Raw genomic sequence first — 55,000 nt, forward strand, 5'->3', positions numbered from 1 at the left:
TTCAGTTTATATCCGGTATAAAAACTATCCAGATGGACGAATCAGCATTTTGAGGAATTTCATGGATCCCCAGGACATTTATAGCAGAACCCTCAGCAACAATGGTGTCCTTTATGTCCCTTTGTCTGCATCAGTGATTAATACATCAGTTCTCTTGTCCAGTATTCTTACATATATTCATCCTTTCACTAACGACTGAATTCTGGAAAAATAATCCAGATGTTCAGTGTGTTTGTGACTTTTGGACTTTTTGGAATTTCCTTGGAGAATCATTCAACTAAATAAATCCTCTGATGACTGAACGTCTTCCTCATGTCTCGCTCCACAGTGGTGTTAATATGAAGCTCGTATAAAAGTAGACACTCAGATCTTTAAGAATTTGTAGAGTTTCATCAGAATTTTCTACTAGCGGTTAATATATTCATAGAAAAGTTCTAAACAAACAAAAATGTATTTCTCTCCACACAGATGTTTGTATCTTTAGACTTAAATGTTGATATCAAACCCATTTCTGTTCTCTGAGATGCTCCAAGTTCTTGTTCGTGTAAAAAGAAGCTCAGATTTCTCTTCAACACTAAAATTCAGTATTAGATTCTCAACAGAGGGAAAAAACACACGTCTAAAACACACCGAAAGAACGACAGTGTGTCCTGTCTCACTTTAGATCAGACTCACAGACACGACATCAGACGCTTCTTTATACCGAGTGAAAATGTCCCGTACGTCTGTTTCCATTTGCTGTTGTACCGGGAAATAGATTTAAACACTCAATTTAGACACGAGTGTAACTGAGAAACACCTCTTTTCTTTATTTAAACGCCATAAATGTCTGTAACCTCTGAATGTGTTCGGTTTCTGCATTAAATCCTCCCTGTACATTTAACTCACCTCTGAATATGATTAAAGACAGATTAACCGTAAAGGATTAAAGAATTGATTTTCCAAAGGAAATATAAAAATTTTGCGTTTGTTAGTAAATTGTTCTCACAAATATTACATATTATTTGATATTAAATATAGAATCTTGTTGGTCCTCTTATGAAATACTCACAATAATCAAGAGGGAATTTACAGATATACTGTGTGTCTATTCAGCCTTAAAGGTGGGGTCTCCGATGTTTGAAAGCCAGTGTTGACATTTGAAATCACCAAAACAAACACGCCCCTAACCGATAGCTCCGCCCACACATACGTACGTAACCCAGGCAACTAATGGAAAGAAATGTGTCTTTATCATAGCTGAAGGGAAGAACAATACGATTGTAGATAAACAAACAAGCAAAAATGACACACAAGCATAATCATGTAAAGCAGTGGTCCCCAACCTTTTTATCGCCGCGGACCGGTGAACGTTTGATCATTTTCCTGCGGCCCGCTTTTTCTTTTTCTTTTTTTTATGGGGGGGTTGGTTGTTTATATTTTAGATTGTTTTAATAATTCAAATTTAATTGTATTTAAACTTGCCTTCAAAATAAAATACAGTTACACCAAAAATGAATATAAAGTGATTTAACATTTTAACTCACTAGAACGCTAAATCAATGAGAACCCTGAGCTTGTTTCTTTGCAATGAGACGGTTCCATCTGTGGTAATAGGAGACAATGACACCCGGGGTTAGGGTTAGGGTTAGGCCGATGTCCAGTTTATTCCGTTGTTTTGTTTTGGTTGCTGTCACTGCAGAAAACCCGCTTCACACAGATAGCATGTGTTTAAATGGCAATAGGGATTTAAGTGCTGTGGTGACAATCTCAGGGTGTTCCGCCATGACTTTAATCCAGAACACCGGCAGAGATTCTAACTTTCTAAGTCAGTTTCGTACTCATTTTTGCTAATTTGTGGGTTAAATTTGAGCAAACACAATATACACGTACACCAAGTACTGTTAAACATGAGAAAGTACCGGTGAACAGAGAGAAGAGCGATACACACACACCTTCTCTCCACCAAAGCTACAACGCCACTGCCGCTTGCAGCCGCTCAGTTCCAGACGTCACCTAAAACCGGCCCGATATTTTGCACATGCGCGGTATTGGTGTGGCTTTAGGTGACGTCTCTCATCTCCCGGTAACCTCTCGTCCATGGAAAACCCGAGAGAAATACACCACAGTAAATAAAATGGAAATAATTGAATGTTCATTGGGCGGCCCGGTACCATTTGAGCCCAGCGGTTGGGGACCACTGATGTAAAGGACAAAGGCATATATTAGTTCTGTGTAACAAAGCAAAACCAACGTTACTCACCTATCGAGAAGGAAAAAAGCGCCTCGGCGTCTTAAGTAAAGTTGGTCACATATTCACAGATTGGAGTTTCCCGAGTCAATAACTCCTGAGCTAAACACTGTTACTACACAAAACACGGTTGTAGCTGCGTCTCTACATTACTACGATAGAAAAGAGGTGTTATTTGTGTAGTAACAGTGTTTAGCTCAGGAGTTATTGACTCAGGAAACTCCAATCTGTGAATATGTGACCAACTTCCTGCTCCTTCAGTTCTCTCCAGCGCTGGAAAGCTGATCCTATATTAACACGTCCTACTTCTTACCTTATCGTAAGCCTTTCTTCTCTTTCTTTCTTTGTTTTTATCCTCCATGTCAATGTTAAAACCGCTTTCTGCTAATGTCACACATGCGCACTGAACATTCTCTCCGCCCATATTGACAAGACACGCCCCTTTCTGCTCATTGGCTACACGTTTGTTTTGATTTTTGTTTTGGTTTTTGTTTATTATTCGGCCCGACTCAGTTTTCTGAAGCATTTCTCAAAAATCAGAGACCCCACCTTTAATACCGTTAAGAAATATGACAGATTTCCTAATATTTATCCTGTATTATAATCTGATCTGATGTTCACTTTTATGTAAATACTAAAAAGATGCATGTGAAGCAGCGCCATACAAATGGAGTGGAAAAGCAGCCGACATCATTCCTGGCTTGTCACTATAACAGCGATACACGTTAAAAGTAGATCATGTGTAATGATAAGAAGCGATGGAACAGTCAGTGCTCTGTCTGTCTGGTGGATATCAGCTATCATCCCTCCATCTCCGGAGCTGTAGAGGAGAAGCGTTATTCGAGCTGCTCTGTATCCGGTTTCAGAGCTTCAAACATGTGCCAGATTGCCATTCTGCCTCCAGAGCAATCCATCAGGATGATGGCAGTTAGCTGTATCGTGACCTCTTGTTTTATATTGTGATTCGGTTCTTGTTGACACAGGCAAGGTTTTGCAGCTACTCTTTTGTTTGTTTGAGACAAGCTAATGGGTAAAGGATACAGCTGACTAAAGAATAAAACCAACATATTTTACGTGGCTTATATTGAAAAAGAAGAACAACACTTGAAGCATTAAATGTAATAATTGGCGTTTGGATTAATCCAGACTTTTTTGGAAGAACCAGTACTATGAGGAATCTCATGGATCTCCTCCTCATACAGTAGATACTGGCCCATGACTGCCTTGGATAGCAGAACCCTCAGCAACAACTGTGTTCTTCATGTCCCTGTGACTGCATCAGTGGATAAACACATCAAGAAAGCATTCTTCCTTTTTCCTCATATTATCCATCTGTCCACTTGTCTACTGGGGTGTTATTCATGAGAAACCTGATAAGATACTGCAATGCCTACCTTGGATTCAACAAGGCCTCCATCATAAATTTAGATAATACCAGCTTCCATTTATGGTACTTGTCTCTCTTGAGCTGGACCTGTTCTCCTTCATCATGGAGAAGAAGGAAGAAGGTGTTGGACTGCGTGTAATAATTGAGTGTTGTGTGGTGTTGACTAAAGGTTCTTGGCTAGATCTTTATGGCTACATCGCATACCAAACTAACTCTGCTCTCATGTACCCTTGGTTATTTGGTAGAAATTGACTAATTCACCAAAACTTTTCATTCTGGTGCGTCAATATCCAACAGTCAAAGGCACAACAGAACCATGCTGTCTTCTGAGTCTTTTGCCCTCCTTTAACATCATCGCCTTTTCAGACTTGTTAAACGTTGTCTTGAGTCTAGAGGACATTCTCTACGCTTTCTCTCCTTTTTTGATTTTTAGGCCATCCTTAAAAAGTATTCTTGTTTGCCGTAACCCGACCGACCCTGTCAATTTCGGACCGACTCAAATTTTGTATATTTTTTTGCTTTAAGTCCGACCGACTTGCTGGTTGTAAATTTGCGTGAATACCGACCAATTTTTATTTTTACTCTTCAAACAACTAATACAAAAGCAATAAAATAATATTAATTATATTTTAGGAGGCACGGTGGCGTAGTGGTTAGCATGTTCGCCTCACACCTCCAGGGTTGGGGGTTCGATTCCCGCCTCCACCTTGTGTGTGTGGAGTTTGCATGTTCTCCCCGTGCCTCGGGGGTTTCCTCCGGGTACTCCGGTTTCCTCCCCCGGTCCAAAGACATGCATGGTAGGTTGATTGGCATCTCTGGAAAATTGTCCGTAGTGTGTGATTGCATGAGAGTGTGTGTGTGTGCCCTGTGATGGGTTGGCACTCCGTCCAGGGTGTATCCTGCCTTGATGCTCGATGACTCCTGAGATAGGCACAGGCTCCCCGTGACCCGAGGTAGTTCAGATAAGCGGTAGAAAATGAATGAATGAATGAATGAATAATTATATTTTAGTAAGTATTGTAAAAATATAAATTGCCTAGGCCTACATACAAACGAAGGCTACGTTCCTTCTTTTAAATAAAAGGCACGGGTTGAAGACCCAGTCAGTGACGTCACGATATGCTAATTTGTTTAAATTCATACCTACGTAATCACCATCACCAAAATTGTACTTTTTTTTTTTTTACATTGAAACTTGAAAACAAAAAATAGACCTACCTACAAACCCTTTTTTTTCCAAGTCAGATGGTCAACCCTAAAGAGCCTAGATAGCCTTGAAGACCTCATGGGTTCCTTGGGTTCTAGTCTATAATGTTTTTGGTCCTTAAAGCTGAGCTCAGTGTTCCATCCTCTTGTTCCAGCAATTCATTTGAACTTTCAGTAGCTTGATGTTTTGCAAAAGTTTTCTCAGTGGATAGAATGATCGTACCATTCATAAATGAGGACCAATTCACGTGGCAGAGAATATGCAAGCATGTAAACTCATACAAACGTTATCTCTGCATGCCCAGGCCTTGAGTGACAGGCGAAAATCTTGTCCTATCAGCTATCATAACTACAGGACATCTGGGCATGACTGTTTACTGTATATGTTAAAGTAATGGTCCATAGCTCACTGCACACACATTCAATTACACTGTAAGTGTAGGCTGTTGCTGTAGGTTAGGTTTTCACCCCCTGTGTGTTCAGGGCTGTGTTGTGTACATACAGTGACGTAAATTCTATACATGGTCATCAGACCCCTCATGATTTTGAGAAACGGCAGGACACTCAACCCCGCACATTTAATTATTCAATAACACCTCGTTAAGAAGACCTTCTCATAACACAGCAGAGATGCTTAGACATTCAGACACTAATGTGATAATCAGGACGTCGCTGATCCGAGCTCTGCTCCTTCACTGGAGCTTCTGCATCTCAACCCTGACTGTAAGTTGAACATTTATATTTATATCTCAGCTACGTGCAATATCATTATACGCTAAATGATTTACAACTAAGTATAAACTCCGTTGTGAGAACTAGCAATTCACCGTGTTAAGTGCCAGCATTAGTACAGTATGGCTAATTTCTAAAATAAATTGCACAATAAATCTACAATAAATTAATAAATTAATTTCTAAAATAAATGTTAGGTCACAATTATTGCAGATGAGTATAATATTATAGTAAATAATGGTAAAAATAAGTTTGAAAAATTAAAAAAGCCTGAAAACCTCCTTTTTCAAAACAACATTGTTATGACTTTTATATTTGAGTTTTAAAATCTCATTTGCACTTCTATGGCTTTGCTTGGTCAAGATTTGTAAGTAACTTATCTTACTAACTCACCTTTAATTTAGCATCTGGTGCCAATTCTGTGGCGTTTCTATGTATGAGTTCTGTATGATTTTAAGCAAAGTCAACTCTTTTTTTTTATTTTATTTTATAATTTGAGAAATATACTACAATACTATGAATAGTATGTTATGCCAATGAAAAATAATACTCTAATATTGCTTTAATAAGTAAGTGGTAGTATGAGTTCTACTGGTTTTACACACTATATTAGGAGAGAAATTTGTACTTTGATTATTTGCTGTGTAACTCAAACAGCATGAGGTTTAAGAAACTGTAGTAGAGCATTAAGCCCGTTTAATCACTGCAAGCGCTGGTCCAGTGTAACCTGACTCATCCTATTCAGGGGCAACTTGAGCCTCATAACCTGCTCTATAGGCTGCCTTCATTTAGTGCACTACATCTTTATCTGAAACAAAATGGCTTCATAGTTGAGGATTTTGTTTTACCTCTACTGGATTTGACCTCAGGACCTTTGTATTGACCTTTTGTGTTTATGAGGAGTGAAAGAACCAGTGATTGAGTTACCCAGTGAACTGATTTGTGTGATTTCATTACAGTCGAACTATGAATCATGGTCAGTGTCTGAATTAGAGATCACTACACTGAGATACACCTGAATGCTTGATTTTGTCCATATCTTTTCTACTGAACCTGCTAGAAAGTTTATATATGAAGAATTATATGTAATATTGTCTGAACTTACAGTATTTACATATAGTATTGACACTGGTCGGTCAGCACTGTTTTTTGTTTACTGACTTTTGTGTATTGTCTTTTTTGTATTTTGTGTATTGTCTTGTAACCTTTTGTCTGCACTGTCTTGTCTGTCTTGTCCTGCACTGTCTTGTCTGTCTTGTCCTGCACTGTCTTGTTTATATTGTCCTGCACTGTCTTGTTTGTCTTGTCCTGCACTGTCTTGTTTGTCTTGTCTGTCTTGTCCTGCACTGTCTTGTTTGTATTGTACTGCACTGTCTTGTTTGTCTTGTCTGTCTTGTCCTGCACTGTCTTGTTTGTATTGTACTGCACTGTCTTGTTTGTCTTGTCTGTCTTGTCCTGCACTGTCTTGTCTGTCTTGTCCTGCACTGTCTTGTTTGTATTGTCCTGCACTGTCTTGTCCTGCACTGTCTTGTTTGTATTGTCCTGCACTGTCTTGTTTGTCTTGTCTGTCTTGTCCTGCACTGTCTTGTCTGTCTTGTCCTGCACTGTCTTGTTTGTATTGTCCTGCACTGTCTTGTCCTGCACTGTCTTGTTTGTATTGTCCTGCACTGGCTTGTCTGTCTTGTCCTGCACTGTCTTGTTTATATTGTCCTGCACTGTCTTGTCTGTCTTGTCCTGCACTGTCTTGTCTGTCTTGTCCTGCACTGTCTTGTTTATATTGTCCTGCACTGTCTTGTCCTGCACTGTCTTGTCTGTCTTGTCCTGCACTGTCTTATCTGTCTTGTCCTGCACTGTCTTGTTTGTATTGTCCTGCACTGTCTTGTCTGTCTTGTCTGTCTTGTCCTGCACTGTCTTGTCTGTCTTGTCCTGCACTGTCTTGTTTGTCTTGTCCTGCACTGTCTTGTCTGTCTTGTCCTGCACTGTCTTGTTTGTATTGTTCTGCACTGTCTTGTTTGTATTGTCCTGCACTGGCTTGTCTGTCTTGTCCTGCACTGTCTTGTTTATATTGTCCTGCACTGTCTTGTCTGTCTTGTCCTGCACTGTCATGTTTGTATTGTCCTGCACTGTCTTGTCTGTCTTGTCCTGCACTGTCTTGTTTGTATTGTCCTGCACTGTCTTGTTTGTATTGTCCTGCACTGGCTTGTCTGTCTTGTCCTGCACTGTCTTGTTTATATTGTCCTGCACTGTCTTGTCTGTCTTGTCCTGCACTGTCTTGTCTGTCTTGTCCTGCACTGTCTTGTTTATATTGTCCTGCACTGTCTTGTCTGTCTTGTCCTGCACTGTCTTATCTGTCTTGTCCTGCACTGTCTTGTTTGTATTGTCCTGCACTGTCTTGTTTGTATTGTCCTGCACTGTCTTGTCTGTCTTGTCCTGCACTGTCTTGTCTGTCTTGTCCTGCACTGTCTTGTTTGTATTGTCCTGCACTGTCTTATCTGTCTTGTCCTGCACTGGCTTGTCTGTCTTGTCCTGCACTGTCTTGTCTGTCTTGTCCTGCACTGTCTTGTTTGTATTGTCCTGCACTGTCTTGTCTGTCTTGTCCTGCACTGTCATGTTTGTATTGTCCTGCACTGTCTTGTCTGTCTTGTCCTGCACTGTCTTGTTTGTATTGTCCTGCACTGTCTTGTCTGTCTTGTCCTGCACTGTCTTGTCTGTCTTGTCCTGCACTGTCTTGTTTGTATTGTCCTGCACTGTCTTGTCTGTCTTGTCCTGCACTGTCTTGTCTGTCTTGTCCTGCACTGTCTTGTTTGTCTTGTCCTGCACTGTCTTGTTTGTCTTGTCCTGCACTGTCTTGTCTGTCTTGTCCTGCACTGTCTTGTCTGTCTTGTCCTGCACTGTCTTGTCTGTCTTGTCCTGCACTGTTTGCACCAGGTTGCACAGTAGCACTTTATGTATCTAGGACTAACTTACTAAGTGTTTTGCTCTGTCTTTGTTCTATGTAGCATCATGATCCTGAAGAAACGTTGTCTCATTTCACTGTATACTGCAACAGCTATATAAGGTTGAAATGACAATAAAAGCTTCTTGACTTGACTTGACTTGACTTCAACATCTGTATACACTGTAGAGTACAAAATTATATTCTGTAAAGAAGTGTATCATGATTTATTTTCGATATCTGCTTGCAATGTCATGTTCTATAGTTTTATGAGTCAGAAGAGTGTCTTCTTTCCCCGGAGATCATTCTGATAGAAGAGGAGAGGACACTGTTTGGGACAGAAGGTCAGGATCTAAACATTACTGAGCAGTCCAGTGAGCAAAGTTGCACAACTGCTATGGAGAACAGCAAGGTAATAAACACAAGACTCATATTACATCTCCTTTAAAAGGAAAGGAAGAGAATCTATAAATTGGCTGTTATAACTGTCCTGATATAAATAATAAAAATTGTACATGTGCAAGAGTAGTAGCTTGCACGTGTACATGTAAGAAAGCTGTTCTAATATTTACTCTGCAGAAAGTCTCTTAATTCCTCCTGTGTTCCTAGCAGCCGGTGAAGGAGGTTCCTCCTCAGCCTTGTCTCTATCCTTCGAGCCTTGATTGTTCACCCTCACAATCCACTAGCAACGGAATCAGCTCCATTCATCATGTCCAAGCTGCTTCAACTGGTCAGTGAGTTCATCTAAGCTTCTCAATCAATTACTGTAACATACTATAGAGCAGCCTCACCAGTCAGGATATACTACTGTATATGACCAAGGATATGTGTGATGGTAGGGGGGCACGGTGGCTTAGTGGTTAGCACGTTCGCCTCACACCTCCAGGGTCGGGGTTTGATTCCCGCCTCCACCTTGTGTGTGTGGAGTTTGCATGTTCTCCCCGTTCTCCCCGTGCTTCGGGGGTTTCCTCCGGGTACTCCGGTTTCCTCCCCCGGTCCAAAGACATGCATGGTAGGTTGATTGGCATCTCTGGAAAATTGTCCGTAGTGTGTGATTGTGTTAGTGAATGAGAGTGTGTGTGTGTGTGTGTGTGCCCTGCGATGGGTTGGCACTCCGTCCAGGGTGTATCCTGCCTTGATGCCCAGTGACGCCTGAGATAGGCACAGGCTCCCCGTGACACGAGGTAGTTCGGATAAGCGGTAGAAGATGAATGAATGTGTGATGGTGGGATGCCTGACAATCACACCCATACAGTATGTGGTGTTGAAGTTGGAAGCACATACTTTTATAGACGGTCTCTGTATGCTGTATCTTTACAATTTCCCTTTACTGGATCTAAAAGACCCAAAACCTGTATTAGCATGACCATGTGCACAAAGCAGCTCCATGAAGACATGGTGTGGAAGTTAAGGTTAAAGCAAACATCCCATCATCAGTATCAGTTCTTACTAATGCTTGTGTTGATGAATGAACACTAAACACCACAGCCACAATCCAACATTTAGTTTAAACCCTTCAGAGTGCAGAAGAGTGCAGCTCAATATAACAGCAAACACATGGGGAATTACTCAGTATCAATGTTTTGGTCCAGAGTTTTTGGAATGGGATTTTCTGTACTTATGTAGGAGTCTACATAATTTTGAAATTTCCATCAATTTCTGAATATAAAATGGATTCTGATTCCTTTTGTTTGTTCTTGCAGTTGTGGCCACCATGAGAAAATGCTCAGAGGAAAGTAAGGCACTGGTGCCTCAGACAAAGTCCATAAGATCCTGGAGACATGCGGGAATAACAGCAGTCTTTACAGGACATGTGGTAAAAATGTTTGTTGAGTGAAGATTCCAAATGGACCAACTGAGACATGCAAAGGAGCAATAAGGTTAATGTAGCTAACGACAAACGGAAGTCTATCTCATGCACAATCGTTTCTGTCAATTTAAATTAGTCTTACAATGAGTTTATTTTACACTAGGAACTCCTGTCCGCTACGAAAGATCACAGTGCTGGATGTAATGGTTGACTTTCTAAGAAAACCAGAACGATTTGTTTCTTGGTTGCCAATCACTCTGCATTTTGCAGCACATCCACAACTAAATATGTCTTGGTTGATCAACTACATACTGTATGAGATCAGTAGGTGATCCAAACAGATCAAATTGGTTATGCTGAATAGTTTTGTATTCTGTTCATTTGTAGAAAGTTGAAAATGGAATGGTTGAGCTCCCAGCGGAGGAATTGAATCTCGCTGATATAGACTCGCTGGTTCCGACACACGATGAACACGGGAAGCCGATTGCAGAGTGGAAGAGGCAAGTAATGGTGCGTAAACTTCAAGCAAGGCTTCAAGATGATGAAGACCAATGGAGAAAGGTAGGCATCATCTGCAGTTCCCCAACTGATTGTACCAACATGCATTATCATCCTCATTGGACACCCTTGAATTATGGTTCACTCATTCCAACATCAGATTTTCAAATCAAAGACTTCTCTCATAGATAGTGATTTGTTGTTTTATTCCTACCAGGATGACAAAGCTATAGATGGCTGGAGATATTCCAAGGTTCACAACGCTATTTTGGGCCCCTTTGGTGAATTACTAACAGAGGATGACTTGGTATACTTGGAGGGACAGATTGAGACCGTTTCCCTGCAGAAAAAGTGTCAGGCCTATGAGCTGGAGTTAACACGTCTGGTCGAGCAACTCCAAACTCTCCTACCTGCTCCCATTGTTAACATCACCATCAACACTCAGTTTCAGCAGAAGCCAGAGCTGAAGGACACTCTTGCACTTCCTGTCTGGTGTAACCGTATATCAGGGATTGTGAAGAGCATGTCCCTGCTTCTTAATAACCTGTCAGAGAAAAGCAACAAAAGTGTAGAGGACAGTGTCTCCAAAATGCCCGACAAAGAACTGGCATCAGTGTTCTCAACCCAGCCGGAAAGGTACAAAGCCAAGCGAGAGAAGGTGGAAATGGAGATTCAGTTGTCAGGAGTTTCTGTGAGGAATTTAAGATCCACCTTTGAAGGTCAGATTGGGAACATCTATCCATTTTCAGGGATGTTAAATAACATATCTAATTCCACTCCCAATCAGCAGAATGTGCCCAATTCCTCACAAACATGTGTTGTCCTAAATAAAGACCTTAATCTTGTTAATGACTGTAACCTAAATTGCAAACATACCACCAGCGAGGAACCAGCTAAGGTTCTGGAGACCACCAGCTTGCGCAAAGAGAGAATTGTTGTCTTGTTCTTAGGCCACTGGAAAAAGTCTGCCTATGCAATCTCAATGAGAGCTAAAATGAAACATGAACTAGACACAGAGAGATCACCTGAGACTTACATTAAAGGTCACAGTGTGCCGACTCCAGTCCCTCAGTCAACTGGTAGCTCCCTGTATCATCTCTACAGACAAAGGACAGCTATAGACAAAATGATTCGAAACTGGAGGGCTATCAACTCAGGGGTTCCCTCACGCCAGATCCGGAGCCTCCAGAGAAAGACGATCACTTATTCCCCTGAGCACTTCCTCCCTCGAGTAGATGGTGCACCCATGCCTTATGAAAATTTGACCCTTGACCTGTTCATGCTGGGGTACTTCCATATCCTGGAGCAGGATTTGCCTGCTGATGAGCGCAAAATGAGACACCTTCTCTGCTTTGAAGTTTTCGACCATGTCGGGGACTTCCCATGGGAGACAGTTAGAGAATTCCATCGGGCTGTCCTGAGGGACATAGAGGATGGGAAACGGCAATGGAAAGATGGCTTCGAAGACATCAAAGCCTGCTTTTTTGGGACAAAAACAAAGGTACCCGGTAACAGATCTCTGAAGGACTCTGAGGTTAGGACAGTTCCTAGAGTCATGGTTGAGGATGTTGTGTCAGATGAAGGAAAGCACACTGAAGATCGGAACACAGACTTGTCATGTTTTACTAATGATGAAATCTGTAAATACATTGACCGTAGCTTTGTTTTCTGGAAGGAGAAGGAAGCTGAATTATTCGACTTTGAACATTAGAGCTCGGTTTAGATGGTTCTGTTTCTAGATCCTTATATATTTTGAACCGCATATTAACTGTTGTGTTATTTGTTTTTAGATTTGTATTATGATTGGAAAATTAGGTTGAATTGACTGACATATTACATGAAATGCTGCACCTCTCTGCAGCAGCCTAAATGGTTTAGATACTATAAAAACATGGGGCAAAGAACAGACATTTTGAGAAGCTTGATATTTTTTTGGCTACTTGATGCCACAGTTTTTAAACCATGAACCAAAATGTAGCTTCATCAAGTCTTCCAATGTTAGTCTCTGACATCAGTCTTCCACACAACTGACACATTACCAGATGAAATGGAATATCCAGGTAGGTTTTAGGTCTTTAGGTGTAGGTGCATCATGCAAAAAGGAAACAGGCTAAATAGGTAAGGTCAGCTTTTATATGAGGTAGTCTTTAAGGAGTAAGGAGAGAAGAGGTTTTGGTAAATATTAAATAACTTAGTAATCACACTGTGTCTTGTTTGTGTAGGAGCAGTGGCAAACAATACTGTGCAACAAGTCATCAGTTAGTGACACTGATTCAGAGTGAAGTTTCAGTGAATGAGAATGTCTAATTTAAGTACTTTGGTGTCAAATGATATGTCTACACATGCTGTCACTGCATCCAAGCAGGAACTAAGACGTGAAAACAAATTTGTCAAATAAAGAAATAAATGCTAATCTTATGGCTTGCTAGAAAAGGCTGTGAATGAAACATTACCAAACCCATCATACAGGTATTTATTAATGGCATCATTTTTATATCTAAAAAATACAATAAACATACATCTGGTTTGAAATATTAAAACTGTTGTCACCATTTCAGAGCAGTAGCATTGGTGTGTTTACAGTACATGTATTTAGGTGTGTTTACATGTATGGGGTTTATAAATCATCAGAAGTATGCTGTATGCGCTTATTATACACTGCAGCTCCACATTGTGGCTAGTTTAATAAAGTAGAATCTAACTTCCAGTTTAGTAATGACTTGGTGTCACCGATTTGTTGCCACCATATTGGTTATAGAGATAAAAAAAGACAATAACATCATGAAAAATGGTTTAATCTACGGGGGGCATGGTGGCTTAGTGGTTAGCACGTTCGTCTCACACCTCCAGGGTTGGGGGTTCGATTCCCGCCTCCTCCTTGTGTGTTAGGAGTTTGCATGTTCTCCCCGTGCCTCGGGGGTTTCCTCCGGGTACTCCAGTTTCCTCCCCCGGTCCAAAGACATGCATGGTAGGTTGATTGGCATCTCTGGAAAATTGTCCGTAGTGTGTGAGTGTGTGAGTGAATGAGAGTGTGTGTGTGCCCTGTGATGGGTTGGCACTCCGTCCAGGGTGTATCTTGCCTTGATGCCCGATGACGCCTGAGATAGGCACAGGCTCCCCGTGACCCGAGGTAGTTCAGATAAGCGGTAGAAAAAGAATGAGTGAGTGAGAGGTTTAATCCACATTTTAGCATGTTTTAATCCCGAGTTTACGTTACTGATCTTATTCTCATATGCTGTCGTTTCACCAGTAACACCTCAATCACAGGTCAAACACTAGATATAAACAGATTTTTTTTTTAAATGTGTGTAATCACTGTTAGGGAGAAGTTTCCTTTAAGGAGACACTTATTTAAAATTTATGAAAAGAGTCCAGTCAGAGATAAAACTGTGAATTTTTAGGTTTCTAACATCTTCAGGACAGCGGCATTTAAGTCATGTGGTTTATTTGTAATTATTATTATTATCTTCAAGAGAAAGTAGAAGAATGCATGGTGAGGAATTATTGAACATTCCATTCCAGATAGCGTCCTCCTGTGTTTGTTGTGTCAGCTCAGCTACCAAATCCGACCTCAGATGACTACAGAGTTTAGTCCGGACTGCTGAGCGAATCATTGGCACAACACTCTCCAAGATCTGTACTTCTCCAGAGTGAGAAGGGTTAAGACAATCAATCTGGACCCCTCACATCCAGCACACTCACTCTTCGAACTGGTCGACGCTACAGAGAGCTGAGAACCAGAACGACCAGACACAGGAACAGTTTCTTTCCTCAGGCAATCCATCTGATGAACACTTGACATACACGGAACACACAACACTATTCTTACATTATTTACCTAAAACACATACTTACTTATTTTTATATTTCAATTTGCACATTTCTTCCACTGTACATACAACTGTCTATATTACAGGCCTGTCAAGTGTCACACATTGAGAGTGACAGTCACGCATGTCAGTCTTTTCTCACGCTCTCCCACCACACATCGTATTTCTCACGCAGAAAAACGTTTTGACTATTTATCATATATTTAATATGCCGCAGCACCCAAAATGTATCAGTCCGCACCGCTGTCTCTATGGAACCGGGCAGGAATCGAGTGCGTCTCCCCTGGAGTTCTTAGTCGAGCCTGACACTTATCAGTCAATCAAAAATAGAGGCTACACAATAGCCAATCAGAAAATAGCACTATATGGGTAAGATTTAACGCAACAACCAATGAAAAAAAAACATTCAATAGAGAGGGTATTTTCGATGGTCGGTTTGAACAAAACCTCAACACAAAACAGCTTGTCTCTGGACGGGACATTGTCCTCAATCATGACACTAAAAATGTCTGGGCTTGAGCTGAACTGTTTTATATGGGAGCAACATTACAAATGATAAAGGAGTCCAAAAAGGCAACAAACACTTAATAAACAACACCAGTCATAATCTCTCTCTCTCTCTCTCTCTCTCTCTCTCTCACACACACACACGCACACACACACACACACTCCCTCACACACACCCTCACACACACACCCTCACACTCTCCCTCACACAAACACACTCCCTGACACACACACACTAATAAATGGAAATGAACCAAATACTTTGTATTTGGTAAAATTGCGGTCAGTGATCCTTACCAAACACAACAACTCCCCCATTATTGTTTTTTCTTTTGGGTGGGGTGGGTGGGGGGGTTGGTTTATGTCACGCTTGCCTGTCTTCAAAACTTGAGCCCTGATATTATATATGCGTTCGTGTCTTGTCAATGTCATTCGGTTACACTGTGGAGCTTCTGTACTAAGACAAATTCCTCGTCCGTGAAAACACACCTGGCAATAAAAATTCTTTCTGATTCTGATTCTAATTCTAATAAACTCTAATCTTCTGGGATGGTTTTCCACAAGATATTGGAGCGTTTCTGTGGGAATTATTTGTGTTCATTCATCTACAGGAGTGTTAGTGAGAAGGTCTGGGGTTTAGTCATCGTTCCAGTTCATTCCACGTGTTCAGTGCGGTTGAGTCGGAGTCAGTGTCGTCTCTGTGCAGGACACTCGGGTTATTTACTCCGACCTTCAGGGTGTTCGTGGAGCTTTGTGCACAGGGACGTTGTCATGATGGCACCGGGTTTGGACTCTTAATAGTTCCCAAACTGCTGCAGCACACAGAGAACACAACCGTGTGATTAAAACTATGTGGTAACACTTTGGGGAAGAAGCATCGAGTTTTTGAAGACATTTTGAATAGTTTAGCTTGTTTTATGCTGTAAATGAAAAAACAAAAATAATAGTTTAATTTTTGAGAGTTAAATGTGAACGTTAGCAGGTCATGCTCTAGTGAAGTAAATTAGGGGAACGTGAATTTAAAGTTTAAAGGAATTCTGGCAATGACAGAAACGCTGCTGGTCCATAGACTGAAACAACAACAGTAACAACAATGGCGGAATCTGCGCGCGCAGCTCGGACCGCAGGCGGGCGTGAGGCGGAAGTCACGCATGCGCATTGGGACGCAGGACTGACATCGCAAAGCAGTGCTGCAACATCCACCGAGTCGGAAGCTGGGATTCATCTTCAGCCTGTGACCGTCAGATTGGGGACGTTACAGCAGGAATATACCGAGATTATACTGTTTATATAGTGTTATTATATACACGGTTATTATATACACGGTTATTATATACACGGTTATTATATACACGGTTATTATATACTGTAGCCGCCATGTCTGTGGGGAACGACTTTGGAAACCCTTTACGGAAATTTAAACTTGTTTTTTTGGGCGAACAGAGCGGTGAGTTACACACACACACACACACACACACACGCACGCACTGACACACACACGCACTGACACTTACACACACACACAGACACACACACACACCTGACACTTACACACACACTGACACACACACACACAGACTGACACACACACCTGACACTTACACACACACAGACTGACACACACACAAACTGACACACACACCTGACACTGACACACACACACAGACTGACAAACACACACACTGACACACACACACTGACACACACACTGACACACAAACACACAAACACACACTGACACACACACACTGACACACAAACACACTGACACACACTGATACATATCTGCCATGATGTTACACCTTTTCTCTTTATTTTGTTATTAGTCATGTCTGTAGCAATGCACCAACATTAATAATAATAATAATAATAATAACAATAATAATAATAATAATAATAAATGTGTACACATTTAATTAAATCCTTTATATACACTTCCTTTTTGTTTTCTATTCAGTGGCAGCAGACATCATAAAATAAAAGATAAATGTGTTGTTGTGGGTTCTGGTGCAGTGGATTTAGGAGAATAAGAATACATTACACACATAGACACCCTGTATGGACATTAATATAAACCCAGGGTTACATTCAATGTGAAATAGTGTGCTCTGTATTTATAAAAAAGAGAAAGCAGGGGAAAAGAGAGAGAGAGAGAGAGAGAGAGAGAGAGACGGAGACACACCCAGACTGGTAGGGTGGCATTCAGAAACCTGGCAACCCTCACCTCACCCAGCAGCAACCACAATACATCAATATAATATAATATAATAAATACAATACTTGTGTTTTTACAATTGTTTTTACTAATTTACATTTTACGATGCAAATCTGTAAAATTATGTTTTACTGAGCTATAAAATGCTATATATCTGTTTTATATATATGTTTTACTGAGCTATAAAATCTCTCTCTCTCTCTCTCTCTCTCTCTCTCTCTATATATATATATATATATATATATATATATATATATATATATATATATATATATATATATATCGCTGTATGTGTAGAGTTTGTGTGTTCTCCGTATGCCTCAGGGGTTTCCTCCGGGTTCTTCACTTTCCTCCCCCACTCTAAAGGTTAATTGGCATATGATTGGAATTGTCTGTAGTGTATGTGTGCGTGTGTGTGTGTGTGTGTGTGTGTGTGTGTGTGTGTGTGTGTGTGTGTGTGTGATTGTACCTTGTAACGTGTTGCCACCCCATCCAGGATGACCTCCACCTTGTGCTTTAATCTCTGGGGTAAACTCCAGGCTCCCTGCAAAGATAAGCTACAGAAAATGGAAATATATTTATAGTGTTCAACACAGAGCCACGATTTCTACAACAAGTGACGTTCAAATTGTGCTTTTTTCACTTCTGTGCAAAATACGTATGACACATTAAAGTAATAAGTCAGAAAAGTCACCTATGCTCAAATGATTCCTCAGACCAATCAAGAACAGCTTTAGTTCCTACCTGCACTTTGGAATATTTATAGCCTTGGTTTCAGGTAATGCTGCCATATACGCCAGTACACGTCTATAGAGATGTTCTGAAGTAATATCAAAGCGTGAAAGTAAGTCGTAGAGATCATAGACACCTTGCTTTGTTGATCCAATCTGCCAGAAGTGCTATTATGAACCTTAGCATGATTAGCATGTCAATCAAAGGTCTGAATTTGGATCATCCTGTTGATGAAATAATTTGTTTATGGTTCCGGGAAAGAGCAATCCTGAGTTCTCTTGATTACAGTCAGTTCTCTTGAAGACCAAGTTCTCAGCATCTCCTTTGATCATTTGATAATTTTTCTGAAATGAAAATGAAACCCAACTGAAATAGAAAACTGAAACTTGCTAAAAACGATCCTATAAATAATTATATCGTCGCTGTCGGACGGAATCCTCGTATCTCCAAAACCGTTATTTTTCAGGAAATTAAAAAAACGCCGTACCTTATCTGCAGTACACAGGGTTTAGTCCGCGTTGCAGTGGATTGTCTTGCGCTAAATTCCTGTCCTCAGATGAGCACCAGAACTAGCGGGGGTCAAGATTTTTTTTTCTTTGAGCCCAGTGTTTTGAAGACATTTACCTCAGAAGACGTGTTGATTCGTTGCGACTCTTCTTGAGGAGAAATATGCCGTGAAGCTCTCCCACGGAGTGAGGAAGAGGTGGACAGTTGAAGTGTCCAATGGAGTTATGAGATTTGTGCTCAAGCTATTTTCAAGACTTTAGATTGGTTAATAACTTGTAAAAATAACAGACCCACGTGGGGACTGACCAATAGCATCGATATGTGAAAAAATATGAAATTGACCAAATTTGGACGTATGAGGTTTCCGCCCGACAGCGACGATATGCAACTTGACATTATTGTGATATTGTCAATTGATGAAATTTGCATAATCGTTGAAAGCGATCACCGTCCCTTTTTGACTCCACCCACCATTTTTAGTTATATTGTTTTCTTCGCTGAATTATATCAAAGACAGCTCTGGAGTGTGTGTCGTGTGTCTTTGTTTTTCTGCACCTGCTTTGAGGAACAGGACTGACCTGTACGATATGAACACACCTTGAGTGAGAGTCATTCAGGAATGTCGGAATGTTGAACCATTGAATTGAACCAAGAATTCCTAAAACAATGTGCTCAGGTTTTCAGCCTCTAAACACAGACACACAAAAAACACAGCAACATGTCTTTTGTGGGGGAAGTCGTGGCCTAATGGTTAGAGAGTCTGACTCCTAACACTAAGGTTGTGGGTTCGATGCTCAGGCCGGCAATACCACGACTGAGGTGCCCTTGAGCAAGGCACCGAACCCCCAACTGCTCCCTGGCCGCCGCAGCATAAATGGCTGCCCACTGCTCCGGGTGTGTGTTCACGGTGTGTGTGTGTGTTCACTGCTGTGTGTGTGCACTTTGGATGGGTTAAATGCAGAGAACGAATTCTGAGTATGGGTCACCGTACTTAGCCGTATGTCACGTCACTAACCCCATTATGAACAGATCGTATTATGAACAGCTCCATGAAGACATGGTGTGGAGGTGAAGGTTGGAGTGAAGAACGCTAGTGTCCTTCACAGAGCCCTGACTCTGACTCAACCCCACTGAACACCTTTGGGATGAACTGGAACTGGAGTCTCCTCAACATCCCAACATCAGTGTCTGATCTCACCGATGCTCTCGTAGATGAATGAACACAAATCCACACAGACACAATCCAACATCTATGGAAAACCTTCCAGAAGAGAAGAGACAAGTGGAGCTGATTATAACAGTGGGAATAAGTGCGGACTGAGATGTTTTAACAAGAACATAGGAGTGTGATGATCAGGGTGCACAAACTATTGGTCATATGCTGGTTTTTCTTTTGAAACAGGAGGTCCAGAGCGATGGTGTGTTTGAGTGCTTGATTGCTTTTTAAGACACATTTCCTTCCAAATGGAAACAGACCAGAAGGTATGTTAGAGGATTAGCTCCAAAGAGTTTGGAGGAGCTTTTCATCTGTAAAGGATTTCATGAAGGTGCGGATGGTGATGGAGACCTGCAGGTGACATGATACTGTATTACTGACTCTTACTGATGGTTTCACCTCATCGTTTTGTGAAGAAGGAATTCTTCATCACCTTCTTCTGAGGTAGAGACATTCCAGCATTGAACAGACGAAAGTCGCTAAAACCTCTTTAAAAAAATTCATCAACATGGACAAACCTCAGAAACACACAGAGGAACCAGGTTTACTGCTAAGAGTACGCTCTGTAGACCAAGACACTCCCCTGGAGGCGGGGCATACGATTTCTAGAAAGCATTTAATTGGATAAACAGTAGGCTATTACAGGACGCTGTCTCAAAAAGTTTGCATTACTTTTCCTGAAAATGACAAACTATTATATCGTCGCTGTCAGACGGAATCTCCAAAACCGTTATTTTTCAGGAAATTAAAAAAACTCCGTACCTTATCTGCAGTGCACAGGGTTTAGTCCGCGTTGCAGTGGATTGTCTTGCGCTAAATTCCTGTCCTCAGACGAGCACCAGAACTAGCGGGGGTCAAGATTTTTTTTTCTTTGAGCCCAGTGTTTTGAAGACATTTACCTCAGAAGACGTGTTGATTCGTTGCGACTCTTCTTGAGGAGAAATATGCTATTTTCAAGCTATTTTCAAGACTTTAGATTGGTTAATAACTTGTAAAAATAACAGACCCACGTGGGGACTGACCAATAGCATCCATATGTGAAAAAATATGAAATTGACCAAATTTGGACTTACGAGGTTTCCGCCCGACAGCGACGATATTAAAACTGGAAAATCTGAAAAGCTGCTAGTTTTTTTCTTTTTTTTTTTTTTTTTTTAGATATAAAAGTGTATTGATTTTAATATCTGATTAATTTCAGGGTTATTTTAATCATCGGATTTTTTCTTGTGTTCCGTTTCAGTCGGAAAAACGTCCCTGATCACACGCTTCATGTACGACAGCTTCGATAACACTTATCAGGTGCTGTATAAAATCCTCTCGCTCTCCAGATATCCGAGGTCTCGTCATCACTGACGTCATGATTTTCTGTCTGCAGGCAACCATCGGGATCGACTTCTTATCCAAAACCATGTACCTGGAAGATCGGACGGTAAGAGTCCTTAATCACACAGGGAGATCGTTCCGGCATGAAGGCATCTGCTGAACACCTCTTAGCTTCATGACACACATTTCACCTTTAATATTCAGATCTCAGTATACAGATGTTTTCTAGCAAATCTGTGAGCTGGATTTAATTCCACAATATGACTATAAAACATAATAGCTAGCTATTGCCAACTAATGCCAACATTAAGTCAAGTCAAGTCAAGAAGCTTTTATTGTCATTTCAACCATATATAGCTGTTGCAGTACATAGTGAAATGAGACAAGGTTTCTCCAGGATCATGGTGTTACATAAAACAGAGACAGGGCTATAAGGACTTAAGCCACGTTCACACTGCAGGTAAAAGTGACCCAAATCTGATTTTTTTGGGTCAAGTGACCAGGTCAGACTTCTTCAGGAGTAGTGTGAACACTCAAATCTAACCCAGATCTGATTTTTTTCAAATCAGATTTAGACCACTTACATATGTGGTCCTGAATCAGACCCAAATTTAATTTTTAATTTTTTTATTTTTTCCAACGTGGCCACAGTGTGACCAACCAAGGCGGATTTGATGCGACTTTTACGTCAATCTACATCGACATTCGTCACAATTATGCGTCGGTGAGTACGCACACAAAAACGTGACTACGCCTACAAAATGGATCAAATAATCAAAAGTTGCCCTCGACATCCGAAAATTTTCAAAACACTGCGTCTCTGTGCTGCCATTACACAAACATTTAGAAAGAAAAGCGAAAATAATTACTTCCTCCATAACCTCGCCAACTTTAGCGCAAAGTGCTGCGTGTGACGTCATTGTTATTGTTCGTTCGTGCATGCGGGTCAGTTCGAAACAGCAAACAGTTCACACTGGTATCTGATATAGGCCACATTTTAAAAGGTAATGTGAACAGCCAAACATTAAGACTTCAGTGTGAACGCGGCTTTAGTAGGTAGTCCTAGATACATAAAGTGCAACTGTGTAACCTGGGGCAAACAGTGCAGGACAAGACAGACAAGACAGTGCAGGACAAAGGACAGTGCAGACGAAAAGTTACAAGGCAATATACACAAAAGACAATAAACAGAAACAGCGCTGACCGACCAGTGTCGATACAGTGTCGATGTTTAGACAATATTGCGTGAGGTAATACTATAATCTATAATGAACACAGTTTCTAAGCAGCAGGTCCCTGAGATAATGTATAGGATTGTGCAAAAGGGTGTGTGTGTGTGTGTGTATAGTTAATGTTGATGATCTGTGTGTGTGGACCTGCGCTGTACGAGACACTGATTTCATTGTGGTTCAGTGCTGCTTTTTCTTTTGTAGCAATCAAATCTGCCCTGTGTGTGGATGTGAATGTATGTGGATGGGGATGTGGAAGTGTGTGTGTGTAGTTGTGTGTGTTGATGTTGATATATAGTATGTATGTGTGTGTGTGTGTGGGGGGGTGTATGTAGGTGTGGTGTGGTGTGTGTACATGTGTTGCACTGGTCTGAGGAACAGTGAGTTTATTGTTATTCTGTGCTGCAGGTGAGGTTACAGCTGTGGGATACAGCAGGTCAGGAACGCTTCAGGAGCCTCATCCCCAGCTACATACGAGACTCTACTGTGGCCGTGGTGGTGTACGACATTACAAGTGAGACACACACACACACACACACACACAATAGATCCCAACATGAAATGAATGTTCCTCAATAATGTTGTTTTTTTACATTTACACTGACAGCATTTAGCAGACGTTATTCTTCTAGAATTGTAGACTAAATGGTGAATAATTACAGTTGTGTGAGCAGAAAATTCATCAGTTATAACATGGAGTCTGTGTTGTTAAATTTCTGAAGAACCGATCACTGATGGAGCCTTTGTATCTCATTCACACACTGACACACACTGACACACACTGACACACACTGATACACACTGGCACACACTGACACACACTGACACTTACACACACCCTGACACTCACACACACACACAGACACACTGACACTTACACACACACTGACACTTACACACACACTGACACACACTGAAACACACTGACACACACTGACACTTACACACACCCTGACACACACACACACTGACACACTGACACTTACACACACACTGACACTTACACACTGACACTTACACACTGACACTTACACACACACTGACACACACTGAAACACACTGACACACACTGACACTTACACACACCCTGACACTCACACACACACAGACACACTGACACTTACACACACACTGACACTTACACACACACTGACACTTACACACTGACACTTACACACACACTGACACACACTGACACACACTGAAACACACTGACACACACTGACACTTACACACACCCTGACACACACACTGACACTTACACACACACTTACACACACCCTGACACTCACACACACACACACAGACACACTGACACTTACACACACACTGACACTTACACACACACTGACACTTACACACACACTGACACACACTGAAACACACTGACACACACTGACACTTACGCACACCCTGACACACACACACACTGACACACTGACACACTGACACTTACACACACACTGACACACACTGACACACACTGAAACACACTGACACACACTGACACTTACACACACCCTGACACTCGCACACACACAGACACACTGACACTTACACACACACTGACACTTACACACACACTGACACACACTGAAACACACTGACACACACTGACACTTACACACACACTGACACACACTGAAACACACTGACACACACTGACACTTACACACACCCTGACACTCACACATACAGACACACTGCACACTGACACACTGACACTTACACACACACTGACACTCACACACACACAGACACTTACACACTGACACTCATACACACACAGACACACTGACACACACTGACACACTGACACATACACACTGACACTCACACTGACACACTGACACTTACACACACACTGACACACACTGACACACACACTGACACTTACACACACACTGACACACACACACTCACACACACTGACACACTCACACACACTCACACACACTGACACACTCACACACACTCACACACACTCACACACACTGACACATTGACACACACACTGACACCCACACACATTGACACACACTGACACACTGACACTTACACACACACTGACACACACTGACACATTGACACACACTGTCACTTACACACACACTGACACTCACACACTGACACCCACACACACTGACACACACACACTGACACTCACACATTGACACACACTGACACTAACACACACACTGACACATGCACACTCACATACACTGACACACTGACACTTACACACACACTGACACACACTGACACATTGACACATTGACACACACTGACACTTACACACCCCCTGACACTCACACACACACAGACACACTGACACACTGACACTTACACACACACTGACACTTACACACACACTGACACACACTGAAACACACTGACACACACTGACACTTACACACACCCTGACACTCACACATACAGACACACTGCACACTGACACACTGACACTTACACACACACTGACACTCACACACACACAGACACTTACACACTGACACTCATACACACACAGACACACTGACACACACTGACACACTGACACATACACACTGACACTCACACTGACACACTGACACTTACACACACACTGACACACACTGACACACACACTGACACTTACACACACACTGACACACTCACACACACTGACACACTCACACACACTCACACACACTGACACATTGACACACACACTGACACTCACACACACACACTGACACCCACACACACTGACACACACACACACTGACACTCACACATTGACACACACTGACACACTGACACTTACACACACACTGACACACACTGACACATTGACACACACTGTCACTTACACACACACTGACACTCACACACTGACACCCACACACACTGACACACACACACTGACACTCACACATTGACACACACTGACACTAACACACACACTGACACATGCACACTCACATACACTGACACACTGACACTTACACACACACTGACACACACTGACACATTGACACACACTGACACTTACACACACACTGACACACACTGACACATTGACACATTGACACACACTGTCACTTACACACACTGACACACACACACAGACACTCACACATTGACACACACTGACACTAACACACACACTGACGCACGCACACTCACATACACTGACACACTGACACTTACACACACACACTGACATACACTGACACATTGACACATTGACACACACTGTCACTTACACACACAGACACACCCACGTTCGTATCCATTGCAGTTCAAAGCCGTCTCCGTGGATTCTAAGTGATACCATCCACAGTAACCTCATCATATCTCCAGCCTGTCCATGTGCTCTATCCTCAGCAGCAGCAGCAGCAGCAAGTTGTTCCTAAGAGAATTTAAATTGTGACCCGATCATCTCAGTGTGCACAAAGTCATCAGTATGTTTCCTGTTAAAAAGCGTGACTCCGACCTTCTGCTTTCAGATGTGAATTCCTTCCAGTTGACCTCCAAGTGGATCGATGATGTCAGGACAGAAAGAGGAAGTGATGTCATCATCATGCTGGTCGGCAACAAGATAGACTTGGAGGAGAAGAGGTTCGGGTCTCAGATTTGCATACGCTTATTCGAGTTAGCATGAAAGCTCGAGTTGAGTGAGTGGGTGGGACAAGTGGGCGGAGTCAAACCATTCAAATCTGATTTGATGTATTTTTTTATTTCAGGCAAATCTCAATCGAGGAAGGTGAGCAGAGAGCTAAAGAGCTGAACGTGATGTTCATTGAGACGAGCGCAAAAAGTGGCAGCAATGTGAAACAGGTGAGAGTCTTTATACAGTCCTCCTCTCTCACTCTCTCTCTCTCTCTCTCTCTCTCTCTCTCTGTCTCTCTCTCACTTGTTTAGGGTGTGATAGGGGTGTGGAGTGTAGGGTGTGATGTGGATCAGACACTCGTTCAGAGTGTGATGTGGATCAGACACTCGTTCAGGGTGCGATGTGGATCAGACACTCGTTCAGGGTGCGATGTGGATCAGACACTCGTTCAGGGTGCGATGTGGATCAGACACTCGTTCAGGGTGCGATGTGGATCAGACACTCGTTCAGGGTGCGATGTGGATCAGACACTCGTTCAGGGTGCGATGTGGATCAGACACTCATTCAGGGTGCAATGTGGATCAGACACTCGTTCAGGGTGCGATGTGGATCAGACAATCGTTCAGGGTGTGATGTAGATCAGACAATTGTTCAGGGTGCGATGTAGATCAGACACTCGTTCAGGGTGAGATCCATCAGCATCCATGCCTCTTACATCATCCTTTAATTCTAAATAATGTTTTAATTCATTACTTTAAAGAAATGTATTATTATTATTATTATTATTATTATTATTATTATTATTATTATTATTATTATGTACATATGTGAGAATTAAGATATTTAAAGAATTGACACGATGTTAGCTATGTCGGTTTATTGTGAGACTTTCTTTTTTTCTCTCTCTCGTTTTGCAGTTGTTTAGGCGAGTGGCTGCTGCTCTGCCTGGAATGGAGAATATGGATGAGACGAACAAGGAGGGCAGTATCCTTTCACACAGCTGATTAAATTAAAATAAAAATAAATAACAATAAATTAATTACAACAAACACACAAACAAACAAATTAATTAATACTACTACTAATATTAATTTAAAACAATTTACAGAAGAAAAGTGTCTGTTTAATGCAGTAAAGGAGGCGTGGCCTATGTACCTTTCAGTCTTAGTATAGGAGGTGTGGCCTATGTACCTTTCAGTCTTCATAAAGAAGGCGTGGCCTATGTACCTTTCAGTCTTAGTATAGGAGGCGTGGCCTCTGTACCTTTCAGTCTTCATAAAGGAGGCGTGGCCTCTGTACCTTTCAGTCTTAGTGAAGGAGGCCTGGCCTCTGTACCTTTCAGTCTTAGTATAGGAGGTGTGGCCTCTGTACCTTTCAGTCTTCATAAAGGAGGCGTGGCCTATGTACCTTTCAGTCTTAGTGAAGGAGGCCTGGCCTCTGTACCTTTCAGTCTTAGTATAGGAGGTGTGGCCTCTGTACCTTTCAGTCTTCATAAAGAAGGCGTGGCCTCTGTACCTTTCAGTCTTAGTATAGGAGGCGTGGCCTCTGTACCTTTCAGTCTTCATAAAGAAGGCGTGGCCTCTGTACCTTTCAGTCTTCATAAAGAAGGCATGGCCTCTGTACCTTTCAGTCTTCATAAAGAAGGCGTGGCCTCTGTACCTTTCAGTCTTCATAAAGAAGGCGTGGCCTCTGTACCTTTCAGTCTTAGTAAAGGAGGTGTGGCCTCTGTACCTTTTAGTCTTAGTAAAGAAGGCGTGGCCTCTGTACCTTTCAGTCTTAGTAAAGGAGGTGTGGCCTCTGTACCTTTCAGTCTTAGTAAAGGAGGTGTGGCCTCTGTACCTTTCAGTCTTCATAAAGAAGGCGTGGCCTCTGTACCTTTCAGTCTTAGTAAAGGAGGTGTGGCCTCTGTACCTTTCAGTCTTAGTAAAGGAGGTGTGGCCTCTGTACCTTTTAGTCTTAGTAAAGGAGGCATGGCCTCTGTCCCTTCCAGTCTTAGTAAAGGACTTACGTTTTAACTTATGTTTTATCTGATTGTAAATTATTTGTCAAATTATAATTCTATATTATAAATTATAAATCCTACAGAATCAAATGCTATTTTTATGAATTATATTTTCCCTTTTATTTCTTTTAATCAGTTCTCTTATTCATAATTATACGGACAAAGATAGATACACACGGCTAGCATTTAGCATCTGTTCTGATGGTTTATTTCCTTTAATGCTGAACTACTCAGTGATTGACATCAAGCTGGACAAAGCGCAGGAGCCTCCTGTCAGCAACAGCAGCTGCTCGTGTTAATACAGCGCCCCCTCATGGACACCTCTGCACACACACCTGCTTGTTCTGTTGCTTCCCACAGCTTGGCATCTCGACTGGACGCAGGCTTCCTACATCCGACTGAACTGACAGTGATTAAAGCTCTCTCTCTCTTTCACTCAAAAAATAAAAAATTAACATTCATATTGTCCATCCGATAACGACATAATGTAAATAAATAAAACAAAGACAAGCTGTTAGACTGATAAAAGGACTGATAAAACGACAAAGTCAAGCGATGATAAAAATATAATGTTTTGAGAAATGTTACGTTCTGTTGCGTTTTGTAGTTTTCTACATCAAAAGATTTTGGGACAGGAAGTAACAGCAGAGCGCAGGGTCATTTCTTTATCCTTACAATGCATGTAGACAGAGTTCTGGAGTCAATTACGTCTTCTGGTCCCCAGCATATCGTCAGCAATTCCATAAAGGTCTACAGATGGCCGCTTTAATCTTAAGGCTGCGATACGAAATCACCGGTTGAATGATTAATTTCACCCAATAATAAATGTCTCTTTCGCATGTTTTTTTATGCTTTCGTAAATTAAAGTACAATAGCGCTTTTGAGAAGAGCCGAAGCACTCCCGTTAGGGTTGAGTGTCCACGCTGAGGTCTGCCACGTTGTACTGTATTGTAAATAGTATTTCTATTACCATGAACACTCATCATATTATTCGTGATGTGTGTGTCTGTGTAAAATTACTTTTTGATATACTAAGGGCTTTACTCTGTTTCGTTCCAGCCCACACCTTTAATGTTCTTCATTACGTTTTCAGCTCCGTGTCAGTTCTTGTACTGAAGAGCAAAAACGAGGAGAACATCTAAAATACTCAAAAAGTGTTCTTGATTTTGCCCAAATTTCAAGAATAAACACTATAATAATAATAATAATAAGCTGCACTACTATGATGGACATGAAGATATGTAGCTATGTTTGTGATTATTTATTTTAGCTAAGTAGTGTGTCAAAATTTAATGCAGAAAAACAATAGATGGAAAAAAAAATCAGGTAAGATAGCTGTTCGATAATTAGACATTTGGAATAGTCACAGCCATTTCTAATCTAGATGAGAAATAAACAGTGTCTTACGGCTTCCAAGCCACCGGGGGGCACTGTACCGCTTTATTATTATAATAATAATTTGTTTTTTCATCATTTCCAGTTATTATGCGTCAGGTTTTCACAGGGTGCATGCTGCACCTTGAGAACTCTTATCAGAGATATGATTATGCATGTCAGAAGAAGGCTAGCTAAGGTAGCTTGATAGCTAGCTAGCAAAAATACAGCATATGTGTTTTTAAACATATTCAAATGTTGAGAATGCGTTGATTAGTGACTGTCACTAAATCCATCAGTTGTTCATTAGGTAAAAACTTTCATTAGCGTTCACTAACTTTTTGTGTTTGGCAAATTAGCCACTTAGCAATTAGCTTCTGTAGCTTTATAAAGCTACCTATGTTAACATCATGGATTGTGAAGATGAAAGCTGCTAGAAAGGACCCAAGAAAATGAACTCAAACACTAATGATGTTTTGTTTTACTGATGATTTACCCATGAGAATAAGTAGAGTTTAGATAAAGAGTGCAGTCGAATTACGTTTAGTCGAGTTAGCTAGCAATAATTTCCTGCGGTAACACTTGCTAGTGAGCTAGTTATGCTTTGTGGACTTGAAGCTGCTATTATTGAAGCTAAAGGCTAGTATGTACACACTGCTGTGTATTTTTGATCTTGAGGGTGACTTGATTTTACTGACCCACAAACAAGTTCATCTCAAAGACTCAAAATTCATAGTGACAGAGGATGAGATGAGATTCGGTACATTTATTTTAACTGAACATTGTGTTGTGTGGAATTCTGGAAAAGTATGACAGGAAATAAGGAATTTGTGCGAGTTAAATATATCAACAATGTACAATGAAGGGAACTTTAATTAGGCGCTAGATAAGTTTAGTTGAACACTCGACAAAGATAAGTAGCTTTAGATGCTATCAAATTGATAGTTAAGTTAGATTGTCAATAAAATCTAACTTAAAGACAGTCATTCAGTCGGTTATCTAAAACATTTACAAGTTTTGTTTTATTGAAAAATCCTTCTAGTTTGAGACAAATGGAGGCAAAACATAGCTATCTGTATCCTACAGCAACGTTTACCTCAGGTTAGCATGAGCTGCAGTGTGTCTGGGAAAAGCTTTTTAATCTGTTTGTTTGTTTGTTTATCTTTCTTTTTTTCTTTCTCTGGTGTTGTATTTGCACCATGACACACGGTTATTGATTTTTTTTTTATATCTTGCACATTGTTTCAGTGTCATAATGTTAAGAAATGTGGAAAGTTTAGCATCACGTTAAGTGTTCTGGAGCGTAACTAAGATGTTCACTGTCAGATGAATGTTATGGTTTTAAAGCATGTAGAATGTAGTGAAAAGCTGTGGCTCAAGTCCACGCTGTGATATTCAGGTTGTTGCACTGATTATGTTAAAGGAATGTGAAATGTTTACTTAACACATTAGTAATAGGTTCTTTAATATTTTATGATAACGTCTTATGTTTACCTGAATGCACTGACACCACTGTATGTATGTATATATATATATATATATATATATATATATATATATATATATATATATATATACACACACACACACATACATATAAATATATCTAGACATTTATTATCTAATTTTATCCCAGGTTGTTTAGTTAGTCTACTAATAGATAAGATATTAGCATTTAAAAATGGCCGCCATCGTGATGGTCAACAGGAACTGTTAGGAAATCTCTAATTATTGTATTTATCAATGCAGCAGATCATTAAGGAAAGCCACTGTAGTGAATAGAGAACCGATTACCTTCTTATGTATTGTTTCATCTCTCACGTTTTCATTTTTCAATATTTAACCTGAAACGTACGCTTTACTTTTTATCACCTTCTACATTTTTGTGACACTAGTGTGCCTTCTGTTAATCTAACACCAAAATGCAAATGTACGGTAATCTAAATACGGTGCGTTCAAATGGAAGTCGTGAAAACAATCCTGCTACGTGTGACCTAGCTAACAAACCAAGGTTAGCGATCACGCTACACGCTATATTGTCGTAAAACCATTTCTAATGATGATATAAAGACGGGGTTTTATCAGGAATTTCTCAGATTTGTTCTTGAATTCCTAAGAAAAGACTTCATAGGAATGAAATGAGAAAGTATTTATTACACTTAGCATCGTCACCTGCTGAACAGAATTCCATTCGTTATGAATACCACAAGAGGGAGCCATTCACAGACACGACTCCATCTGAACACAGCGTTAGACACACCATGAGCGATTGTCATTTCCGAAGTAAGCGACGTTGATATATTTGTGACGTAATTGTGTATTGTCATGACACTGATGAGGTGAAGACTCATTTTAGGTGAGGAGTTTTTTATGTACAGTCAGTGCAGAGCCGTTATCGGACCTGTCGGTGTGGGGTCAAAGCTGAACTCAAGTCCATTCTGTAAAGCCATTTATGAGCATGACATTTGTCTGAAAAGATCAATAAACTCTCTGTGTTAAAATCACCCACTGATTTGGACTCGATTGTTAATTGAACTCTTTTTCCGAGAAGCCAAAAAATGGAGTTTCCTCCTGTTTTTATTGTGTTCATGTTCATCATTGAGTGTGTTTGTCAACTCCACAGTGGTGTTAATATGAAGCTCGTATGAAAGTAGACGCTCAGGACTTTAAGCATTTGTAGAGTTTCATCAGGATTTCTGTTTTCATCTACAATACAAGGGGTCAAAATATTCGTATAAACATTCTAAAAAAAAACAACAACAAAAACGTTTATTTTTCCCACACAGATGTTTGTATCTTCTGAGTAAATGTTGATATCAAACCCATTTCTGCTCTCTGAGATGCTCCTAGTGTTTGTTCATCTAAAATTCAGTGTAAGATTATCAACAGAGGGAAAAACATACGTCTCACACTGAAAGAACAAAAGAGTCCTCAGTTCAATTCAATTCAAGTTTATTTGTATAGCGCTTTTTACAATGGACATTGTCTCAAAGCAGCTTTACAGAACATAAGCATAGGACAGAAGATAAACATAAGGAGTAATATAAAGAGTTAATATAATAAAAGTTCAAAATATATATAGTTCACAGTGTGTATGTATGTATATGTATTTATCCCCAACGAGCAAGTCTGAGGTGATTGGTAAAGGATGAAACCTTGAGAGGAACCAGACTCAAAGGGGAACCCATCCTCATATGGGTGACACTAGATGGTGTGATGACTCATTTTAGATCAGACACAATATCAGACTAGTCTTTATACTCACGAGTCCGTTTCCATTTCTCCAGTTTCCAGTGTACTGATAAAAAGTTGTATCTTTATTGCCTTATCACATATTAAATCATGCTGAGAGCCATGCTGATACTTCCCTCATTATATCCTTGTCATTCTGTTTAATGCTGGAAACTGATAGCTGTATGTTTTAAATAGCTAAATATTTAAATCCATGTAGAAGACTGTGTTTAAAAAATCTTTCTGCAGCAGAATTATTTACAAATATTTAAATATTTTTATTTGTTATTGTCATAAAATCGATAGCAGACACGTGTTTTATGGGGCGTATTTTCTTTTATAACATTTTTGCTACTGACCTTTAATTTCCATTGAATGAGACCAAAATATTTTTCCATATAATTTGACGCTGAGTGTGTGTGGTTGTGTGTGACAGTGTGTGAGAGCACTGTAGTGTGTGTGTGTGTTGTAGAGAGTGTGTGGGGTTCCCCTGGCCAGAACACACTCTTTAATTTGTCCTATAGAGGAACAGGTGGGCAGTAAAGACAGAGAGGAAGATCCAGAAAAAAGTAGACGTGTCTTATTGCTCAACTGTGGACTTTCCAAAACTACCCAGAAATTAATTTAATGAACTATGATAGACTTTGCCCGAGTTTCGGTGTTTTAAAAAACCTCCCACAGGAATTGAAACTGAGCGTTCCAGAGGAATTTTCCCATGAACCACCAACATCTTTGGGTCCCTGAAGAGCTGAGACTTAAAGGCCAAAGGTCACCAGAGAGATTCCCAGTGCTGACAATACACAAATAAATAGCAATGATTGAAAAAGTAAAGCACTATTGAATCACGCCTCATAACCTGCAAGCCAGGTAAGTATCTGATGCCACACGAAGAACGGTTACTCGTTTGAGCACAAGCCATAAAGAAGCATCTCCCTGTATACTCAATCTCCATTGGGATAAAAAAAAAAAAAAAACGAGAGAATTTGTTTCTGTTCTTCACCACCCAGACAGCATGACCCAAACGGAGGATTTAGAAAAGTCGATGCTTCGATCTCATCTAAGAACATCCAGAACAGAAATCGCAATGGCTGTCCACGACCCTTTTCCGCTGCTGTATGGCCTGGCGGATCATGACATCATCTCTGACCAACTCCTCGAGGTGAGGCTAAAGATCCTGTCTTCATTTTTGCTTAAGGTGTCCCACAAAGCTCCAGTTTGGGGCCTGGTCTGATTTGAAATTGATTAGTAATGACTAGTTTCTCTGAAAAAAAAATGTTTTTTTATTCACTAAGGTGCAATCAGGATCTTTCTGAGACATAACACGAGTTTATAAGATCCAGTTGCATAGCAAATATACAGTATGTGCTTTCCAATTCAGCAGATATAGAAATATGGATCCTGTACAATATATCTATTTGGTATTAAACTACAGGTTACATTTCTAGGAAATCTTAGGATTGTATTTTTATGTATTTTTAAGGAAACTCTGGAGAGAAAAAATAAAGATGGGATTCATAAAGCGGTGTATTCCCTCCTCACATGGCTGCTGGAGCAGGACTTGACCATCCTTCAGGCATTCTGGAACAATCTGTCCAAAGAGTACAATCAGGAGAGTTACCCCAAACTGCAGAACCTCTTCGCTAATTTACCTAAAGGTACTTCACTGTGTGTGAGGATAATATACAGCTACTGAAAATGAAACACATGCTGAAGGTTAAGTGTGAATATTATTTTATACAACAGCATGGTGGAAGGCTGGACACGGGGTAGGTGGCGATTCAATTTCTATGACAGAAGCTTGGACAGTAGTTCTGGTTATAGCGCTCATTTTAATAATGAATTTCTATAGTACCAGCTCATGTACAGGGATTCATACAGCAGACACGCCACACTAACATATTAAAAATGTGTGTAATTATCGATACGGTAGTTTTCCTGAAGTAAGGAGATCTTTATCTATGTAACATGTATGGAAGGAGTCTCCAGCATCAGTGCTTTGTAACAATCAGAGGTAAAGCTGTGACATTTTCAGGACAAAAGAGTTTAAGAGAGAAAAAAACACAGGCTAGTGAGGGAGTGAAGGTTTATAGTTGTTATAACTATATAAGCGAGAACAGGAACACTTTTTTTTTTTTGGAGAATTAAACATAACTCTAAATGGTGCAAACGCATGCAGTGTTGTTTATTAACACATTAAAACCGAAGAGCGTTGGAAATCCTTGTGATGGAGGATTAACTGTGTGGCAGCATCATGGGAAGTCATGTATCAATCATTTATATACAGTAACAGTAATGAGTAAAGTGAGACCTGCATTAGAGATTCCTGCTTGAGGTTATCTTGATGTCTGGCAGGTCTGAGGTCAGGACGCAGGTCTGTTAAAAGTCCAAAACCTGAGCTGCAGAGTCGGGCTCATCACAGCAGGAAGAGGGGAATGGGAGAGAAACAGCTGGTGCTTCCAGCTCAGAATTATGGCAAGAAAGTGCTGCAAATCCGCTCAGGTACCAACGTCATCATCAACACGGAGGATCCAGAGTCCGGTTTTGTGCTAACTGACCTATTCAAGCTAATGGTTTAATAATAATTATCTGATCGATAGACTCGAGCGAATGTGTGTGTAATATTCCAGGAGGGAAAGGAAAGCCTCTGAGGAAGACAGACAGTGCGGCTCTCTCTCAGCTTTCACTGAGCAAAGGTAAACATCTTCTTCTTCTTCTTCTTCTGTTTCTTGTTTGTAATAATGAATTCCGAGAGAGTGTGTTGGTTAGTGAGTACTGCAGCATGTGGTGTGTGTCTGCGCAGGCGTGCAGTCGGTGTCCACATCAGTCCAGCATGCTGTCACTCTGTCTGCTGGAGAACTTCCTGTGGAGGAGATTCTCATCCAACAAGTCATCGAGAGTGGTGAGAAAAATGGATGGATGGATGGATGGATCAACATATGCATGAACATGATGTTCAGCTCTCTATCCTCCACATTTTTAAGCTATTCCTCAAAACCTCTTCAGGGGCTTTTAGACTCTTCTGGCATGTTAACCTGGCATGTTATCACCAATAGATCCATAGCATCTGGTCAGGTACCAACTACCTTCAAGAGAGCAAGGGTTATTCCCATCCTGAAGAAACCTGCTCTGGATCCATCAGACATCAGTAACTACAGACCGGTATCACTTCTCTCGTTTCTTTCAAAAATTCTTGAACGCATTGTCTTTAATCAACTGTCTGTCTATCTCTCACAGAACAACCTCCAAGACCCCAACCAGTCTGGCTTTAAAGCAGCTCATTCCACAGAGACAGCCCTTTTAGATGTCTCTGAGAAACTACATGCTGCTAGATCAGCCAATCTCTCATCCGTCCTTATCCTCCTTGACCTTTCAGCAGCGTTTGATACGGTCAACCATAAGACTCTCTTAGCCACCCTCAGGAGTCTTGGGATTTGCGGATCAGCTTGGGAATGGTTCGCTTCCTACCTGGAAGGACGCTCATATCAGGTAACATGGAGGAGAGTGACATCTGCTCCACGCAGACTCTCCACTGGCGTCCCACAAGGCTCAGTACTTGGTCCTCTTCTTTTCTCCCTGTATACTCACTCTCTTGGGGAAGTTATTTCCTCACATGGGTTCTCTTACCACTGCTATGCTGATGATACACAACTTATCTTCTCTTTCCCACCCGCAGATGCCACAGCTTCTGACCGGATCTCTGCATGTCTGGCAGAAATTTCATCATGGATGACTGCTCATCAGTTAAAGCTTAATCCTAGCAAAACTGAGCTGCTCTTCATCCCAGGTGATTCATCCCCAGGTCATGATCTTGCTATATCCTTGCACAACGATCTGATCTCCCCTTCAGCCACAGCTCGCAACCTTGGGGTAACCATGGACAATCAACTGTCCTTTTCCTCTCATGTTGCTAATGTGACTCGCTCATGTCGGTTTCTTCTCTACAACATTAGAAGGATTTGACCATTTCTGTCCACACAGGCTGCTCAGGTACTTGTTCAGTCTCTTGTCATTTCTAGACTGGATTACTGCAATGCACTGCTGGCAGGTCTACCTATGAACGCAATCCGTCCTCTGCAAATGATCCAAAATGCAGCTGCGCGGCTTGTTTTCAACCTGCCAAAGTTCTCTCATACCACCCCGCTGCTGCGATCCCTCCACTGGCTTCCGGTAGCTGCACGCATCAGATTCAAAACACTGATGCTGGCCTACAAAGCCAAAAATGGACCAGCTCCCTCTTACCTCAAAGCCCTCATAACTCCTCGCACTGCACCCCGCACCCTCCGATCTACCAGCACTGCTCGACTGGTTCCACCATCTCTCAGGGTAAGAGGTAAGTTTACTACAAGACTCTTCTCTGTACTGGCACCAAGGTGGTGGAACGAACTTCCCCTAGAGGTCCGGACAGCTGAGTCACTGGCTATTTTCAAGCGGCGGTTGAAGACCTACTTATTCAGGAAACACTTCAACTAGCACTTCTTTCATTATCTTTTGCATTTAAAAAAAAAACCACACCTTTTGGCACTTACATTGTAACTTTGAACAAATGTTTTAAACTCATGGTATCTTAAGTATGTAACTTAGTGAGCCAGCATTAATGTATTCAATGTTAGAGATATAAGCACTTATGTACGTCGCTCTGGATAAGGGCGTCTGCCAAATGCTGTAAATGTAAATGTAAATGTAAACCTCTAAGCTTCTGCTATCCACTTGCAGGAGGAGCCAAGAAGTGCATCAAGGTCGGGGGAGAGTTTTATTCCTCCTCTACACTGGAGGAGGGGACTGCAAGTGGTCACATGACCCAGCTGGGACAAACTCACAGTCACCAGCAGGGGGAGACTCGTGTCCGCCTGATGGATGTGTGTAGTGCACTCTGAGTCTTCTAATCTGTTTTATTTCACTTCCTCGTTTTAGATCAACACCATTCACCTTTATATCAAAGTTTATCATCATCCTGCTTTCCTATACACAAACACTCAGATATCTCACAGTGTCTGTGTATGTGCGTGTGTGTTGTGTGTACGTGTTTTGTGTGCGTGTGCGTGTGTGTGTTCAGGTGGAGCATAATGATGATGAGTGTGCAGTGTGTAAGGATGGTGGTGAGCTAATTTGCTGTGACGGATGTCCTCGAGCCTTTCACCTCACCTGCCTGGTGCCTCCGCTCACCTCCATACCCAGGTGTCCGACACACTCAGATGTAACCATAGCAACTGTTCTAACATAGCAACAATGATGAATTAATTGTTGAGGGGTTGCTTGTCTTAGTGGCTCGTGGCGCTGTGGATTTTGTAATGGCAGCAGAGCGACGGATGAGAAGACGTATGCAACACTGCAGGTGGACCAACAAACACATGAACAAGAATCCTATCATAACTGAACATCACATTACACACAGCTGAATATAAACATGATGTCATTGTGTCACAGTCTCCTCCTCCTCCTCCTCCTCCTCCTCCTCCACCTCCCCTAATGGAGAGCAGCTCCAACTCCACGGTGGATTTCTCTTTCTTCTCCTCCTCGACCTCAGTCTCCACACTCACGAGCAGCACCAGCACACAGCCTGCAGCGTTTGAGGTTCCAGCTTCAGTTCTTCTACAACATAAACTGATCACAAAGTTCCTCTGATAACACAAACATAGACAATCAGCTAACACATGCACTAGAGCTGTTATGCTAACGTAGCTAACATGAGATTAGCATCATGCTCACTGTCAAATTCAATAAATACAATCTCTAGTGTCAGTCTTTAGGCCACACCTTCTACCTGAGACCAGCCTACATTTGTAGAATATCTAGAACACTTTCAGATTTTTGGGATCTCCTTCTAGAGGGAATCGTTATTGGTTCAACGCCACTGTTTAGTTAAACATTAGTTGTCCCTGTTGTGGGCCCTGTAAAGGTCCTTAATTGCAGAGTTTTGCCTTAACAGAAGAATTTCCAAGAACTCTATTAGAAAAGATTCTTTGGTTGTCCCTCTGGGCAACTCTTCAAACTCTTCTTCTGAGTCTTATAAGAAAAGGTTCCAAAAGAACCATTTTATAAACAAACCCTTAATTAAGGATCATTTTATTTTTTTCTCTGGGAACACTTAAAAGTTCTTTGTTGAATCTCATACAGAGTTCCTTAAGAATTCTTAATTTATCCCTATAAGGGAACACTAATGCCCCTTTTCCACCAAAAAGACCCAGGTGCTGGTTCAGAGCTAGCACTGGTGCTGGTTCAAAGTTGGTTCCACTGGTGAACCTTCTAAGAACCGGTTTGCCTTTCCATCAGTTAGAGAGCATCACAGAGCCGAGTCTGACGTCACTATATACGTGTCACGTTACACAACAACGTTAGCGCAGCAGCGACAAACACAAACACAACATCAACAATGGCTGATGTTGCTTTACTGTTAATGCTCATGGCTTTGTGAACCTACATTGGCATGCAAACGCGGCGAATCCAACGTGTACGTGCAGCTCCATGTAATCTGTATAAACGGAGGTTGTAATGGAGAAAGTACATAACGTTATTTTATCATTAACACAGAAAAAAGTTAGCCTTAGCATGTAGCTACCTACTAACATGTCTGCTGATAATTGATCATATTGCGGTAAAGTAAAAGTGTATTAAACATTAGTATACTTAAGGTACAATATCTAACAGTAGCCCCGCCCACAGCTCCGCCCACAACCCCTGACACCAGACAGAGACGTTTTGGTGCTACTTAAGAACCACTTTTCCTGGTTCAGAGCCGGTGCTTTGGCTGTCAAAAAAAATAGAAAGAACTGGTTCTAAATTAGGCTCCGAACCAGCACTCAAACTGCCTCGGTGGAAAAGGGGCATAGATGGTGCCATTAACCCAACAACAAACTATTCCAATTAGAACCTCTGAACCCTGAAGCTTCCATCGTGAACCCTTAAATATTCTGTGTATAAACTTACACCAGTCTCAGAAAAGATTTCCAGAAGAAACCGTAAGTATGCTGCAGCTGTTTGGGAACCCTTAAAGGTTCTTTATTGAAGTAGTGTGTTTCCCTATCAGAAAGAGCACCAATAAGAACCCTTTCAGGAAACTAAAAATACTTACAGACAGTTTGGCTGTCCTTAAAACATACAGTTCAGATCCCTGTAACAGAACAGAATACCATTCAGGAAAGAAGAATCCCTTTAGAAATTAAAAAACCTACTGATTCTTAAGTTCAGGATCTCTCGGTCGGAACCAATCAAGATATTTCCCTTCTTGGGATGGTAGAACCCTTAAGGGTTTTTCTGTTTTCAGTAGAACCAGAGAATGGCTCTTTTCAGGAAGGATTTAGGTTCTTCCTTTCCTGAAAGTGACAGAAAATCTAGAACATTTAACTTCTGTTGTTCCTATAGAGGTGTCGCTAAACGGTTCTTTGTAGATCCCTACAGCGGAGATTTTCCAAATCAATTAAAGTTCTAAGAAGATCCATTTTTGGGTTTAAAGAATCATTTGTTATAGAAAGTGGGTGATGAGGAAGAAAGAAAGTAATCTCTCTTGAATATTTTTCTTCTCACCTCACTGCTAACGGATTGGATTCGATTAGATGAAGAGGAGTGTGAAAACTTTTTATACTCTCACTCACTCATTCACTACCACTTATCCGAACTACCTCGGGTCACGGGGAGCCTGTGCCTATCTCAGGCGTCATCGGGCATCAAGGCAGGATACACCCTGGACGGAGTGCCAACCCATCGCAGGGCACACACACACACTCTCATTCACTCACACAATCACACACTACGGACAATTTTCCAGAGATGCCAATCAACCTACCATGCATGTCTTTGGACCGGGGGAGGAAACCGGAGTACCCAGAGGAAACCCCGAGGCACGGGGAGAACATGCAAACTCCACACACACAAGGTGGAGGCGGGAATCGAACCCCAAACCCTGGAGGTGTGAGGCGAACGTGCTAACCACTAAGCCACCGTGACCCCACTTTTTATACTTTTCATTTTAATATTTTGTTTAAGAAAAAAAAAGTGATTTCTTTCACATCTGAGAAGCTGAGTTTAATATAGAACTGTCATGAAATTTGCTCATATTCTTGTTCCTAGAACCTGGACCCGGACCCGGTGGGCATGAGGAAATGGTGTGGGATTTGCCACCTGAGCCGAGGAGAACTGATTGTCTGCCCTGAGTGTCTGCAGAGCTTCCACCCACACTGCAACTTCCCAAAGTAACAGCACATTCACAATAAACATAGTTTTACTAAATAATTCCATAAAACGTCTTTCCATAAAACAACTACGGAAAAAAGAAAAACGCCTTTTTCTGAGTCAGATGTCCACCGCAACATCAATTTTAGCTGCAAAATTAATTTTCCCCTGATTTTTTTTCCGTTGCTGAAGTGAAAGTTGAGGTTAAAAGCAGCTACATGTATATATTTTGTTGCTAAATAAAATGTAAAGTAGTTGTTTTGTGCCAGTTATTGGCTATTTTCCTGTGAGAGGTTTGCCTGGGTAACGAGTAACGAGTAACGAAGATGCTTAGTGTAAATATAGCGGAGTAAAAGTACACATTTTATCTAGGAAATGTAGTGGAGTAAAAGTGAAAGTTGACATAAATTTAAATAACGCAGTAAAGTACAGATACGTGAAATTTCTACTTAAGTACAGTAACGAAGTATTTGTACTCGGTTACATTACAACACTGACTAGGCTAAACAATCATGGTGAAGGCTGCTGATCTGACCGTTGAGGAAGGAGGAGGAAAAGCCACAAACCTTCATTGCCAAAGAAGCTAATGGACTGAGGCTGCAGTCAAGGCATCAAGAGCCACCACACATCTTTTTCTTCCACACTTTGTTGTGGACAAATGTGCATGTTTGTTAACATGCTTGGATACAGCACTCTGTGAACAACTTCTTTGGCAATGAATGTTCATGAAGGGTGTCATCGGTCAGATCAGCAGTCTTTCCCATGATTGTGTAGCCTAGTGAATCAAATTGAGAGACCATTTTGATGGCTCAGGAAAACTTTGCAGTGTTTTGAGTTGATTAGCTGATTCGCATGTCACCATATTCTAATTTTTTGAGGTTTTTGTTAAATGTGTGCCAAAATCATCACAAATAAATAAACCAAAGACTTAAACTAGTGAATTTATATAATACACGAGTTTCACTATTTGAGTTGAATTACTAAAATAAATGAACTTTTCCACAACATTCTAATTTATTGAGATGAACCTTTATATGTGGCCAACTGTGTTATAACACTAATAACACTCACTGATAGACTGTTATATTTATATTAACATTATCTATATAAAATGTGTATGAGAAACCTTTAAAGTTAAAGGCGGGGTCTCTGATTTTTGAGAAATGAGTCGGGCCGAATAATAAACAAAAATCAAAACAAAAAACAAAACAAATGTGTAGCCAATGAGCAGAAAGGGGCGGGGCTTGTCAATATGGGCGGGGAGAGTGTTCAGTGCGCATGTGTGACATTAGCAGAAAGCGGTTTTAACATTGAAATGGAGGATAAAAACAAAGAAAGAAAGAGAAGAAAGGCTTATGATAAGGTAAGAAGTAGGACGTGTTAATATAGGATCAGCTTTCCAGCGCTGGAGAGAACTGAAGGAGCAGGAAGTTGGTCACATATTCACAGATTGGAGTTTCCCGAGTCAATAACTCCTGAGCTAAACGCTGTTACTACACAAATAACACCTCTTTTCTATCGTAGTAATGTAGAGACGCAGCTACAACCGGGTTTTGTGTAGTAACAGTGTTTAGCTCAGGAGTTATTGACTCGGGAAACTCCAATCTGTGAATATGTGACCAACTTTACTTAAGACGCCGAGGCGCTTTTTTCCTTCTCGATAGGTGAGTAACGTTGGTTTTGTTTTGTTACACAGAACTAATATATGTCTTTGTCCTTTACATGATTATGTTTGTGTGTCATTTTTGCTTGTTTTTTTATCTGCAATCGTATTGTTCTTCACTTCAGCTATGATAAAGACACATTTCTTTCCAGTAGTTGCCTGGGTTATGTATATATGTGTGGGTGGAGCTATCGATACAGGGGTGGGACCCATTTGGGTTAGGGGCTTGTTTGTTTTGGTGATTTCAAATGTCAACATTGGCTTTCAAACAACGGAGACCCTGCCTTTAAATTAGTCAAATTGATTATAGAAATGATTCATTCACCAACTTCTATGACAACAAACAGTAAAATGTAAGGATGTCTGGATTCAGTATGATTTCAGGAACACAATTCTTTTAGGTATCCTTTGGGTTTCTTGTAAATGAGACAAAAGTTGGAGTGAGATTAAAGAGAGAATGTTACATTATCATTTTATGAGACTTTATGTCAAGTATCAGATGAATACATTTATTTTCCCAGTGGGAGAGCGAGATGCAGGATGTGTTCAAGATCATGGGTGACAACAGAGACGGAGGCAGCATCCAAAACTGTGCAGGTATACACACACAAATACACACAAATACACACAAATACACACAATTCATACAAATACACACATATACATACAATACACACAGTACACACATAGTACACACAATACACACATATACATACAATACACACAGTACACACATAGTACACACAATACACCCATATACATACAATACACACATATACATACAATACACACAATACACACATAGTACACACATATACATACAATACACACAATACACACATAGTACACACAATACACACATATACATACAATACACACAATACACACATAGTACACACAATACACACATATACATACAATACACACAATACACACATAGTACACACAATACACACATATACATACAATACACACAATACACACATAGTACACACAAATACACACATATACATACAATACACACAATACACACATAGAACACATAGTACACACAATACACACATACATACAATACACACATAGTACACACAAATACACACATATACATACAATACACACAATACACACATAGTACACACAATACACACATATACATACAATACACACAATACACACATAGTACACACAATACACACATATACATACAATACACACAAATACACACATATACATACAATACACACAATACACACATAGTACACACAAATACACACATATACATACAATACACACATAGAACACAATACACACATATACATACAATACACACATAGTACATACAATACACACATATACGTACAATATACACAATACACACATTGTATACACACACAAATACACACAATACACACATATACATACAATACACACAATACACACATAGTACACACAAATACACACATATACATACAATACACACAATACACACATAGAACACAATACACACATATACATACAATACACACATAGTACATACAATACACACATATACATACAATATACACAATACACACATTGTATACACAATACAATACACACAATACACACATAGTACACACAATTACACACAATACTCACAAATACACACAATATGCACAAATACACACAAATACATTTGTTTATGTTCATAGATTTTCAGTTGTCATTGCAGTAATTACATTTAGCTAATAAAAAAAAGTGTTTAAAGCTGTTGTCTGTTTCCTGTCTTGTCCTCAGGTACCTCAGTGTTGTACAGATCAGGGATCTGCTCATTGTGAAGAGCAGAACCTTAACAAAGATGAGCTGGACTCGTACATGGGGGAGGTGAGAACACACAGAAATGCTAGACACACACTCACACACACACGCACACACACACACACACACACACACACACACACACACACACACACACACACACACCACAATGCTGTAATAATTTAATAAAGTGGTCATATTTTTCACTGTTTTGTTCTGAATGTCAGGTGTCTAATAAATCCTGCAGCAGCTTTCCTCACATCCTCCAGGACAGAGAACAAACATGATGTCATTTAATGTTTGGAAGTATAGTTCAGAATCAGAGCTGGTTAAAGTAGTCAATGACCTACTGATTGCCAACAGTGTGTTAGTGTTAATGTAGAACACACAAAAGTGCAATGTGGTGTCCCACAAGGTTTGGTTTTAGGTCTGCTATTGTTTTTACTTTTTACATTTAGCCTAATGGATCATCAAACAAAACAGAAGTAACTGGTTTTCAGCTTCTCTAAGCTCAGTAAGACCAAAAACTACAGTTGAGAAGTTCGCTAGATTAGATTTTTTACTTCAGTAACTTTTACTTGTTTTTTTTTTTTTAACTGAAAACTTTTAATTTAACGGTTACTCAAGTTTAGCGCTGTTCATTTTACATCAGGTGGAAGTGAATGTAGACGTTGGAAATACGCTTTACGATTTCAATGAATTAAGGTTATTGAGTATGAGTATATGAGTAGAATGGAAACATATTTTAACTCATTTTTAACAGCATTAATTTTAAGGAGGGGGCACGGTGGCTTAGTGGTTAGCACGTTCTCCTCACACCTCCAGGGTTGGGGGTTCGATTCCCACCTCCACCTTGAGTGTGTGGAGTTTGCATGTTCTCCCTGTGCCTCGGGGGTTTCCTCCGGGTACTCCGGTTTCCTCCACCGGTCCAAAGACATGCATGGTAGGTTGATTGGCATCTCTGGAAAATTGTCCCTAGTGTGTAATTGCGTGAGTGAATGAGAGTTTGTGTGTGTGTGTGTGTGCCCTGAGATGGGTTGGCACTCCGTCCAGGGTGTATCCTGCCTTGATGCCCGATGACGCCTGAGATAGGCACAGGCTCTCCGTGACCCGAGGTAGTTCGGATAAGCGGTAGAAGATGAATGAATGAGAGAGGAATAGAACACTGTGTGCTGCTCTTATGAATGAATGAATAATTTTAAGGATAAATTTAAATTTTATGAATGAATGAATAATTTTAAGGATAAATTTAACCTAGATTATATGAAATTCAGCATGATGCTGGTTTATAAAATCAGAATTTGGGATGACTGCTAACAGAGTTCGGATAAGCGGTAGAAGATGAGTGAGTGAGTGAGTGAGTGCTAACAGAGTACAAGGTCTGTTGTTAATTATCTAAAGACAAAAGACATTTGATGTAAACCAGCTCTCAAACTGTCTACACTTCATCATTTCTGCATGTGTGTGTGCGCGTGTGTGTGTGTGCGCGTGTGCTTGTGTGTGCGTGTGTTTTGGGTTCTTCCAGACATCCATCGACGGAATCCTACAGTGGGCTTTCCACAACATTTCACGCCCTCTCTCTGACTCACAGGGCTACTTCCAGTGACTTCACATCTCCTAGAACACAATGATATACAACACAGGAAATACAAGACACACACACACACACACACACACACACACACACACACAGGTCAGCAATTCTGGAAAAGATTAAAGGTTCCTCCTTTATGTATGTCACTGTGTAGATGAACATTTTGTCTTGTTAGGTAATTAGTAATAATAATAAGATATGGTGATACATATGATACATGTCCTGAAGCTTTATAGACACATATAAAACTTGTATGTACCCTGTATAATTTCCTATACCCTTGTGTTACCCTTTTTACTTTCATGAGCAGCTACAGCATGGACTCTGGTGATGATTTACCTGTATGTTTTAGTTCATTGTCCTGTTGCATCATATGATCTCTTAACATGACTGGAAGAAAGCAGATCTTCACCATGATGCATCCACCACCGTGCTACACAGGTGGAATGAAAGAAAACACTGCACTCCAAAAAAAAAAAAAAAAACTCTGCTGAAGTTCTCAAGTTAGCAAAGACAACTCGGATGTTCTACAACAAACAAAAGCAGCAGCAATAAATTAGTTTATGTTTTAAAAGACGAAGGAGCTGCAAACCAACAACAAAGCCTCATCCATCCTAGTTTGTGGCTGATTTCCTAATGCCAAAGCTTCCAATTGTTAAAAAGATGATCAAAGATTCATATTAAGAATGATTTCACTACACTTAAGAAAGAATCACTACACTCTCATGCAGGACTTCTCCAATTTTTTGCAGTTCCACAGACGATTTATTTTATTTATAACTATTCAAATATAAATCTCATTATTTAAACATATACAACAATATTCCAGCTCTTTAGATCTATTTATTCCAGAGGTTCACACTTTTATGAAATATTTTAATGATATTTAGTAGATTCAAGTCACACGGTTTATCGGTCTTTACATTTTTGATTTGTTTGTAAGGTTTGGATTAAACTCAAATGAACACTGTAATCACTAAACTAAAAAAATAAACCAAAATCTCAGACAAAACAAGCAGAATAATTTGTTCTAGAAGATTCAGTGTCACAATCAACTCGCAATTTTCTCCATTAAAAATCTTAATGTTCTGCTTTTGAACTTGCCCAGTACTTTTGGGAACATTTTCCAAACTTGTAATTAATCTTTTCACAATGAGCAACATTTTAAATTGATAACTTTAAAATAGATCATGTAGAAAGTTAGAAACTTAGAAATGTTTTTAAGGCCGAGCTTAAAGCTTAAAGGTGGGGTCTCCGTTGTTTGAAAGCCAATGTTGACATTTGAAATCACCAAAACAAACACGCCCCTAACCCAAATGGGTCCCACCCCTGTATTGATAGCTCCGCCCACACATACACACGTAACCCAGGCAACTAATGGAAAGAAATGTGTCTTTATCATAGCTGAAGTGAAGAACAATACGATTGTAGATAAACAAACAAGCAAAAATGACACACAAGCATAATCATGTAAAGGACAAAGACATATATTAGTTCTGTGTAACAAAGCAAAACCAACGTTACTCACCTATCGAGAAGGAAAAAAGCGCCTCGGCGTCTTAAGTAAAGTTGGTCACATATTCACAGATTGGAGTTTCCCGAGTCAATAACTCCTGAGCTAAACACTGTTACTACACAAAACCCGGTTGTAGCTGCGTCTCTACATTACTACGATAGAAAAGAGGTGTTATTTGTGTAGTAACAGCGTTTAGCTCAGGAGTTATTGACTCAGGAAACTCCAATCTGTGAATATGTGACCAACTTCCTGCTCCTTCAGTTCTCTCCAGCGCTGGAAAGCTGATCCTATATTAACACGTCCTACTTCTTACCTTATCGTAAGCCTTTCTTCGCTTTCTTTCTTTGTTTTTATCCTCCATGTCAATGTTAAAACCGCTTTCTGCTAATGTCACACATGCGCACTGAACACACTCTCCGCCCATATTGACAAGACACGCCCCTTTCTGCTCATTGGCTACACGTTGGTTTTGTTTTTGTTTAGTTTGTCGTTCCGACTCATTTTCTGAAGCATTTCTCAAACATCGGAGACCCCACCTTTAACTAAGTTTTTTGTGAATTAAATATGATTAACCATAATTAAATATGTGTAATGAAACCATGTTTCAAATCTGCCTGTTATTTGCCTCTGACTTATGAAGACACCAGCTAATCACAAATGCTTTGGATATGATTCATGTTAGATTCCAGAAAATTTAAATTCCCCAAATATCTGCTTGCTTATGGATCTTGGACTCGCTGACACTCATAAAAAAATCTTTATCCCCTGCTGTGGTGTTAATATAGACACGATGACAGAAACTTCAAGCTGTATATGTCTGTTAACATTTATCTCCTCGCTGTGATTATAAATGGATTCTCTTAATCCCCAAGTGGATGTGGGATTTCTAGGAAGCCTAGTCAGAGTTCTCACAAGGACATTTTATGGTGAAGAGCCAAAGCTGTCAAGCTCTTAGAGAAAAAGAGAGAAAGAGGAAAAAGTGTTTATGTGGAATGTTAATGACAAGCATGTGAGCTTTGGGAATTTTACATTTCCACTCAGAGTCTGATGGCCAAATATCTGCAGCTTTTGGACGAAGAAGGCAGATGGGAAATAACTGATCTGTCAGTTCGATGTCCCTCATTTCTCTTTCAAGGGTTTGAGCTATTTTTCTTTCAGCCTCCAGGTGTTGTATCAGAAAGAGGGCCAGATATTTTTTAACTTTCACCATGGCTACGCATTTTTAAGACCCAACAAATACAGCGTGAGGAATTCTGCGCTAGTCGTTAACTTCCAATGGAGCATGAAGGAAAATGTTTTCATGTGACCAGATGTATTTTATTTTTTTTGGCAAGGCAGATGGTGTAGATCACCAGGAATTAAAATGTCAGTCTGCCTGGTTCTGTTTTCTTCCCTTCAGGAGCTAAAACAATGTTAAGGATTACAAGATGTGCTGTCGAAGAGATATATAGCGATGTCTTGATCGATAAAAGAGGATCAGGAAAGTCTGGGTTCTGAGCCAAACGTGGTCTGTTGTAGACGCAATAAATGATGGTTAAAAACATGCAGTGGAAGAAAAACAGTTTGAAGCAAATATAATGGACCGAAGTTTACAAAATGATATATGAGCTATGTTGTGTTAGAAAACATTTATTAAAATCTGAGTGATGGATTACTACTCAATTTAAGAATTAAAAGCAGGTCCAAACCGTGCTGCACCATCCACCATGCTTCACAGCTGGGATGAGTGTGATCGATTGTGACCATAAAATAATGACATCTTTTCTATTTTTTATTGGTTATTTTTTTCTTGCCAGTTTTCTTTTCCCAGTTTTGCTAGTTCTGAGTTCCCAGTGTAACTGCTTCTTCTACCTGATCTCTCCTGACACCCTATACCCCTGGTTGGAGACTCGTCACTTGGTGGTGAACTGTGCTGTTGATAGATCTACATAAACAGCCAGTGACCCATGCAACTGCCATGGACAGTCACACTGTCTTTCCATCTCAGGGAGATTTTCCTCACCACCATCACCTCAGGCTTGATCATTAGCAATAGAGGTTAGAGATAAATAGTACTTTAATTTTATCCTTTAAATTTTTATTCTATGTTCCTATACCTCTGTTAAGCCGCCTTGAGACAATGTCCATTTTTCAATCATCCTTAATGGACAGGACCAGCTACTGATGAGCTATGGATGATTAAACCACAATATTCACACAATATCCACGCTCAGTCTCAGCATAAATGTTTCTAGTTTCAAGTGAACTGATCTCGCTCAGCCTGATTGATATAAGATTTGAGAATAAAATAATAATTATTTTTCTTATTTTGTTTTTCTTTAGGGGGGCACGGTGGCTTAGTGGTTAGCACGTTCGCCTCACACCTCCAGGGTTGGGGGTTCGATTCCCGCCTCCACCTTGTGTGTGTGGAGTTTGCATGTTCTCCCCGTGCCTCGGGGGTTTCCTCTGGGTACTCCGGTTTCCTCCCCCGGTCCAAAGACATGCATGGTAGGTTGATTGGCATCTCTGGAAAATTGTCCGTAGTGAGTGAATGAGAGTGTGTGTGTGTGTGTGTGTGTGTGTGTGTGTGTGCCCTGCGATGGGTTGGCACTCCGTCTAGGGTGTATCCTGCCTTGATGCCCGATGACGCCTGAGATAGGCACAGGCTCCCCGTGACCCGAGGTAGTTCGGATAAGCGGTAGAAGATGAATGAATGAATGAATGAATGAATGTTTTTCTTTTGTGCTCTTTGTCCACCTTGTTGTCAATACCAATTTAATAGCCTTTTGGCTGCTGAAAATTGAAGCTGATAACAAAACCACAGGGTGTGAAAGTCAACAATTAGCATTTCCCCAGACATAAAGATAAGAATATCATCCACTAGCATGAGAACAGAGCATACAAAACAGCAGATAGAATAAGAGAAAAGCTTAAAAAGATTAGCAGTTAGCGAGGCGCACAATATTAAAACCGTCAGTTAGTGTGACACAATATGAGAACCAACCATTTGCATGGCACAGAGTGAAAAATAAGACCTTTAATTTCTAGATTTTAGAAAATGAAATCCAGCTGTTAGCATGGCACCAGACATGAAGCTAGGAATGTAACCAAAGTAATAAAATGAGCAGTTAGCATCATCCTGACTGACTGATGGAAGCCAGGTGCTGGTGACATCACTGCAAGAAAATGTGCAGTTAGCATGGATTTTTATGACCTACCAAATGAAAAGCCTGAGCTCCAGCTCAGATGTCAAATAAAACATATCTGCTTTCTACATGCAGAAGAAAAATAGTTTATCCTGTAAGCACGAGCATGCTTTAGTCTCTGATGCGTTAAGTGGTTTAAAAGGAAAAAGGGAGTGTTGGAAGTAATGAAGAAGGGATGGCTTAGGTTTTGGACGTTTTAATTTTTCTTTTACTTAAACCTTTCAACAGAGAAGGTGAGAGAGCGACTGCTGAGTTGGGATGTAAACGTGTTGTGGTGAAAGAAGACCAGGAAATAACCCCCTACAATATAAAACCCCATCACTAATCAATCGTACAGGCTGAACTGGAATATCAGGCTGTAAGCTGCACCGTTTCCTCATCACAGCTTCCTCATTAAACGTTTAAAATGATCACTTCATGTTTGAGAATTTCTCAGTAATTACCTGGATGTTGTGTTTTTCCATTAACATCGACCTTCCATCACCCAGCTTGCAGAGAAGGTCAGATGTTTTAGCATCTGGTAGCTGCTTTGTTTAGGTTTTATGAAAATTTAGAGAAACCTTTTCAGGATATGTAGGAAACAAATATTTTTCCAGCTAACTGAATTTTCATAACGACCACATCTCTTGTGTAAATGCTCCGGTGAAGGCCAAAAGTTTGTGAAAATTTAACTTAAAACAGCTGTTAAGATGAAAAAAATAAAGCAGTAAAGTGATTGCTTTGATGGCACGAAGAAAGAATTTAATAGCTACAGTAAATAATAATAATAATAACTAGAATGTACATTTCCTGAAGAAAAGGTGAATGGTGCTTGCACGTGGCAAGTTCCCCTCATCTCGCTGATTGTTTTGATATGTCACATGTCCATGTTGTGCTAATTTTTTTTTTCATGTGACATCACGTGATGTCACGTGACGTGACCAGAATACACGTGAGGCAGTTCCCCTTATTGTGCTGAGTGTTTTGATATGTCACATGTCCATGTTGTGCAAATTTTTGATTTTCACGGAATTTCCCATTCATTTCTATGGGATTTTTTTTGGCCGCTTTTTCGTCCGCTGTGCGAACATCGTTTGTTGGATCGCTTATAAAAGTCAGAGCACACCTTTCCTCAATGAGCCGGTCGATTTGACACCTCATTCATAGATCTAGGACAAAAGCTGCTGGACAAGTTATGCGCCGAAATTTTGTCCGGAAGAGTATGCAGGATAGTAAGAATGATGCTTTGCAAGCACCATTAATAATAATAATAACTAGATCGTACATTTCCTGAAGAAAATGTGAATGGTGCTTGCACGTGGCAAGTTCCCCTCATCGTGCTGAGTGTTTTGATATGTCACATGTTCATGTTGTGCTCAATTTTGATTTTCACGTGAAATCACGTGACGTCATGTGACTTCATCAAATTACACGTCAGGAAGTTCCCCTCATTGTATTGAGTGTTTTAATATGTCACATGTCCATGTTGTAAAAAGTTGAGCCATATTTGAGCCATATTTTGGGGGCGGGGCTGCGGCACAACCGGAAGGCCAGTCGGTACACCAATTTAAAAGTTTATTCAGAGTATCACCCTAAAGGAGCTGGCCGAGTTTGGTGTAGATAGTTTTAAAGCTTGCCGAGTTATAAACCTCCAAAGTTTATAATGAGAGTCTATGGGAAAAAAGGCCACTTTGAAACCCGGTACCGGAAGTACCGGTACTCGGATCGCTTATAAAAGTCAGAGCACACCTCTCCTCAATGAGCCGGTCGATTTGACACCTCATTCATGGGTCTAGGACAAAAGCTGCGGGACAAATTACACGCAGAAGTTTTTTCCGGAAGAGTATGCAGGATAGTGAGAATGTTGCTTTGCAAGCACCATTAATAATAATAATAATAATAATAATAATAATAATAATAATAATAATAATAATACAATATGTATTTATTTACTTCATTTATATCTAAGACACATTTTAAATCATTTATTTGATCGAAAGAAAAAACTTAAACAGATCTAATAAACAAAATATAACGTGTCAAAGTTTGTCTATTAATTAGTTTGTCTGGGAAATGATCTAAAACCTGTGCAGATTAATCTGTTAAGATGATTCTGTTTTTTACCAGATTTACATTTTATTGATTATTAGTTTTGCATTTTTCTTTCTTTGATTCAAATCAGTAAACTGTCTAAAAATCGGCTTTTCATTTAAAATCCTATGAAAATGTTTTTATTATAATCAAGATCACCAGTGCAATAACTCCCCCAATAAAAAAATGATTTCCTCTTTTCAAGCACCGTAAAAAAAAAAAAAAAAAGCATTTTAGGAGAATGTCCTTTTGTCCTGAACTTAGATGGAGGTATAGAGATATTGAGGGATAAAGTGCTAGACAGATGGAGGGGTAGACGGATGGAGAGAGGGGGGAGGGAGGGATAGCAGGATAGAGGGAGAGAGGGATGGAAGGATAGACAGATGGAAGGATGGAGGGATATAGAGATGGAGGGAGGGATAGAGGGATAGAGGGATGGAGAGATAAAGGGGTAGAGAGATAGAGGGATAGAGAGGGATGAAGGAATGGAAGGATAGAGGGATTGAGAGCTGGAAGGAAGGGGAGATAAAGGGATGGGAGGATAGAGGAATGGAATAATGGAGATAGGGAGGGATATAGAGAGGGATGGAAGGATAGAGGGATAGAGAGATGGATGGACAGAGGGATGGAGCGGTGGATGAATCCACAGTCTTCCGTTGTGTCTCAAAGTTAAATGAGAACATGTAAATCCTGCAGGTCTGAAATCATCATATGGTCTGAATTTGAGAGAAATAAATCTGTGTAATTAACTGTGCATGTGGACCTGAGGGTTGTGCAATGTAAAAACCCCTCAGTGCAGATTACCTGATTACATACCAGATAGGTTTCACAACTTGCTTGCGTTTGGCTCAGCAGCGAGGTTCCAGATATTTCCCTCTGTTTGTTTTCTTTCTTGCAGCAGAGCCAAGAGTCTGTCGGTATGCAGCTTCCTTCAGCACTCGTCTATAAAAAGACTCGGCATGGCACTACAGCTATGAAGAAAACAAACACACGGAAACCTCATGCTTGGCATTTTAGCCGTGTTTTTAAAGATAACCTCAAGCTGAGCTGCCGGCTCACACTGTTACAGTTAATTACTTCGTACAGCAAATCGTTAAACCGATTAACATAGTTTCATATGTGGATGTTTATCACAAGATGAATGCTTTGTTTAAATTTGGGAACTGATATAAAATGTTCATAAATACTACAGTTTGATGTAAGGTGGCAACCAGCAGCCAATCAGAATGAACCAAACCCCTACAGTGTCTTTCAGTTTGGTTCTCTGACAAAAGCTTTTCTAAAACTCTTTCCTTAGGAACCTATTTACAGGTTGATGAACAATGAGAATTTCCAATGAAAACCTCTGAGTGATGCAAGGCATCGTGGGAGCTCAGGGTCGTGCACCGGCTCATCTTTAACCCTGAAACAAAAATGTTCACACACATATTTTCAGCTTTGACCCTTGGTGAAGCAGCATCTCTGGTGGACTTTGAGAGCTAATTGCAAAATGTTTCGACCTGAAAACATTCGCCCACTTCACGTTATGAGCTGTGACCCTGACATTCCTTCACATGTACCCACACTTTCACAAAACATTCCTATCCAATGTGGAGGACCAATTGCAAATTCTCAAGAATTTGCCTGATCCACTTTATATGAAGGATACGAACGGTCAGGGTTAGAGCGAGGGTGCCGTTGGTACATAAAAAGTCACACTGGCTTTACTTCTACACGAGACACATATCCTATTGTGTTTAGGGCTGATTTAGCTTTGACCCCGTGCTGATGTTTGGTTGTTATCAAGAGGAAGTAATGTTACACACTTGTTCCCTGCTGAAGCAAAATATACTGCAATGTATATGGGACAAATAAGAGAGGGATAAAGGCGACATGATGAACTGTTACCCTGTTTACTGTACATCAGTCCTTATGCTGATGAGCTGCGATTTCAGCAGCAAACAACAGAATATATTTATTTTCATTAAGTACAACGAAACTGGGTTTGAACTTACTTAATATATGCTTTAAAAGAAATAATAAATAAAGAATACACTTTAAAGTTTTTGGGGGCCAAACACCCAGACTCAGTGAGATAGATAGATAGATAGATAGAACATAGAAGCCTTTATTATACATACATTACAACACAGTGGAATTCTTTTCTTCACATACCCCAACTGAGGAGGTTGGGGTCAGAGTACAGGGGCAGCTATGATACAGCACCCCTGGAGCAGGGAGGGTGCAGCTTGGCTGTGCTGGGCCTTGAACCCCGATCTTCCGATCAACAACCCAGAGCCTTAACCAGTTGAGCCACCACTGCCCCAAAGCAGTGTCTAAACAACCCTGCTGCATTTGTTCATCTAGATCATTCCTCCTACAATCAATGATCTAGATGAACAAATGCAGCAGGGTTGTTTAGACAGGTGTCAAGATGATGTGAACCACATCTGGTCAAGACTTGACAAAAT

At 40.5% G+C, this 55,000-nt stretch overlaps 3 protein-coding genes across 3 annotated transcripts in view; all 3 read left to right on the top strand.

Annotated features, from left to right (window-relative positions):
- The window catches only part of espnlb (espin like b), a 17,837-nt gene extending 5,287 nt beyond the window's left edge, over positions 1 to 12,550 (top strand). Inside the window, exons 6-10 of the mRNA XM_060887814.1 lie at positions 8,756 to 8,902; positions 9,100 to 9,220; positions 10,194 to 10,306; positions 10,688 to 10,861; positions 11,016 to 12,550. Coding sequence (XP_060743797.1) covers positions 8,756 to 8,902; positions 9,100 to 9,220; positions 10,194 to 10,306; positions 10,688 to 10,861; positions 11,016 to 12,509 — 2,049 coding nt within the window. The 3' untranslated portion in view covers positions 12,510 to 12,550. The remainder of the gene's footprint in view (positions 1 to 8,755; positions 8,903 to 9,099; positions 9,221 to 10,193; positions 10,307 to 10,687; positions 10,862 to 11,015) is intronic.
- Positions 12,551 to 16,311: 3,761 nt separating this feature from the next.
- On the top strand, positions 16,312 to 31,832 carry rab6bb (RAB6B, member RAS oncogene family b). The gene is made up of 8 exons (XM_060888441.1): positions 16,312 to 16,582; positions 21,046 to 21,104; positions 21,181 to 21,234; positions 22,766 to 22,871; positions 25,849 to 25,960; positions 26,086 to 26,179; positions 26,870 to 26,936; positions 28,189 to 31,832. Exons 1-8 carry the CDS (start codon positions 16,513 to 16,515, stop codon positions 28,251 to 28,253), a joined length of 627 nt encoding a protein of 208 aa, XP_060744424.1. The 5' UTR covers positions 16,312 to 16,512; the 3' UTR covers positions 28,254 to 31,832.
- Positions 31,833 to 33,568: 1,736 nt separating this feature from the next.
- On the top strand, positions 33,569 to 45,918 carry aire (autoimmune regulator). Its single transcript, XM_060888465.1, has 13 exons — positions 33,569 to 33,718; positions 34,040 to 34,214; positions 34,912 to 35,058; positions 35,187 to 35,252; positions 35,360 to 35,458; positions 37,273 to 37,426; positions 37,582 to 37,734; positions 37,822 to 37,891; positions 37,984 to 38,130; positions 40,624 to 40,745; positions 42,910 to 42,985; positions 44,165 to 44,251; positions 45,711 to 45,918. Exons 1-13 carry the CDS (start codon positions 33,572 to 33,574, stop codon positions 45,789 to 45,791), a joined length of 1,524 nt encoding a protein of 507 aa, XP_060744448.1. The 5' UTR covers positions 33,569 to 33,571; the 3' UTR covers positions 45,792 to 45,918.
- Positions 45,919 to 55,000: the final 9,082 nt, after the last annotated feature.

The sequence above is a fragment of the Tachysurus vachellii genome, chromosome 15 (assembly GCF_030014155.1).
Source record: "Tachysurus vachellii isolate PV-2020 chromosome 15, HZAU_Pvac_v1, whole genome shotgun sequence".
Taxonomy (NCBI): domain Eukaryota; kingdom Metazoa; phylum Chordata; class Actinopteri; order Siluriformes; family Bagridae; genus Tachysurus; species Tachysurus vachellii.

What these genes read in the sequence shown, in the direction of transcription:
- rab6bb (XM_060888441.1), top strand. Translation starts at nt 16,513, where the DNA reads ATGTCTGTGGGGAACGACTTTGGAAACCCTTTACGGAAATTTAAACTT. An exon ending in TTTTTTGGGCGAACAGAGCG is followed by an intron (nt 16,583 to 21,045) that starts GTGAGTTACACA and finishes GTTCCGTTTCAG; the next exon opens with TCGGAAAAACGTCCCTGATC. An exon ending in ATAGACTTGGAGGAGAAGAG is followed by an intron (nt 25,961 to 26,085) that starts GTTCGGGTCTCA and finishes TTTTTATTTCAG; the next exon opens with GCAAATCTCAATCGAGGAAG.
- aire (XM_060888465.1), top strand. Translation starts at nt 33,572, where the DNA reads ATGACCCAAACGGAGGATTTAGAAAAGTCGATGCTTCGATCTCATCTA. An exon ending in TCTCTGACCAACTCCTCGAG is followed by an intron (nt 33,719 to 34,039) that starts GTGAGGCTAAAG and finishes TGTATTTTTAAG; the next exon opens with GAAACTCTGGAGAGAAAAAA. An exon ending in CCACACTGCAACTTCCCAAA is followed by an intron (nt 40,746 to 42,909) that starts GTAACAGCACAT and finishes TTATTTTCCCAG; the next exon opens with TGGGAGAGCGAGATGCAGGA.